This window comes from Moschus berezovskii, chromosome 4 (genome assembly GCF_049115385.1).
Source record: "Moschus berezovskii isolate FMDL1 chromosome 4, NW_MosBer_1.0, whole genome shotgun sequence".
NCBI classification, from domain to species: Eukaryota; Metazoa; Chordata; class Mammalia; order Artiodactyla; family Moschidae; genus Moschus; species Moschus berezovskii.
The window spans coordinates 74,905,171-74,977,259 of record NC_142463.1 but is presented as its reverse complement, the minus strand read 5'-3'; the positions used below and the strand labels follow the sequence as shown (position 1 = coordinate 74,977,259).

The 72,089-nt window shown below is 38.5% G+C and overlaps 1 pseudogene; it reads right to left on the bottom strand.

The window, feature by feature from the left end:
* The window catches only part of LOC129540393 (bifunctional 3'-phosphoadenosine 5'-phosphosulfate synthase 1 pseudogene), a 2,078-nt pseudogene extending 1,712 nt beyond the window's left edge, over window positions 1–366 (bottom strand).
* Between the last annotated feature and the right edge of the window lie 71,723 nt (window positions 367–72,089).

The window sequence follows — 72,089 nt, the reverse complement described above, 5'->3', positions numbered from 1 at the left end:
TGCACACTAAGCCAGCACCTGTAAACAGCTTAGTAACTTCTGCAACTCATCAAACATTCTCATCTCTGTTCAAGACTAAAGCCAAGGTTTTTATTGAGACTTTGATGAATGTTGTCACCATCCAAAGTGTAGTGTGATATCCTGGCAAGCCAAATACTCCTCTAAAATCATGCTCACTGTGGTTTCTCCTGCTCCAGATAAACCTGTCAGTGAAACTCTGCAACCACAAAAGCCTCTGGTTTCTACCACCTGGCCCTTATTTCTGTCAACATAGTGAGCTTGATAGGTGCCTTTGTTTGCCCTCTGCCTCTCCCAGTTCTGCATGTTATTGCTCAATATGGCTTTCTTACACAGGTTCCCAAGGTAGTAGAGGTTCTCCATGGCTGCAGAGAGTACACAAGGTGCCAGGGTTCTCAGCCCCTAGACTGTAGAAGGAACAGGGGAGGTCTATGGGGCAGGGCAGAGCCAGAAAATATGCTCTGACTTACGCACTTTGTGCCCTAGATTCTGGTTGTGTGACCTGTTGGCTGTACTTATGATGTGGATCAGGGATGTATATGGGACATGGGACTTTTTTCTTTTGATATCTTTGATTGATTTTGGTATCTGGGTAACACTGACCCAATAGAATGAGTTCCTTCTCCCTTTATTTGTTGGAAAAATTTGTGAAGGGTTGCTATTAATTCCTATTTAAATGTTTGATAAAATTCACCTGTCAAGTTATCTAATTCTGAGCTTTACTTTGTGGGAAGTCTTTAAATTACTATTTCATTCTTTTTGTTATAGGTCTACTCAGAGTTTCTATTTTTTTCTTGAGTCAGTTTTGGTAACTTGTATTTCTAGGAATTTGGTCATTTCCTCTAAATTATATAATTTGTTGGCATATAATTGTTTACAGTATTTCCATCTGATACTTTTATTTTTGCAAGTTTGGTAACAGTCCTACCTTTTAATTACTATCTTGAAAAGGTAATCATTATCATGCCGTGTATGGTAAACACTTCCTTAAACTTGTATTCCTAAACACTGTAGTGTTAAGTGTCTTCTGAATTTCACATGAATGAAATCATACAGAATATGTTCTTGGCTTCTGTTGCTCAATTTTATGTTTGTAAATTTATCCCTGTACTTACAATTTGTTCATCTCATTGCTGTGTACTATTCCATTGAATGAATGCAGACATACCTTGTTTCACTGTATTACAGTTTTTAGATATTAATGGTCTGTGACAATCCTGTGTCTAGCAAGCCTATGGGTGTTGTTTTTCCAAAAACATTTGCTCACTTCATGTTTCTGTCACATTTTGGTAATTCTCACAATATTTCAAATCCTCCACCGGCAAAAATATTTTCGGCTTACTGAAGGCTCATGATGGTTTTCATGTTTCAGCAATGAGTCATTTTTAAATTAAGGTTTATATATATATATACATATTTAGACAAATGCTATCATATGCTTAATAGACTATGCATGTGTACGTGCCAAGTCGCCTCAGCCATGTACAATTCTTTGCGACCCTATGGACTGTAACCCACCAGGCTCCTCTCTCCGTGGGATTTCCCAGGCAAGAACACTGGAGCAGGTTGCCATTCCCTTCTTCAGGGGATCTTCCCAACCCAGGGATTGACCCACATCTCTTATGTCTCCTGCATTGGCAAGTGGGTTCTTTACCACTATCGCCGCCTAGGAAGCCCCATGTTTACACTATACTATAGTCTATTGGGGCTTCCCAGGTGGTGCTATTGGTAAAGAACCCACTTGCCAGTGCAAGAGACATAAGAGACATGGGTTCAATCCCTGAAGAAGAGAATGGCAACCCACTCTAGTATTCTTGCCTGGGAAATCTCATGGGCACAAGAGCCTGGCAGGATACAGTCTATGGGGTCTCAAAGAATCAGACACGACTGAGTACATACATACCTTACACATAATATACTATACATATCAAGTGATTTTGAGTCACTTAATAAGCAATTGCACTATGTATTAATCCCTTTAGTATTTCTTTCTCTCTCTTTTTCTTTTCACTACGATAAAAACAGTATCCCATTATTACCTATCATATAGGTTCAATGCTGTTACCTCTAGGAGGTCAAAGTGTGACACAGGAGATATTGATCTAGTAAAATAGATAAGAGGCATATAGTTATTTACTAACAACTCACCCAAGAGCTATGAATGATACACAAAGCTAAGATACACACGCCATTAGTATATAGATACATACTATGTAGAAAATTCACTAGCTCTACTTTCTGTGTCAGGAAATATATAATTTTCCTTACTATAACCTCAGTACATGAATTAGAGTATATGAGGGGAATTACTACACCTTTGATATTTTTATTTATCTCGATGATACATGTATGTGGTAATGTCCTTTGGCATTTTTATCAGGTGTTTGGATGAACTGGATTCAAATGAATGAATAAAAAATCCAAATAAGTTATTTTAAATATCACTGTTGTAAATATATATGTATATATATAGTATACTATATACATATATAGCCACACACATAGTCTCATACATATAATACTACTCATACATTTTAAAAATTGGTTGCTAAAAATTTTATGAAGTAGTATAAAATATCAACAAATAAAATATTAGTAGAATAAATGCAGACAGTATCAAAATAAAATAATATTAGATGTAAACAAATCTTAATTCCAAAGGCCATCTTCACATTGTCTCAAGATTCAGCTGTTTAACTTTAGTAGTTTTATATTTTATGAGCTCAAATTGTTAGTACTTAGACATGACAATAAAAATAGTGATTTCATTCATAGATATAAACTGGATCATTCATCTATCCATTTTGAAATTATTCAGGCCTAATATATGCATAGCAATAATATATTAGCTATTTAATCAGGGAAGACAAGAGTTGGATTTACAAAAAGGATACAAATAAAAGTCTCACTCTGAGAAATTATAACAAATTCAACATTATTAAATATTACAGTCAAATGCAAGGTAATATGAGAAGTAATAAAACACACACACACAAATCCATTAACAACAATAATTGTTGAATAAGGACTTATTTTATCTCAGGAACTCTGTATGTTTCATCTTTACCATCTCTAATCCTCAGAGAGACACTCTGAGGTAAGCATTCTTTCTATTTCAGTTACAAGGAAATTAAGTCACAAGGAAGTGAAGTAACTAGCCCAGTGTTTCACAGGATTAGTGATTCTGGATTTAATCTCTAATCATCCAAGCTTCAAAGTCTGCAGAGGTCCTCCCTGGGTGATGCTGCCTACCTATTGCAAGGCAACAGACACATCAGTAAGAATGACACATCTAAGACTTGGGAATGGATCACTTTCCAGATGTCAATTTAGGATTAAGTTGTCCTTTGTTTTTAAGATGAGAGTAGCCTTTCTGGAAGAGGTAATATTTGAACTACACTTTAAAGACAGTTTTGAAGGAAGACATTCCCAGAGCAGGCCATAAAGACACTAAGCAATGTGAGAAATGGGAAGTTAAAGGCCAGAATCTGTCATTAGTGTCAGTACCCAGATGATTGGGTCAAAAATGGAGAGGAACTTGGAGCAAGTAAGGATAGTGGAAGAACTTCTAGAGTATATGTCCTGGAAATGAGGGAGTCTAAGGTGGGGTGGAGTGGGGAGGGGATCATGGCTATATAGCAAGTATGTGAGCCTAAGTCAGAAACCAAGAATCAGTAATGGAGGACTGTCCTGGGCCACAATCAGGGATGTTAATGGAAGTCACAGTTTTCACAGGAAATCAAGAATTAAGTATAAACAGGAATCATAAAGGGAAGAAAATAATAGAACTAATATTTATTCACTATCATCAATCTTAAACATTATATTAAGAGATACTAAAGCATTATTGCACAATTGTCACATTATTTACTCCTTGCAACAAACCTTCAACCTATATATTATTATTCAGAAATGAAGGAAATCAACCTCAGAGTGCTTAAGGAACTTGAAAACATGGGTATGTCTAGTGCTGAGTGAGGTCAGGGTAGGCAGTCAAGTCTGTATGCTTATAATGCCCACATTTCCCCCAAATACCAAATGTGTATTTAGCATGGAATACTGGCAAGGGATTTTCTGAGCAGAGAATACAAAAATATGTCAGTTCCTGCCTTCAGAGGATATGCACACCAATCATACAACTCAACAAAAAGATGCCAAAAGCTTACTTTTGTATTTCTCTTATCAAGTACTGAGTCACAACCTTTGTCCTTGAGTAAGAGACCGCTGACAATTATGGACTTGATCCAATCATTCAAATATTCCTAAGTAAAAGATTTCCTTTTACACACATATTCTTTAAAATGTACTTTCATCCATTTTGGTCGATGGCTTTATTTTCCTATTTGTAACTTCAGTGTAATCTCATTTTGGGAGGTGATCAGTTTCTGCTCTGTGACGTTGTTCCAGAGGCCTCACACTACATCCCACTGCCCCTCTGTCTCCCAGCATTTAGTAATAGGCTTGGGTGGGGAAGATACCCTGGAATAGGAAATGGTAACCTACTCCAGTATTCTTGCCTGGAGAATATGATGGAGAGAGGAGTCTGGCGGGCTACAGTCCATGGAGTCATAGAGATTTGGATACTACTGAGTGACTAACACACGTACTTGACTCCCATATTGTTTTCACTACTTTGGGTAATATGTTTTTCACTGTTGTCTATTGAGTGAGCAATATAACTGAATCCCTGTTAAAATGTTCAGTTGAAGAAACAGCTCAAAATCAACAGCAAATCTAGTGTCACCACCTTTGGAGTAAGATTGTTGTTCACCAAACTGAAAGACAGTAGAATGATTCTAATACATCATAAAATAAAGGAAGTAACTCATCATCAGTGTAACTCTATGTTAAGTTATATTTCCACTAAAGCACGTGTCATATAGATATACTTTTAAAATAAAAAGAGAAAAGTGTAAAGTAAATTGCTTACATGTGATACTTTGATACTATAAAAGTAAGGACGCTTGAACCTTCAGGTCTCTTTGTGATATGGTGAATGATCTATAAAACTTCACAATTTTCTTTCAAACACAAATTCCTTTTGCTTTCATGTCCATGCATTCATTTTAGAAAATGTCATTAATTCTCTATTCATAAATTTTGAGTGTTTGTCATATTAATATAAAATTATTGAATTTTAAAACCATCTCCAGTAACATGAAGAAAACGAACTTGAAACCATTATAGTATGATACCAATGTTTTGCCAAAATTTGTTGGATCCTAGACTATTGGGAATTAAATAAAAACAAAAACTTCAATTTTCTCCTGTATGCTATTAACTTTAAAATAAAATATCAGCTTCCTTCTTTTTACTTGGTAACATTTGTCACATGTTAAGAATCTTTCTACTCAGTATTGACTTGTAGCTTCATTTTACTACTCAAGGGGGTTAAGTTTCATAAGCTCACTGTGCAAAGTCTTCAAAATGTTTACACTTCTGATATACATTCATGCCTGAACAGACACACATATAATATAGTCATTCAGAAGTGGTTCTGTTCAAAAAAAGTGATCAGAGAAAATTTTGTTCCTGAGCCACAAATCCATTACCTTCATTTTCCATTGTTTTGTTTAACCCCTACTGTTATCTTTCCGTATCTATAATCCTCTTTCTTTCCCTTTAGCAGAAAACTTCTTGAAGTGATGTTCATACTTGCTGTGTTCACATATTTAGTCAACTGTTGTGCGTTAGGACCCAGATCATCTTTAATTTTCTCAAACCACGTGACAACATTTTCCTCAAACCTTTGGGTTTATTTAACACTTTTAAGTAACGTTCCCTAGTGAAACTGCACACTCTTAATTTTTTATATTAACACTTTCTCAGTGCTTAGTATTGCCTCTGGCTTCTTAGTCTTCTTTCAGTCTCCACTTGGGCTATGTGTCCTGTAAAATGTTGATATTCACAAGACCTGTAATAGCTTTCTGCCATCTTCTGTGTGATTCCTGCAGGAGCTCACTCTTACTCCCATATTCAATCACAGGTGTTCAGTCACAATTTACATGTCAAAGACCCCAAGTGAATATCCCTATGCCAGGATCACTCTGCTGAGACATAGAGCCACGTGACACAATTGACATTACTTCTCTACTTAGGCACTCCATGACAATTCCGAAGTCACCATGACCAAAACTCACTCCAGCAATTGTTTTTCATATAGTCTCCATCATTCCTAATGCTTAGCTTAGATGACCTTGGGAAAATCATTTTTCATCTCTAAGTTTCCCTATATTTAAAATGAAAATAATAGTAAATTCAATGGATTTTTATGAGGATTTAAAATTGGTTATTGTGCAATCCACAATAATGGATACTAACCGCCCAGAAATTACAATAGAATGAAGCAAACACTAACGCTGTCCTCATTTTATAGCAGAGGAACACAAAATACAACAAGGTTAAGTAAATTGCCCAAAGTTATCTAGCCAATTTTTGCTTAAGCAGGATTTGAATGAAATCTGGGTCCAGAGCCTGACTTCTTGATTGCTCCACTACCCTGTATGATCTTATATATAAAGAATATAAGGTACAATCCTTAGCACTTACTAGATGTATCAAAATCACAGTGATGCGCAGGAGGACTTTAAATGTTCTGGAAATCTGCATTTTAAAGAGCTCTCCCTTGAATCTAATATTCAAATGGGGTTAAGAACCAACATAGTAGACTTTCAAAAATATTTGTTCCTTTTATCCAAATGAAAATAATTGAATCAATTTGACCCTTTGAACACTTTCAGAAATGCTGTAGCCATTAAGCCTAAAGTACCTTTTAGAAGTGCTGTCTTAGAAATTCATTTTTTGAAATGACAATAGAAGAGCAATAATAACGACACACACATACATTAAAAAAAACCCTCAGTATTCATATAACCAGAGGCATTTAATCCACACATTGTGTTTTCATTTGTATTGCAAGATTTTATCCTTAGGAACAAGGACTTTAAAAATATTAGACTTGTGTATAACCCAGAAAAATCACTTTCTTAAGATAATTAGGCTGCTGGGTAGATACTCCATCTGGCCTAAAAATGCTTCATTTTACCTTTCCCCATCTACCAAATCATGTTCTTTCTCTCCTAGCTATCACTTCCTCCCATTGTTTCTCAAACAATTAGAGTATGATATTTCACCCTTCAGCATATACACGCAAAAAAACAAAACAAACCAAGTATACACAAAAGAGAAAGCAGTATAGTAAAATTCTGCTCTCTGTTTCATGAGTCCTATTAGTGTGTAAGTGTATGTGTATACATTTATATATCTTATATTTACCCCGGTACACCCTAAAACAAACCGAAAGAGAATTCATTGGAATAATTTGGGCTGTTTAAATGAAATAAAGAAATGTATATATAGATGCATATTTCAAATAGAATGGGAATTGAGCATGTTATGTGTTTGACAGTTCATCAGAAAGGCACAGGCTGAACCACTGCAACTTGGTGTCATTTTGATTTGGTTTCAGTGTATCCAAAGGGAATGTTATTGGTTTACCTTAATTCTCAAGACCCTCAGTTAAGCGGAGTATCTATTGGTATTTCCACCAAGACTGTACCAGAAGAGGAGAGGTGAATCTTCTGAAGAAAATTGGGCACAGAGCTAACCAAACAAAAAGCAGTTGGATAAGGGACACTCCAAACTACAAATGTTCCCTCTCATTCTTATTGCTAGTTAGAAATATCACAAGTAGTGCTAATATAAAAATGTATTATATTGATTTTGTCATCTAATGTCTTCTAATTAAGTTTCTTAAGCCTTCACTGAATATTTCCAAGTAACTTTAAATGGTATGCTTATTTGTTCTACTTATTGTGTCAGAAGTACCTCTAAGGCTTTCTCCTTTATAGATAATTCTATTCGTTTTCAATGTCACTGAATGATCTCAAAACATTCTGATCACTATAGGGAAAGAGTTGTTTGCTTCTCAACATCTGTTCTCTTGAACACATGATTTTCATGTCTCTTAGAAGAGTGTATTTCTTAACCCTACAGCCTGCTGTAATTTGAGACTAAGTTCTAGCTAAGGTGATGTGCTGCTTCCGGAATTTCTTTTTGATGAAAAAGATATGATCCTTCCTCTGCCCTTTGTGATCTGAAGCCATATCTCAGGCCATGAGGTTGAGGGACTGATCCTGGGGATTAAAAAAAAAAGCAGAAGGACAGGTACTGCCTGGACCCCAGAAGACTATGGAACTGCCATACAAGCCATGAATTAGCTACATCAGTACTTTTAAGTGACAAATTTAAACTTGTTTTAAACCATCATCTGGGGTGTTTACTATATCTTTATATCTAACCTATTTCTATATCTACATCTGTATCATCTATATCTACATCTACCACTTCCCAGGTGGCTCAGTGGTAAAGAATCTGCCTGCCAATACAAGAGACACAGGGGATGCTGATTCCATCTCTGGGTCGGGACGATCCTCTGGAATAGGAAATGGCAACCAGTATTCTTGCCTGGAGAATCCCAGGCAATGAACAGAGGAGCCTGGTGGGTTACAGCTCATGGAGTCACAGAGTTGGACATAACTTACCAACTGAACAGCAACAACAACCCATATATACACATACTAGGTAGAACACTAAGCAAGTGATATTGATTCCAAGAACCATAATACAAAATTCAATCTGCTTTCTTCATTGTTACATGTTTTGATCTCTCTGTCAGTGTGTTTTCCAGATCTGTGTGTATATGTCTGTGTATGACCATTTCTATTTTCTAAGCCTTGGCAAAACTATTTTGGAATCCTTGAGGACAGATTCTAGAGGTTAGGCATTAACAATTTAAAAGAGCAGTACTTTTATTCTTTAAGAATTGTATTTTAAAACACATTGTTCCTTTTATATGAAAGATCATCTGGTTGGATTTTTGTATCTGAGAAGGAAATAAAAATCTTAGGTTTTGTTCAAGAGATTTTAAATCATTGAGAGAAAAATTATTCTGTATAGCAATATTGAAGGGGTTCTTCAGTTTGGGTTGAGTTACAACCATTATGCTTCATAGTAGAAGTGGTTCCTAAATAAAATGTGTGTGTTCCCTAGTTTAATCAGTTCCCCTCTGGAGACTGAAGCAGAAATTGAATGATGGGAAGAGAATCATGAAGCTCAATATTCCTATTATGGTGACAGGGAAACTCTAAACAGGATGAGAGTGAGTTTTAAACTCAACGTATTTTGATAAAAACATGCCCTTAGACCAAGGGCCGGCAAACGATGGTTTGCTGGCCAAATCCAGCCCAAGGTCTGTTTTTGCACAGTCCATAAGCTAAAAAATGATTTTTACATTTCTAAACGGTCGAAGAGGAGAAGGAAGAGGCAGGAACAGAGAAAGAGGAGAAGAAGAAAAAAGCAACAGCAACATCTCCAGGAGCGTGCTTTGTGATCTGCAATGTCTAAGATACTTATTTTTTTCTTTTTCTTTCTTTTTTTAAATTGGAGGATAATTGCTTTACAATGTTATGTTGGTTTCTGTTGTATAATAACATGAATCAGCCATATGTATCTATATATCCAGTCCCTCTTGAGCCTCCCTCCTATGCCCCATCCCACCCCTCTGGGTATCAGAGAGCATTAGTCTGGGCTCCCTGTGTTGTACAGCAGCTTCCAATTAATTGTTTTACACATGGTAGTATACACATGTCAGTGCTATTCTCTCGATTCCTCCCACTCTCTCTTTCCCTCATTATGTCCACAAAACCATGCTTTACATCAGCATCTCTATTCTTCTAAATAGGTTCATCGGTACCATTTTTCTAGAATCCATATATATGCATCAACATATGATATTTGTTTTCCTTTTTCTGACTTACTTTATTCTGTATAACTGGCTCTAGGTTCATCCACCTCATCTCAACTGATTCAAATTCATTCCTTTTTACAGTTGTAAGATATTCATTTCTTGGTCTTTTATAGATAAAAGTACTGATCTCTGTCTTAGACCCCAAAATCTCAACAATATGGAATACGCTGAATTGGGGTATGGATAGTTTGTTCTTGCATACATACAATAGAATCAGAATGTTTGTTGAAAAGAATCACTGAATGAATACTATGTTTTCAATGACAATAAGGACAACGGATTGTATGTTATTTATTTATCAGTGGACTCTAAGATATGGAGTATAGTATAGCAAAAACAGTTGGAGTGAGAAATAATTTGGAGTGGAGTCGTTTTATTTACCTTTAAAGCTATAGTATAGGGTTTACATAATCTCACCCAATAACATTGTTTTACAATCTATACGCTGAGTATAGAAAACTTGGATCAAATTGGCATCATTATAAATTCAAATCAGCATCAAGTAAAAATTCACTTGCCATTTTGCAGTGTCTGGTACATAGTGATTTTAATTAACATGGTCAAATAGATAGATGCATACTTAACATTGTTATTGTAAACACTTATTCCAAGACTGCTGGTTCTCTTGTCTAGTAAAATAGTAACTTTGGCAGTGAGTCATTTTATGGCAAATATTTCCTTTCTCTCTTCATCTAAGAAATGTCTTTCTCATATATTTTCCTCATTTCAAAAATCTGTTAGGAAGAAAACATAAAAGGACTTATAATTGACATGAAACAAATTTTTTTTGTTGCTGTGTGAGCTGCCAAAGATGATGTGACTTAAAGGAAAAATGTCAAAAGGCGGTCAAGACCTTAAAGAAAGACCACTGGTAGTGGTGTTTCTCAGAGTGATAATGAGGCACGTACTGGATTTTTGTTCTTTGGTGTGATTGTATGGTGAGTACTCCTTTTTGCAGATTTGATTTTAAGAAGTAATGTGACACAATCCTCAGTCTCATGGGCAGGCTTTGTTCACAAACTTCTCCTTTATGATAAACTTTAAATACTCATGATCCTCTTTCCCTTCCCAACGATACTTTCCAATTTAATCTATACAGTAAAGGGAGGCTGTACCTTGAATGGAACTTAAGTGAATTTTTTTTTTTTCTATGACCTAAGCACATCCTAAGAGACACTTCAATCATGTTCAAGAGTTTGAGCCTAAAGGAGTGCTTTCTTCTGGGTAAGGTCAAGGCAAGGTAAAAAGAAGTAGCACAGCTCTGTGGTTCTCTCTTGTCCAGATCAAATCTATGAACATTTTCTTCTTGTCATCAAAGGACATCTCTGAAGGGCAACATATAGAAAATAAGATCCATGAGACTTTGGCTAATGTTATGAAAAAAAAAAAAAAGATAAGGATCAAAAATTTAAAAGGGAAATCTTGGCTTAAAAAATATAGAAAATTTCTCTTTGTCTTCGGCAGCATGTGAGAAGATGTTTACATTATTTGGTCTATGGACATCTGGGCCACACTTGTGTGATAAGAGTTTAGCATAATAGAAGCACAACTGCCTGATGCAAATTATTTAAAAGAAGGTTTTAAAATAGTCAGTGGAATACAGCTCACTAAAGGAGAAATAAAACTGACTCTTCAAAGAAAAATTGCAACTTTTTTAATTTTGGAGAAGATTTGATAAGTTGAAATCTAGATAAATAAGAACTTTCAATAAAACCACTTTGCTGCTGCTGCTGCGTCACTTCAGTCGTGTCCGACTCGGTGTGACCCCATAGACAGAAGCCCACCAGGGTCCCCCGTCCCTGAGATTCTCCAGGCAAGAACTTTAGATCATCAGTATGTAGTAATAATAAGACAGAATGAATGTTGCTTCAGTCACTCAACAAACACTAGTTGAGCATCTATCATTAACCAAGAACTGAGCTACATGCTGAAATAAAGACATCACAAAAACCCAATTTCTTCTTTCAAGGAGCAAAATAGTATTAAAATGGATATGGGAAATCTACAGATCCAGTTCTCATTTGCAAAATATAAACTTCTTTCCCTCGCCATGGGTCTTTCAAAACAAACTGCCATTTCATTTCATTAAATTAACCAATCTGAGTATATACAGTTAATTTTATATTCATTTATTAATGCAATGAATAGATATGTGTGGCAGTACTCAAGGCTTGGAAATAAAGATGAAGAAGACATTTCCTCTCAGAGAATGTACAATTGTCAGGTCTATATTAAAATATGCTCAAATAAGAAAATATTTAATGAAAGGTATTATCATATTACTAATAATATTACTAAGAATATCTAACACTTACATAATGCTTACCATGTGTTTTACATATATCATCTTATTTAATCTTTCTAACAACACTGTGACATCAGGGCACATTTTATCTCCATCTTATTAAAGAGAAAACTGAAGAAAAAGAAAATTAGATAACTTGTCCAAAGTCGTGGTTGAGTCAAATGACTCCAGATTCTATCCTATTAATCTCTATATTCACAGGAATTTAGTGGAGGAAGAAATTATTTCTGATAAGATGATAAGAAAAAAGTTTCATGGAGGAGTTATCATTAACATAGATTTATAAAAATATCTAAAATTTCATACTCCAGCTAGGAAGAACTGGTTTGTAGCAGACCACCCTCCCACTGAGAGCAAAAATAAAGCTGGATTTGATTTTAAAATTGTTGGAACACACCAGAAAGCAATCAAGGCAACAAAAACTTGGAGACCCTGGATTCCAGAGAGGAGGAAAACTAGTTAAGTGTGTTATTCTTGGCAGCTTTTCTCTTTGAGTCATTTGTTAGTGCATATGCAGTGTGGGTGTAAAGGCTCAGAAGCTAAAAGCAGACAGTTGAAAAGAGGCAGAGAATTACAGCGCTGTTTGGAGATTAAAAACTGAGTTCAAAGTCTAGCAAGATTTGACTACATCAAATTTTCTAGGTATTTAGTTAAGCCTTCTGGAGAAGTATACACTGGGAATAATAGCAAATTAGAAGACCAAGCCTAGAACCACTTCAGTTCAGTTCAGTTCAGTTCAGTCGCTCAGTCGTGTCCAACTCTTTGCGACCCCATAAATCACAGCACGCCAGGCCTCCCTGTCCATCACCAACTCCTGGAGTTCACTCAAACTCATGTCCATCGAGTCGGTGATGCCATCCAGCCATCTCATTCTCTGTCATCCCCGTCTCCTCCCACCCCCAATCCCTCCTAGCATCAGACTCTTTTCCAGTGAGTCAACTCGTCGCATGAGGTGGCCAAAGTATTGCAGTTTCAGCTTTAGCATCAGTCCTTCCAATGAACACCCAGAATTGATCTCCTTTAGAATGGACTGGTTGGATCTCCTTGCAGTGCAACGGACTCTCAAGAGTCTTCTCCAACACCACAGTTCAAAAGCATCAATTCTTCAGCGATGAGCTTTCTTCACAGTCCAACTCTCACATCCATACATGACCACTGGAAAAACCATAGCCTTGACTAGACAGACCTTGGTTGGCAAAGTAATGTCCCTGGCTTTTTAATATGCTATCTAGATTGGTCATAACTTTCCTTCCAAGGAGTAAGTGTCTTTTAATTTCATGGCTGCAATCAGCATCTGCAGTGATTTTGGAGCCCCCCAAAATAAAGTCTGACACTGTTTCCCCATCTATTTCCCATGAAGTAATGGGACCAGATGCCACTTACAAGTAGCTTAATCCCTGATTGCATTAAGGAGATCAGCTTCCTTGCTAACAGGATATCACAGAGTTATGAGAAAAAAGGTTAGTGAATAAGATAGATAAATCAGTAAAAAATATTCAAAAGGATTAAGAGTACAGAAAAGAGCATAAGAGGCATCTAATACATAAAGAATTTATATATGTGATGCATAGACTTTTAAGACAGTAAGAAAGACCTGAATAAAGGCCCCAAATTATCCAAAATTGATGAAAGCTATTAAGCTACTGATTCAAGAAACACTAGAAGACTAAACAGGATGGAGATGAAGAAAATGACACCAGGCACATTATAGTAAAATTAATATAAAGTAATTTGAACTGTGGTGTTGGAGAAGACTCTTGAGAGTCCCTTGTACTGCAAGGAGATCCAACCAGTCCATTCTAAAGGAGATCGATCCTGGGTGTTCATTGGAAGGACTGATGCTAAAGCTGAAACTGCAATACTTTGGCCATCTCATGCGACGAGTTGACTCACTGGAAAAGACTCTGATGCTGGGAAAGGTTGAGGGCGGGAGGAGAAGGGGACGACAAAGAATGAGATGGCTGGATAGCATCACCGACTCTGTGGACATGAGTTTGAGTGAACTCTGGGAGTTGGTGGTGGATAGGGAGGCCTGGCGTGCTGTGATTCATGGGGTTGCGGAGAGTCGGACACGACTGAGCGACTGAACTGAACTGAATGACAAAGGGAAAAATCTTGGAGGAAAAAAAAAGACAAAATTAAAGTAACAGTTCTACAATTCTTAACTTTTCTCTTACACAAAAAAGTGGAAGCCAGAAGAGACCTATATGAAAACCATAATGGTTAAAAAAAAAAAAAGATGATTATCTTAAAATTCTCCTCTTATGGAAATATCTATCAAAAATGAAGACAAAAGAAATTTCTTTATAAACAAAGCAAGACAGGAAATATTTGATGCCAGCAAAAACCCCTAAAAGGAAATATTCATTTAAACAGAAGGAACATCACCTCATAGGGAAGAATGAAAGCAGAGAGGGGAAGACTAACAATGCAAATGGTGAACTTGTGAATATGTTCAAGTAAATAGTGACTATAAAGATCAATAATAATGCACTGTGGTATTTAATCAAAACACATGACAAGAATAGCACAAAAGTAGAAAGGGGTAATTGAAGTTTAATATCCTTGCACTGTCTAGGAATACTAATACATATAAATACACACACACACATATATATAAGATTTAGGAATTGAAAGATTCTTAGAAGAACCACCCAAAACACAAGTATAATAAGATAAAATTTAAAAGTTAGTGAATGTATAACTTAAAACGTAATAGAGGACAAAAATACAATGGAAAATAGTTGATAAACCCAAAAGAAGTTAAGAAGGGAGAGAAAAGGAAAACTAAAAGAAGTGGGGAAAATAGAATAAAATACAAATATAGTAGTAGATCCAAATATATCAATACTTGACTAAATTCATAATAAGATTATTAAACTCTATAATAGTCAAAGATTACCAGACAAGACAATTATATGCTGCAGACAAGAGATAAAAACTTAAATCTTAAATATAAAGATCCACACAAAAGTGGAAAGTTAAGTAAAAGAAAAAAAGGTGTAACATTCAAATAGCAACTAACATAAATTTTATGTAACTATTTTTTGGGGCTCAAAAATCACTGCAGATGCTGATTGCAGCTATGAAATTAAAAGACGCTTACTCCTTGGAGGGAAAGTTATGACCAACCTAGATAGCATATTAAAAAGCAGAGACATTACTTTGCCAGCAAAGGTCCATCTAGTCAAGGCTATGGTTTTTCCAGTGGTCATGTATGGATGTGAGAGTTGGACTGTGAAGAAAGCTGATCGCCCAAGAATTGATGCTTTTGAACTGTGGTGCTGGAGAAGACTCTTGAGAGTCCCTTGGACTGCAAGGAAATCCAACCAGTCCATCCTAAAGGAGATCAGTCCTGGGTGTTCATTGGAAGGACTAATGCTGAAGCTGAAACTCCAATACTTTGGCCACCTCTTGCGAAGAGTTGACTCATTTGAAAAGACCCTGATGCTGGGAGGTATTGGGGGCAAGAGGAGAAGGGGATGACAGAGAATGAAATGGATGGATGGCATCACCAACTGAATAGACATGAGTTTGGGTAAACTCCGAGTGTTGGTGATGGACAGGGAGGCCTGGAGCGCTGCGATTCATGGGGTTGCAAAGAGTCGGACACGACTGAGAGACTGAACTGAACTGAATGCCCATATTAGATATAATAGATTTTAAGACAGAAAGCATTACTGGAGGTAAAGAGGGGCATATAATAGTGATAAAAGGGTCAATTCATCAGGAATTTATAATAATTTTAAATTTTTATGTACCTAATTGGATATTTTATAGAATAAACACTGAAAGAATTAATAAATATATAAATCCGTGATCATAGGGAAGATTTTTAATGCAAAATTTCCAGAAAGCTATGGGTGAAGCAGAAAAAAATCAGTAAAAGTAGAGAATAATTGAAAAGAAAGATTAATTAACTTAACCCTAATTGATAATATAGAGCACTGCATCCAAGTAATCAACATACATGAGTGTACTTGGAATATTTCCCCAAATTTTCATATGGTGGACTACACATACAAAGAGCAAGTCTCAGTACACTTCATATAACTGAAATAATACAGAGTATATTCTGATTATAATAGGTTTGAGTTTGAACTCAGTAAATAAGAAAGTCAGTAGAAAATCTCCTAAAGTTTGAAAATGAAATAACCCATACATAGAAGAAAAATTATTAATAAAATATTGTTAATAGAAAATGTTTTGAGTTTAAGTATAATGAAAAGAGAATATATAACATTTGTGGTATGGGACTGAATACATCTTCAGAAAAAAATAAAAAAGCCCTCAAAGTACATATGTGAAGAAAAAGCCTGAAAATAAATAATCTCTACATATCAATCTGAAGAAGTTAGCAAAAGAGCAGCAGTTTAAACCTAAATAAAGTACAGTGAGGGGAAATAATAAAGAACAGAATTTAATGAAAACACACAATAGGTAAAATCAGTAAAATCAAAACTAGGTTTTTAAAAGATGAAAACTAGTAAATACTTAGTAAAACTAACCAAAATGAAATCCAATAGAAACAAATCACCAATATTAGGAATGACAGGATATGACTATAATTCCCTGTGCTATACAATTTTAAGTTTTGTTTCATTTACTCTTTGACCCAGCAGTCCCACCTGCGGGAAGTTATCTGAAGATGCAATCTGTAAAAAATACAAGTAAACATATGCACAAGATTATTCATTGTGGTGTTAGCAAAAAACTGGAAAACAACTTAAATATCATGTAGAAAGTTTAATATGCTCAGGTACATTCACACTCTGAAGTATTATGTAGCTGCTAAAAAGTAAATAAATACAAATAACAATAGAGATATCTTTAAGGTAACATCTAGCAATTTCTAGGATATGCTATTGTATGGAAAAAGCTCAGTGAAAATATATATATTTAACATGTTGTCTTTCCTCTAAGAAATAACAAGAATTTATACTATATAGGTAATTGCTTAATTTTGCTAAAACAAATGAACCTTTACTAGAGAAAATAGTGAAGTTGATTATCACGTGAATTAGGTGGGAATACAGATGTGACTATGATTTTTCTGAGTATTTATTTAGAAGTTTTGATTTTGAGCCATGCGTTTTGCCAAAAAAAAAAAATAATAATAATAACAAAGATGAAGACAAAAAGGAACCTCATACTGAAGAAAAGCAAAACCAAAGAAATTTAATGTCATACCTCACTGAAAGAATATCTCATTGAAATTAATCCATGCAACTTTGAAATGCTATATTCTGTATCCTCAGAAAGAAGCATTCTAAGAATAAAGAGAACTGAAAAAAATTATGAACTTTTCTTATAAAGTCTGTTTTGGTAGTGATATGGATAAAGCAATTCCAAAATTATTTTTTTATGTATTATAGGACTGAGCGAATGAGTAAATATGTTAATGTTGGACACACAAAAAAATGACAATCAAAAATATAGTCATGAAGTATTAATGCATAAAATTTCACAGTGTGTAGTGAAAGGAAAAGATGACTTTAAAAGAGGTAAAATCTTTTCCCCATTTCAGCAGTTTGTAACATATGAGAAACACAAAATGTGCTTTTTGTTTCTTTTTCGCTTGTCAAGGTTGAATAAATGCTGTATTACATACAACGAAATGACTTTTTAAATAATGTTAAAGAAACACTTTAACAATGATCAGGTGATCTTTTGAAATATAGGAGAAAAAATAAAATGGTAGTTCAAGGTTTTGTTATGAATATTTTTTGTTTATATTGTGCTGTTGGTTCAGGCAAAAAAATTTTTTTAAGTATAGACTTCTGAGAAACCAACTTTGAAAAATAAACCAACTTAAAAAATATGAATAAAGAATATTAATGATTTCTTCAATGGTAAAAGTTCACATTAGCTTTCAAATGGATATGTCCAATGGGTTAATTGCAAATACAGAGAGCACATTTGCTTGTGCTGAAGTGCCCTGAGCTGAGTACAGTTTTATATTTTGTGGGGTTATCAGACTATTTAATGGAAATAAGTCACCATATCAGCAGACAAATAGATTTTGATGAATAAGAGTAGACTCGGTTTTACATGGTCAGTGAATAACCATCTTCTCTTTTCTGTGCTAGTTTTAAAAAAAAAAATAAAAGAGAAAGAGACACCCGAAAAGTAGATAAATATTGCACCTTAATTATTGATAAATGTTTGATTGAAAGTAAAAAGTTGGACTGTAAAGAAAGCTGATCACCGAAGAATTGATGCTTTTGAACTGTGGTGTTGGAGAAGACTCTTGAGAGTCCCTTGGACTGCAAGGAGATCCAACCAGTCCATTCTAAAGGAGATCAATCGTGGGTGTTCATTGGAAGGACTGATGCTAAAGTTGAAACTGCAATACTTTGGCCACCTCATGCGACGAGTTGACTCACTGGAAAAGACTCTGATGCTAGGAAAGGTTGGGGGCAGGAGGAGAAGGGGACGACAGAGAATGAGATGGCTGGATGGCATCACCGACTCTATGGACATGAGTTTGCGTGAACTCCGGGAGTTGGTGATGGACAGGGAGGACTGGCGTGCTGTGATTCATGGGGTTGTGGAGAGTCGGACATGACTGAGCGACTGAACTGAACTGAACTGAATGACCTCATTGTTGGTAAATGGGCTTGCTGGTACATTCACCTACTGCCAGTCTAGACGACTGTCTAAAAATAACCTCAGATATGCAGATGACACCACAATTATAGCAGAGAGTGAAGAAGAACAAAAGAGCCTCTTGATGAAAGTGAAAGAGGAAAGTGAAAAAGTTGGCTTAAAGCTCAACATTCAGAAAACTAAGATCATAGCATCTGGTCCCATCACTTCATGGCAAATAGATGGGGAAACAGTGGCAGACTATTTTTTTTTTTGCTCCAACATCACTGCAGATGGTGATTGCAGCCATGAAATTAGAAGACGCTTACTTCTTGGAAGGAAAGTTATGACCAACCTAGATAGCATATTAAAAAGCAGAGACATTACTTTGCCAACAAAGGTCCATCTAGTCAAGGCTATGGTTTTTCCCGTGGTCATGTATGGATGTGAGAGTTGGACTGTGAAGAAAGCTGATCACCCAAGAATTGATGCTTTTGAACTGTGGTGTTGGAGAAGACTCTTGAGAGTCCCTTGGACTGCAAGGAATTCCAACCAGTTCATTCTAAAGGAGATCAATCCTGGGTGTTCATTGTAGGGATAGATGCTAAAGCTGAAACTCCAATACTTTGGCCACCTCATTCGACGAGTTGACTCACTGGAAAAGACTCTGATACTGGGAAAGATTGGGGGCGGGAGGAGAAGGAGACGACAGAGAATGAGATGGCTGGATGGCTTCACCGACTCTATGGACATGAGTTTGAGTGAACTCATGGAGTTGGTGATGGACAGGGAGGCCTGGCGTGCTGTGATTCATGGGGTCGCAAGGAGTCGGACACGACTGAGTGACTGAACTGAACTGAACTGAATTAAGCTTTGGGAACTTTTTACATCTCATGTAATTTTGAAAAATATTTTTTCCCATAAACTGTTAACACTGAATTTGATGCAAGGCAGAGTCAGAATTGAGATGTCCCAGGATAAAATACATTTTGTAGATCTTAAGAATGTTCAATTAATCATATAGAGGACATCCTGTAATAATAGCCTTGCAATAATGTAAATTTGGGTAAATGGTCGCATAACTGGAGATTGTCTCCTGTTCTTTTCAGTAGGCTTACTTACCTAGACTATTTCATTAGCTCATAATAACAAGACTTCATTTATGTATTAGTATTTTTTCTCTTTACATTATGATAGAATGTTACTATACATGTTTGTACATGTACTGTACAGTAAGGTTATTTATTGACTAGCATTAGGCCTATAACTCTATATCTTTAATGGCTCAAAATATTTAGTATTGAATAGATTGAACATGCAATATTAATTTGTGCCCTGAAGTCCACATGTAGTATTTTCTGCTTAAGTGAATCATTAGTGAAAATATTTGGATGTTCCTAATCATATTGATAGTTGATGATGACATGGATTGAGTGTGGTAATCTGCCTGTCCAATTATTCTTCATGCTCAGTTCAGTTCAGTTCAGTCACTCAGTCGTGTCTGACTCTTTGCGACCCCATGAATCACAGCACGCCAGACCTCCCTGTCCATCACCAACTCCTGGAATTCACTCAAACTCATGTCCACAGAGTCGGTGATGCCATCCAGCCATCTCATTCTCTGTTGTCCCCTTCTCCTCTTGCCCTCAATCCTTCACAGCATCAGAGTCTTTTCCAGTGAGTCAACTCTTAGCATGAGGTACCCAAAGTATTGCAGTTTCAGATTTAGCATCAGTCCTCCCAATGAACACCCAGGACTGATCTCCTTTACAATGGACTGGTTGGATCTCCTTGCAGTCCAAGGGACTCTCAAGAGTCTTCTCCAACATCATAGTTCAAAAGCATCAATTCTTCGGCAATCAGCTTTCTTCACAGTCCAACTCTCACATCCATACATGACCACTGGAGAAATCATAGCCTTGACTAGACCGACTTTTGTTGGCAAAGTAATGTCTCTGCTTTTTAAAAAAAATTTATTTACTTTAATTGGAGGCTAATTAATTTACATTATTGTATTGGTTTTGCCATACATTGACATGAATATGCCCCGGGTGTACATGTGTTCCCTGTCTTGAACCCCCCTCCCACAACCCTCCTAATCCCATCCCTCTGATTCATCCCAGTACACCAGCCCCGAGCATCCTGTATCATGCATCAAACCTGGACTAGCGATTCGTTTCACATATGATAATATACATATTTCAATGCCATTCTCCCAAATCATCCCACCTTCTCCCTGTCCCACAGAGACCAAAAGACTATTCTATACATCTGGTCTCTATTGCTGTCTCGTATACAGGATTATCGTTATCATCTTTCTAAATTCCATATATATGTGTTAATATACTGTATAGGTGTTTTTCTTTCTGGCTTATTTCACTCTGTATAATAGGCTCCAGTTTCATCCACCTCATTAGAACTGATTCAAATGTATTCTTTTTAATGGCTGAGTAATACTCCATTGTGTATATGTACCACAGCTTTCTTATCCATTCTTCTGCAGATGGACATCTAAGTTGCTTCCATGTCCTGACTATTATAGACAGTGATGTGATAAACATTGAGGTACAATATGTTTCCTTCCAAGGAGTAAGCATCTTTTATTTTCATGGTTGCAATTAGTATCCACAGTGATTCTGGAACCCCAAAAGATAAAGTCTGACACTGTTTCCACTGTTTCTCCATATATTTCAAATGAAGTGATGGAACCAAATGCCACGATCTTAGTTTTCTGAATGTTCAGTTTTAAGCCAACTTTTTCACTCTCCTCTTTCACTTTCATCAAGAGGCTTTTTTGTTCCTCTTCACTTTCTGCCATAAGGGTAGTGTCATCTGCATATCTGAGGTTACTGATATTTCTCCCGGCAATCTTGATTCCAGCTTGTGTTTCTTCCAGCCCAGCGTTCCGCATGATGTACTCTACCATCCCCATGGAAAAGAAATGCAAAAAAGCAAAATGGCTGTCTGAGGAGGCCTTACCAATAGCTGTGAATAGAAGAGAAGTGAAAAGCAAAGAAGAAAAGGAAAGATATAAGCATCTGCGTGCAGATTTCCAAAGAATAGCAAGGAGAAATAAGAAAGCCTTCCTCAGGGACCAATGCAAAGAAATAGAGGAAAACAACAGAATAGCAAAGACAAGAGATCTCTTCAAGAAAATTAGAGATACCAAGGGAACATTTCATGCAAAGATGGGCTCGATAAAGGACAGAAATATTATGGACCTAACAGAAGCAGAAGGTATTAAGAAGAGGTGGCAAGAATACACAGAAGAACTGTACAAAAATGATCTTCACGACCAAGATATTCACAATGGTGTGGTCACTCACCTGGAGCTAGACATCCTGGAATGTGAAGTCAAGTGGGCCTTAGAAAGCATCACTATGAACAAAGCTAGGGGAGGTGATGGAATTCCAGTTGAGCTATTTCAAATCCTGAAAGATGATGCTGTGAAAGTGCTGCACCCAATATGCCAATAAATTTGGAAAGCTCAGCAGTGGCCACACGACTGGAAAAGGTCAGTTTTCATTCCAATCCCAAAGAAAGGCGATGCCAAAGAATGCTCAAACTAATGCACCATTGCACTCATCTCACACATTAGTAAAGTGATGCTCAAAATTCTCCAAGCCAGGCTTCAGCAATACGTGAACCGTGAACTTCCAGATGTTCAAGCTGGTTTCAGAAAAGGCAGAGGCACCAGAGATCAAATTGCCAACATCCGCTGGATCATGGAAAAAGCAAGAGAGTTCCAGAAAAGCATCTATTTCTGCTTTATTGACTATGCCAAAGCCTTTGACTGTGTGGATCACAATAAACTGTGGAAAATTCTGAAAGAGATGGGAATACCAGACCACCTGACCTGCCTCTTGAGCAACCTATATGCAGGTCAGGAAGCAACAGTTAGAACTGGATGTGGAACAACAATCTGGTTCCAAATAGGAAAAGGAGTACGTCAAGGTTGTATATTGTCACCCTGCTTATTTAACTTACGTTCTTCATGTTTACAGAAACTAAGTCCAACTAGTCCATTGTAAAGGAGATCAGTCTTGGGTGTTCATTGGAAGGACTGATGCTAAAGCTGAAACTCCAATACTTTGGCCACCTCCTGTGAAGAGTTGAAAAGACTCTGATTTTGGGAGGGATTGGGGGCAGAGGAGAAGGGCACGACAGAGAATGAGATGGTTGGAAGGCATCACCGACTCGATGGACATGAGTTTGAGTGAACTCCGGGAGTTGGTGATGGACAGGGAGGCCTGGCGTGCTGTGATACATGGGGTCGCAAAAAGTTGGACATGACTGAGCGACTGAACTGAACTGAACTGAGGTCTACTTAAAGGAATACATCTTAGTTTGATTTCTTTAGAAGCAGAGCCTCAGGGATTATTATTGAAGGAGAGAATATAAGGGAAGGGAAGAAGGTAAACAAAGGTGTGGCTCTAGGTGAGAGTCTACAGGCAATCTGATCTTACTGGAAGTATTGGGGAGTTAGATCCAACTGGAGGCAATGGTGTGAACTTTTAAATAAATACCCTGCTAGTTGTTGGTTATGGTTCAGGGTAAAATATAGGCATAGCCAAGCAAGGCAGCTTCTGTCAACTAAAGGTTATACCCTTGAAATGGTGCAAATGTGAGCTTCAGTTCCCAATGCCTGTAGCACTTAGGGTGTGAACTTCTTAGGGCCCTAAAAAGAATCTTGCAGAGCACTAACAGCAGTAGCTAAGCAAAAAATGTGGGGAGAATTTTAATTATCCATTCTATTGACTACATCACGCCTTACAGTTAGAATGTAACTCACCTCTCCCATCATGCCAGTGCATTTCTGAGTTTCGCTCCTGCTCAAAACTTGTCTAGAAACACCTAGACTTCCTTTTCAGGCACAAAGTAGGAGCTGTTTCACTCACAAATAAGGAAGTGCACAGCAATTATACTTTAAATATAGAGACTCCCTTTGATACAATGTAAAAATAACATTGGAAGATAAACGTGAAAAGTTTTGAATCCATTTGAATCAGTCCTCCACTTATAGGACCCTTGTGTCTCTGCTTACTATTACTCTGGAGGTCTGGGAGTTTTGTGACTGACAAATAGAATATTCACAGAAATGAAAATCTCACTGTTTATTCAGGCCTGCCACCTCCTTATCTGTGAATAAAATTTTAGGGTTGTTTTCATACATTTTTAAGTGGCATCCATTCTGGATGGGGAAAATAAATTGAAATTAAACTACAATGTATGGAGCATATGGCCACTTATTTTCCAATGTTAATTCTTCTCCTTTTCTATTTTAATAGAGCTCCTGAAATTTAACTGGGTAGACAGCCACCTAGAATAAATATTATGTTTTCAATTCTTTGTTGGAATTGTGTAGGCCCACGTGAAACTTTGATCAAAGGGATTTCATTAGAAATGATACTTTCCATCTCTGATCCATGACCTTCAAAAGAAGACGCATGCCTCTTGTCTCCTTCTTCCACCTTTCCCCTTCTTCCAACTGGAAGGAGAATATGGTGGTGATTACTTTTGGATTACATGGGTGAAATCAAGATGTTAGGATGGCAGAGTAACAAGATAGAAAAAGTTTGGTCCTTGACACCGTTGATCCTTCATATCAGCCCTGGGATTCTTCAATATAATTTGTTACATGAGAGAGAAAGAAAATTCTGTCATATTTAAATAACTTTTATTTTTCATTTAGTCCAACAACTGACTCTATAATTTATTTGGTTCATCAAATCTTTTCCAGTGATATCATTTTGTATTCTGATATTCTTAAACAGTATCAACAAGGTAGGGATGGATCCCTTTTATTGGAAAAAATTTTTAAATAATTTTAAGCAACATGTTTGACCTTTTGACTTTATTTAAATGATTATTTATTATTATGAACCTTAGGATAAGGTCACTATCAACAAAAATATTTTTTCAACAGAGAATCAACCAATTTCAATGAGAACGAACTGTTGCTATACTGTGTCATAGATTAGTTCATGTTTATGAAAACCTCTGAAATGTCACAGAGATAAAAGAACAATGTATCTTAATGCATTTACTTTGTGACAAAGGTTGTAAAACTGAAGATGACTATAGCAATTATGCAGAAAAAAGTCATCTAGAAACACAGAAAAAGCATATATCTTAAAGGAAATAGAAGTGAATGGCAAACTATTGTTTCTACAAATTATCCCATCTATCTCAAAGTCCCATATTATGGTTTGGAAGTATTATGGTCCCAAACTTCATAAAATAAGGTATTTGATAGAGAACATCTTATTAAACATCACTTTGAAATAGCAACAAGGTCTTTGGAAAAATAATGTTTATGTTTATTGCCTTAGTTCTGGGACAGGTACCAATTTAGAGGGAGAGGAAAATAATGATTAGCTTTCTTAGTAGAAACTATAAGTTTTCCAAAGTACAATATATTGAAAGCTACTGTCAAGACTAGAGTTACATTGTTAATAGGTTGAATTTAAGAGGTTTCTTCTTACATAACAGCACAATTTCTTCTTCAATATACCTGATTCTAGTGAAGAAAACAAAGTTCTTTGAAGAACAAAGTCATCATAATGAAGCATAAAGATAAGTAGGAGGCAAGGGTAATTTGAAAACTGAGCTGAGTCATTGACTTTAAACTATTTTTTAACATGATATAATATGAAATAGATTTTTGTTATGTCAATAATTCACCCAGAGAAATTCAATAAAGAAAACAATACTGATAGCAATTTTTCTACATTCGATGTGAACTAAAATGAAGTTATTAAGATTAAAAAGAAAAGTAACTTTAGTAATGTGCATTCTTATTTTGTGAAAAGTGCTTCTTTGGTATTAGAAGCAACTTTTTTTCTTATTTCTATGGACTAGGTTTTATGACTGAAGTTTATAAATGTATTGAGCTAGAACTATATGACAGGTGCTGAGCAAATTATAAGAGAATGAAGATGACAAGATACTTCCTTCAAATCTTTTGGATGTGTACTGATGCACATTGTGGAAGTGTTGACTGGTGCAAGCATTCCAAAGAACAGTTTGTCATAGTTAGTGCATGGGAAATATAAACACAATGGCACACAGCAATTTCCTCCTAGGTATAAGTTTCAGGGAAATACTCACATGTCCATTAAAGAACACTAGAGTATTGTTGGGCTGCAACCTCAGGCTTATAAGACCTGTACTTACTCAGCCACAAGATGAGTCCAGTGTCAGTGACAGAGACATCAATAGCTTAATGGATGGGAGAGCTTACAGGTCTGAAGCAAGGTCCTGGAGTGACACCCTATTGTGTGTGGCAGACAGCAGGCAGTAGTCTTTGCTACCAAAGCCAGAAGGAGATTACCAATTATAGAGGGAGTTGACTGGTGTTGGCTCATTGTTTATCAGGGAAACCAGCAGAGGAGAGCACACCCCTCACTTCTCTTTTGATAAATTATCATTGTAGAGATAGTACTCATCTAAGGATTGGAATAATCACTAGCTGGGGTCAGGGGCAAATATATAGGCATTTACTGATTAGGCTTTATTATTAAGAACAAAGGTCAGTCATACCAACCGGGTGTAGGTGAAGGAGGGTCTGGATGTGTAGCGGACATAAAGAGAGCAAGGAAGAAACCATCTTGGGTGGCCTGACCATACAAGTATTTACTACAGTATTATCTGTGGTAACAGGAAGCTGGAGACAATCTAGGTAATTGCTCTTAATAGTGAATGTGTATTATAAAAAATATTCAGCAATTGGAGACAAACGGACATATAAAAGTATATCAACATGATAGACCATAGAAACAGCTCCAGTTAACAGAGTGAAAAAAAAAAGTCAGTGTTGAGTATAATATCATTAATGTCAATTAAAAACATATGTGTATAAAATAATATTGCATGTTTTACAAGAGCACCTAAAGATGAAAAAAAAAATACTCTGAGACGCCGGCCCCGCCGGCGCAGACGCGACGCGAGAGACGCCGGCCCCGCCGGCGCAGACGCGACGCGAGAGACGCCGGCCCCGCCGGCGCAGACGCGACGCGAGAGACGCCGGCCCCGCCGGCGCAGACGCGACGCGAGAGACGCCGGCCCCGCCGGCGCAGACGCGACGCGAGAGACGCCGGCCCCGCCGGCGCAGACGCGACGCGAGAGACGCCGGCCCCGCCGGCGCAGACGCGACGCGAGAGACGCCGGCCCCGCCGGCGCAGACGCGACGCGAGAGACGCCGGCCCCGCCGGCGCAGACGCGACGCGAGAGACGCCGGCCCCGGCGCAACGAACCACGTAAAGAGGTGCGGCCGTGAGGAGCTACCCCACACCTGAGGCCAGGGCCGGCGGCCGAGAGGAGCTACCCCAGGTCCAACAGGCGGTGGCTGTGCTGGCGCAGGAGGGCCGAGAGGAGCTACTCTGCGTTCAAGGTCAGGAGGGGCGGCCTTGAGGAGATACCCATCGTCCAAGGTAAGGTACAGTGGCTGCACTTTGCTGGAGCAGCTGTGAAGAGATTTTCCACGACCAAGGTAAGAGAAACCCAAATAAGACGGTAGGTATTGATCGGGGGCATCAGAGGGCAGACAAACTGAAATCATAATCACAGGAAACTAGCCAATCTGATCACATGGACCACAGCCGAATGTGGTACACTGGAGAAGGGAATGGCAAACCACTTCAGTATGCTTGCCTTGAGAACCCCATGAACAGTATCAAAGGGCAAAATGATAGGATACTGAATGAGGAATTCCCCAGGTCGGTAGGTGCCCAGTATGCTACTGGAGCTCAGTGGAGAAATAACTATAGGAGGAATAAAGGGATGGAGCAAAAGCAAAACCAATACCCAGTTGTGGATGTGACCAGTGATAGAAGCAAGGTCCAGTGCTGTAAAGAGCAGTATTGCATAGGAACCTGGAATGTTAGGTCCATGAATCAAGGCAAATTGGAAGTTGTCAAACAGGAGATGGCAAGAGTGAACATAGACATTCTAGGAATCAGTGAATTAAAATGGACTGGAATGGGTGAATTTAACTCGGATGACCATTATAACTACTACTGTGGGCAGGAATCCCTTAGAAGAAATGGACTAGCCATCATGGTCAACAAAAGAGTCCGAAATGCAGTACTTGGATGCAATCTTAAAAATGACAGAATGATTTCTGTTCATTTCCAAGGCAAACCATTCAATATTACAGTAATCCAGGTCTATGCCCCAACCAGTAATGCTGAAGAAGCTGAAGTTAATCGGTTCTATGAAGACCTACAAGACCTTTTAGAACTAACACGCAAAAAAGATGTCCTCTTCATTCTAGGGGACTGGAATGCAAAAGTAGGAAGTCAAGAAACACCTGGAGTAACAGGCAAATTTGGCCTTGGAGCACGGAATGAAGCAGGGCAAAGGCTAATAGAGTTTTGTCAAGAGAATGCACTGGTCATAGCAAACACCCTCTTCCAACAACACAAGAGAAGACTCTACACATGGACATCACCAGATGGTCAACACCGAAATCAGATTGATTATATTCTTTGCAACCAAAAATGGAGAAGCTGTATACAGTTAGCGAAAACAAGACCAGGAGCTGACTGTGGCTCAGATCATGAACTCCTTATTGCGAAATTCAGACTTAAATTGAAGAAAGTAGGGAAAACCACTAGACCATTCAGATATGACCTCAATCAAATCCCTTATGATTATACAGTGGAAGTGAGAAATAGATTTAAGGCACTAGATCTGATTGATAGTGTGCCTGATGAACTCTGGACGGAGGTTCGTGACATTGTACAGGAGACAGGGACCAAGACCATCCCCATGGAAAAGAAATGCAAAAGAGCGAAATGGCTGTCTGAGGAGGCCTTACAAATAGCTGTGAAAAGAAGAGAAGCGAAAAGCAAAGGAGAAAAGGAAAGATATAAGCATCTGAATGCAGAGTTCCAAAGACTAGCAAGAAGAGATAAGAAAGACTTCCTCAGTGATCAATGTAAAGAAATAGAGGAAAACAACAGAATAGGAAAAACAAGAGACGTCTTCAAGAAAATTAGAGATTCCAAGGGAACATTTCATGCAAAGATGGGCTCGATAAAGGACAGAAATGGTATGGACCTAACAGAAGCAGAAGATAGTAAGAAGAGGTGGCAGGTATACACAGAAGAACTGTACAAAAAAGATCTTCACGACCAAGATAGTCACAATAACGTGATCACTGACCTAGAGCCAGATATCTTGGAATGTAAAGTTAAGTGGGCCTTAGAAAGCATCACTACGAACAAAGCTAGTGGAGGTGATGGAATTCCAGTTGAGCTATTTCAAGTCTTGAAAGATGATGCTGTGAAAGTGCTGCACTCAATATGCCAGCAGATTTGGAAAACTCAGCAGTGGCCACAGGACTGGAAGAGGTCAGTCTTCATTCCAATCCCAAAGAAAGGCAATGCCAAAGAATGCTCAAACTACCGCACAATTGCACTCATCTCACACGCTAGTAAGGTCATGCTCAAAATTCTCCAAGCCAGACTTCAGCAGTATGTAAACCGTGAACTTCCAGATGTTCAAGCAGGTTTTAGAAAAGGCAGAGGCACCAGAGATCAAATTGCCAACATCCGCTGGATTATGGAGAAAGCAAGAGAGTTTCAGAAAAACATCTATTTCTGCTTCATTGACTATGCCAAAGCCTTTGACTGTGTGGATCACAATAAACTGTGGAACATTCTGAAAGAGATGGGAATCCCAGACCACCTGACCTGCCTCTTGAGAAACCTGTATGCAGGTCAGGAAGCAACAGTTAGAACTGTACATGGAACAACAGACTGGTTCCAAATAGGAAAAGGTGTACGTCAAGGTTGTATATTGTCACCTTCCTTATTTAACATATATGCAGAGTACATCATGAGGAACGCTGGGCTGGAAGCACAAGCTGGAATCAAGATTGCCAGGAGAAATATCAATAACCTCAGATATGCAGATGACACCACCCTTATGGCAGAAAGTGAAAAGGAACTCAAAAGCCTCTTGATGAAAGTGAAAGAGGAGAGTGAAAAGGTTGGCTTGAAGCTCAACATTCAGAAAACAAAGATCATCGCATTTGGTCCCATCACTTCATGGGAAATAGATGGAAAAACAGTGGAAACAGTGTCAGACTTTATTTTTGGGGGCTCCAAAATCACTGCAGATGCTGATTGCAGCCATGAAATTAAAAGACCCTTGCTCCTTGGAAGGAAAGTTATGACTAACCTTGATAGTATATTAAAAAGCAGAGACATTACTTTGCCAACCAACGTCCGTCTAGTCAAGGCTATGGTTTTTCCCGTGGTCATGTATGGATGTGAGAGTTGGACTGTGAAGAAAGCTGATCGCCGAAGAATTGATGCTTTTGAACTGTGGTGTTGGAGAAGACTCTTGAGAGTCCCTTGTACTGCAAGGAGATCCAACCAGTCCATTCTAAAGGAGATCAATCCTGGGTGTTCATTGGAGGGACTGATGCTAAAGCTGAAACTGCAATATTTTGGCCACCTCATGCAGCGAGTTGACTCACTGGAAAAGACTCTGATGCTGGGAAAGGTTGGGGGCGGGAGGAGAAGGGGTCGACGGAGAATGAGATGGCTGGATGGCATCACCGACTCTGTGGACATGAGTTTGAGTGTACTCCGGGAGTTGGTGATGGACAGGGAGGCCTGGCGTGCTGTGATTCATGGGGTCGCGGAGAGTCGGACACGACTGAGCGACTGAACTGAACTGAACTGAACATTTTAAAAAGAATGACCATTAGGAGAGAAAAAAATTGAAATGTAGAATGAAAATGAAAGGAGATAAAGAATCAAAAAAACAATAAATAAGGAACTCTAAAGAAGGTCTTTTGCTGGAAAATCATGGTATTGGATCATTGCTATGGACTGAATGCTTGTGTCCCCTCCCCAAATTTATATGTTGGAATCCTAATCTCCGCTGTAATGGTATTTGGAAGTAAAACCTTTGTAATATAATAACATTTTGAGGTTGGAACCCTTATGATTGGGGTTAGTGCCCTCAGTTGATTTAGGTCATATCTGAATGGTCTAGTGGTTTTCCCTACTTTCTTCAATTTAAGTCTGAATTTGGCAATAAGGAGTTCATGATCTGAGCCACAGTCAGCTCCTGGTCTTGTTTTTGCTAACTGTATACAGCTTCAATCTGATTTCAGTGTTGACCATCTGGTGATGTCCATGTGTAGAGTCTTCTCTTGTGTTGTTGGAAGAGGGTGTTTGCAATGACCAGTGCATTCTCTTGGCAAAACTCTATTAGCCTTTGCCCTGCTTCATTCCGTGCTCCAAGGCCAAATTTGCCTGTTATTCCAGGTGTTTCTTGACTTCCTACTTTTGCACTCCAGTCCCCTATAATGAAAAGGACATATTTTTTTGGGTGCTAGTTCTAAGAGGTCTTATAGGTCTTCATAGAACCGTTCAACTTCGGCTTCTTCAGTGTTACTGGTTGGGGCATGGGCTTGGATTACTGTAATATTGAATGGTTTTCCTTGGAAACGAACAGAGATCATTCTGTCATTTTGAGATTGCACCAAGTACTGCATTTCAGACTCTTTTGTTGACCATGATGGCTACTCCATTTCTTCTAAGGGATTCCTGCCCACAGTAGTAGATATAATGGTCATCTGATTTAAATTCACCCATTCCAGTCCATTTTAGTTCACTGATTCCTAGAATATCTACGTTCACTCTTGCCATGTCCTGTTTGACCACTTCCAATTTGCCTTGATTCATGGACCTAACAATCCTAACAATATGGCTCTTTACAGCATTGGACATTGCTTCTATCACCATTCACATCCACAACCGGGTATTGTTTTGCTATGGATGGAGGTTTATGACATTGTACAGGAGACAGGTATCAAGGCCATCCCCTTGGAAAAGAAATGCAAAAAAAGCAAAATGGCTGTCTGGGGAGGACTTACAAATAGCTATGAAAAGAAGAGAAGCGAAAAGCAAAGGAGAAAAGGAAAGATATAAGCATCTGAATGCAGAGTTCCAAAGAAAAGCAAGGAGAGATAAGAAAGCCTTCCTCAGGGACCAATGCAAAGAAATAGAGGAAAACAACAGAATAGGAAAGACAAGAGATCTCTTCAAGAGAATTAGACATACCAAGGGAACATTTTATGCAAAGATGGGCTCGATAAAGGACAGAAATGGTGTGGACCTAACAGAAGCAGAATATATTAAGAAGAGGTGGCAAGAATACACAGAACTGTTCAAAAATGATCTTCACGACCAAGATAATCATGATGGTGTGGTCAATCACCTAGAGCCAGACATCCTGGAATGTGAAGTCAAGTGGGCCTTAGAAAACATCACTACGAACAAAGCTAGTGGAGGTGATGGAATTTCATTGAGCTATTTCAAATCTTGAAAGATGATGCTGTGAAAGTGCTGCACTCAATATGCCAGTAAATTTGGGAAACTCAGTAGTGGCCACAGGACTGGAAAAGGTCAGTCTTCATTCCAATCCAAAAGAAAGACAATGCCAAAGAATGCTCAAACTACTGCACCATTGCACTCATCTCACACACTAGTAAAGTCATGCTCAAAATTCTCCAAGCCAGTCTTCAACAATACGTGAACCGTGGACTTCCAGATGTTCAAGCTGGTTTCTAAAAGGCAGAGGCACCAGAGATCAAATTGCCAACATACACTGGATCATGGAAAAAGCAAGAGAGTTCTAGAAAAGCATCTATTTCTGCTTTATTGACTATGCCAAAGCCTTTGACTGTGTGGATCACAATAAACTGTGGAAAATTCTGAAGGAGATGGGAATACCAGACCACCTGACCTTCCTCTTGAGAAACCTGTATGCAGGTCAGGAAGCAACAGTCAGAACTGGACAAGGAACAACAGACTGGTTCCAAATAGGAAAAGGAGTACATCGAGGTTGTATATTGTCACCCTGCTTATTTAACTTCTATGCAGAGTACATCATGAGGAATGCTGGCCTGGAAGAAGCACAAACTGGAATCAAGATTGCCGGAAGCGATATCAAGAACCTCACATATGCAGATGACACCACCCTCATGGCAGAAAATGAAGAACTAAAAAGCCTCATGTGAAAGTGAAAGAGGAGAGTGAAAAAGTTGGCTTAGAGTTCATCATTCAGAAAGCTAGGATCATGGCATCTGGTCCTACCAATTCATGGGAAATAGATGGGGAAACAGTGGAAACAGTGTCAGACTTTAAGTTTTTGGCTCCAAAATCACTGCAGATGCTGATTGCAGCCATGAAATTAAAAGACGCTTAATCCTTGGAAGGAAAGTTATGACCAACCTAGATAGCATATTAAAAAGCAGAGACATTACTTGGCCAGCTAAAGTCTGTCTAGTCAAGGCTATGGTTTTTCCAGTGGTCATGTATGGATGTGAGAATTGGACTGTGAAGAAAGCTGATCGCCCAAGAATTGATGCTTTTGAACTGTGGTGTTGGAGAAGACTCTTGAGAGTCCCTTGGACTGCAAGGAGATCCAGCCAGTCCATTCTAAAGGAGATCAGTCCGGGGGTTCATTGGAAGGACTGATGCTGAAGCTGAAACTCCAATACTTTGGCCACCTCATGCGACGAGTTGACTCACTGGAAAAGAGTCTGATGCTAGGAGGGATTGGGGCCGGGAGGAGAAGGGGACGACAGAATGAGATGGCTGGATGGCATCACCGACTTGATGGACATGAGTTTGAGTGAACTCCGGGAGTTGGTGATGGACAGGGAGGACTGGCGTGCTGTGATTCATGGGGTCGCAGAGTGGTACATGACTGAATGACTGATTTGAACTGAGTGCCCTTATAAGAAGAGAAATGATCTCTCCACCATATGAAGCCATAGCTATGAAGAAAGTCCTCATCAAGAAATTAACCATACTGGCACCCTGATAGCAAATGTCCAGCCTCCAAAACCATGAGAAATATGCTATTTATTGTTTAAGCCCTCTAGTCTGTGGTAGTTTGTTATTGCATCCTGAACTGATCAAGACAATCATGAACTAGTTAAACAGAGTAAATTCTCTACACCTACTATGAATATAAGTTAATAAGCAGGGTGACAATATACAACCTTGACGCACTCCTTTTCCTATTTGGAACCAGTCTGTTGTTCCATGTCCAGTTCTGACTGTTGCTTCCTGACCTGCATACAGGTTTCTCAAGAGGCAGGTCAGGTGGTCTGGGATTCCCATCTCTTTCAGAATTCTCCACAGTTTATTGTGATCCACACAGTCAAAGGCTTTGGCATAGTCAATGAAGCAGAAATAGATGTTTTTCTGGAACTCTCTTGCTTTCTCCATGATCCAGCAGATGTTGGCAATTTGATCTCTGGTTCTTCTGCCTTTTCTAAAACCCACTTGAACATCTGGGAGTTCACGGTTCACATATTGCTGAAGCCTGGCTTGGAGAATTTTGAGCATGACTTTACTAGCGTTTGAGATGAGTGCAATGGTGCGGTAGTTTGAGCATTCTTTAGCATTGTCTTTCTTTGGGATTGGAATGAAGACTGACCTTTTCCAGTCCTGTGGCCACTGCTGAGTTTTCGCAATTTGCTGGCATATTGAGTGCAGCACTTTCACAGCACCATCTTTCAGGATTTGAAATAGCTCAACTGGAATTCCATCACCTCCACTAGCTTTGTTCGTAGTGATGCTTTCTAATGTCCACTTGACTTTACATTCCAAATTCTCTGGCTCTAGGTCAGTGATCACGCCATTGTGATTATGTTGGTCGTGAAGATGTTTTTTGTACAGTTCTTCTGTGTATTCTTGCCCCCTGTTCTTAATATCTTCTGCTTCTGTTAGGTCCACACCATTTCTGTCCTTTATCGAGCCCATCTTTGCATGAAATGTTCCCTTGGTATGTCTAATTTTCTTGAAGAGATCTCTTGTCTTTCCTACTCTTTTTTTTCCCTTTATTTCTTTGCATTGATCCCTGAGGAAGGCTTTTTTATCTCTCCTTGCTATTCTTTGGATCTCTGCATTCAAATAGGAAAAGGACTATGTCAAGGTTGTATATTGTCACCCTGATTATTTAACTTATATGCAGAATACATGATGAGGAACACTGGGCTGGAAGAAGCACAAGCTGGAATGAAGATTGTCGGGAGAAATATCAATAACCTCAGATATGCAGATGACACCATCCTCATGGCAGAAAGTGAAGAGGAACTCAAAAGCCTCTTGATGAAAGTGAAAGAGGAGAGTGAAAAGGTTGGCTTGAAGCTCAACATTCAGAAAACTAAGATCATGGCATCTGGTCCCATCACTTCATGGGAAATAGATGGAAAAACAGTGGAGACAGTGTCAGAGTTTGTTTATTTGGGCTCCAAAATCACTGCGGATGCTTACTGAATCCATGAAATTTAAAGACGTTTACTCCTTGGAAGGAAAGTTATGACCAACCTATGTAGTATATTAAAAAGCATAGACTACTTTGCCAACAAGGTCCGTCTAGTCAAGGCTGTGTTTTTTCCAGTGGTCATGTATGGATGTGAGAGTTGGACTGTGAAGAAAGCTGATCGCCGAAGAATTGGTGTTTTTGAACTCTGGTGCTGGAGAAGACTGTTGAGAGTCCCTTGGACTGCAAGGAGATCCAACCAGTCCATTCTAAAGGAGATTGATCCTGGGTGTTCATTGGAAGTACTGATGCTAAAGCTGAAACTGCAATACTTTGGCCACCTCATGCGATGAGTTGACTCACTGGAAAATACTCTGATGCTGGGAAGAATTGAGGGTGGGAGGAGAAGGGGACGACAGAGAATGAGATGGCTGGATGGCATCGCTGACTCGATGAACATTTAGTTTGAGTGAACTTCGGGATTGGTGATGGACGGGGAGGCCTGGCGTACTTTGATTCATGGGGTTGCAAAGAGTCGGTCACGACTGAGCGACTGAACTGAACTGAACCATGAATATAACTGAAATTAAAACAGTTCTTGCTTGCTTCTTATAAACAGTGGTCTAGATATATTTAAAATGTTTTACACCCATATTGCTAAATATGCTGGGCTTCTCTGGTTGCTCAGCAATTAAGAATCAGCCTGCAATGTAGGATATGCAAGACACATGGTTTCGATCCCTGGGCCAGGAAGATCCCCTGGAGGAGGGCATGGCAGCCCACTCCAACATTCTTGCTGGAGAATCCCATGGGCAGAGGAGCCTGGTGGGCTATGGTACATAGGGTTGCAAAGAGTCAGACATGACTGAAGCGACTGGGCAGCTAAAAATGCTAGACTGAAAAGTAAAATACTCTAGATGAGTTTGCAAAGAAAGGAAAGCAAATACTGAAGAAGGAAATGACTACCAGTGTGATGAGTATAATCTGAGTGTAGGCTACTTTGACTAGCATTTTGAGGTTTAATAAAATATAATGGCCATTTCAGATGAAGACAAGGCCTTGGTCCCACTTAGATATGTTGTTGGAACTCTTGAAATAAAAACCTTTGGATGCCAACAACTTTGGTGAGAGTGAAGACTGCAAATTTTTATTTACCAGCAAATGGAGAATTTATACCTATAGTCCTATCCTTATGCAAGCATGATATTTGAATTTACCCTGCTTGGGTGATATAAGAAATCTTAAGTGGAAAGATAATTTTAAGATGGTCTTAGGTTTGTCATGCCTAGAGTGCCTAGCAGAAATAAACACATATCCTCTCTGACTGTACCTCTAATTGTATCTCTCTGGTTTGCACCTCATTTCACATTCCTCTGGATAGTCATATCAATAGTTTATTTATGTAAACCAACATTAAAATCACATGGGGTAACCAACCAAGTAAAAAAAAAGAGCTCAAAAAATCATGTAAAAGAAAATTAACCCCCACCTCAAAGTTCAGATTTTGGAACAATTAAAGAATGTAACGTGATTATAATAAAGACTATTAATGAGATAAAATGGGGGCCCCAGATTTTGGTAAAGATTAAAAAGACCATAAAAATGACTAGACAGTACTTACAGGAAAGGTACCAAATGGAACTCTTAGGAATAATACACACACACACACACACACATATATTTATAATAGAAACTCAACATGACATTGGTGGTTTTGACAGCAATTAGAAATAGTTGAAAAACAAATTATTTAAATGTAGATTGATCCAGAAAAATGTCAAGTACTGAAATAGAGGTGCAAAATATGAAAAGGATGTAAGAGTTATGGAAATAAGAATAATTATTTTGAGATGCATCTATTCAGACATCTAAAAGAAAAGAATAGAGAAAAAAGTGGCAAGATAATTAATAATCAAAGATATAGGGGCTCATTCCAGACTGATTAAATATAAGAATGATCAGCTACAAAAAACAAAAATGAAATCTAGAGATTCACATTTAAATACATTAGAATAAAGCTATAGAAGATCAAGACAATTAGAAAATCTTAAAATTAGCCATTGGAAAAAATAGAAATAATCCAACAAGGAAGAAAAATTAATGCTAAGAGCTGACTTTCCAACAGTTATCATAAAAGCCATAAGAAAGGGGAATAACATTGAAGAGACAATTACTGTCAATGCAAAATTCTGAAGCCTGCAAAATTATTATTCCAGAATGTGGTTGACATGAAGATATTTTCAGACAAGAATTTCCCAAAAGGAAATTCTCAAGGTGGTAGTTGATAAAAAAAAATCCAGGAAACATGATGTAAAATGTGAGAAATAATGGCAAGTAAATTAAAAACAGACAAACAGATTATTCTGAAAAATTATGGCTGTATAAATAGCAATGTTAGCCTCTACTTTTGGCCCTGGCGGCGCAGATGCGAGAGACACCGGCCCCGGCGTTGCAGACATCACTGACTATGCAAAGAAGCAGGGCCGAGAGGAGCTACCCCACACCTGAGGCCAGGGCCGGAGGCCAAGAGGAGCTACACCACGTCCAATAGGCGGTGGCTGCATGGGCGCAGGAGGGTCGAAAGGAGCTATTCCAAGTTCAAGGTGAGGAGGGGCGGCCTTGAGGAGATACCCCTCATCTAAGGTAAGGTGCAGTGGCTGCACTTTGCTGGAGCAGTTGTTAAGAGATATCCCACATCCAAGGTAAGAGAAACCCAAATAAGAGGGTAGGTATTGCGAGGGGGCATCAGAGGGCAGACACACTGAAATCATAATCACAGGAAACTAGCCGATCTGATCACGTGGACCACAGCCGAATGTGCTCCACTGGAGAAGGGAATGGCAAACCACTTCAGTATACTTGCCTTGAGAACCCCATGAACAGTAACAAAGGGCAAAATGATAGGATACTGAATGAGGAATTCCCCAGGTCGGTAGGTGCCCAGTATGCTACTGGAGATCAGTGGAGAAATAACTCTAAAAGGAAAGAAGGGATGGAGCCAAAGCAAAACCAATACCCAGTTGTGGATGTGACTGGTGATAGAAGCAAGGTCCGAAGCTGTAAGAGCAATATTGCATAGGAACCTGGAATGTTAGGTCCATGAATCAAGGCAAATTGGAAGTGGTCAAACAGGGCATGGCAAGAGTGAACGTAGATATTCTAGGAGTCAGTGAACTAAAATGGACTGGAATGGGTGAATTTAACTCAGATGACCATTATATTTACTACTGTGGGCAGGAATCCCTTAGAAGAAATGGAGTAGCCATCATGGTCAACAAAAGTCTGAAATGCAGTACTTGGATGCAATCTTAAAAACGACAGAATGATTTCTGTTCATTTCCAAGGCAAACCATTCAATATTACAGTAATCCAGCCTATGCCCCAAGCAGTAACACTGAAGAAGCCGAAGTTGAACGGTTCTATGAAGACCTACAAGACCTTTTAGAACTATCACCCAAAAAATATGTCCTTTTCATTATAGGGGACTGGATTGCAAAAGTAGGAAGTCAAGAAACACCTGGAATAACAGGCAAATTTGGCCTTGGAGCACGGAATGAAGCAGGGCAAAGGCTAATAGAGTTTTGCCAAGAGAATGCACTGGTCATGGCAAACACCCTCTTCCAACAACCCAAGAGAAGACTCTACACATGGACATCATCAGATGGTCAACACTGAAATCAGACTGATTATATTCTTTGCAGCCAAAGATGGAGAAGCTGTATACAGTTAGCAAAAACAAGACCAGGAGCTGACTGTGGCTCAGATCATGAACTCCTTATTGCCAAATTCAGACTTAAATTGAAAAAGTAGGGGAAACCACTAGACCATTCAGATATGACCTAAATCAAATCCCTTATGATTATACAGTGGAAGTGAGAAACAGATTTAAGGGACTAGATCTGATAGATAGAGTGCCTGATGACCTCTGGATGGAGGTTCATGACATTGTACAGGAGACAGGGACCAAGACCATCCCCTTAGAAAAGAAATGCAAAAAAGCAAAATGGCTGTCTGAGGAGGCCTTACAAATAGCTGTGGAAAGAAGAGAAGCGAAAAGCAAAAGAGAAAAGGAAAGATATAAGCATCTGAATGCAGAGTTCCAAAGAATAGCAAGGAGAGATAAGAAAGCCTTCCTCAGTGATCAATGCAAAGAAATAGAGGAAAACAACAGAATAGGAAAGACAAGAGATCTCTTCAAGAAAATTAGAGATTCCAAGGGAACATTTCGTGCAAGATGGGCTCAATAAAGGACATAAATGGCATGGACCTAACAGAAACAGAAGATATTAAGAAGAGGTGGCAAGAATACACAGAAGAACTGTACAAAAATGATCTTCACGACCAAGATATTCACAATGGTGTGGTCACTCACCTAGAGCTAGACATCCTGGAATGTGAAGTCAAGTGGGCCTTAGAGAGCATCACTATGAACAAAGCTAGTGGAGGTGATGGAATTCCAGTTGAGCTATTTCAAGTCTTGAAAGATGATGCTGTGAAAGTGCTGCACTCAATATGCCAGCAAATTGCGAAAACTCAGCATTGGCCACAGGACTGGAAAAGGTCAGTCTTCATTCCAATCCCAAAGAAAGACAATGCTAAAGAATGCTCAAACTACCGCACCATTGCACTCATCTCAAACGCTAGTAAAGTCATGCTCAAAATTCTCCAAGCCAGGCTTCAGCAATATGTGAACCGTGAACTCCCAGATGTTCAAGCAGGTTTTAGAAAAAGCAGAACACCAGAGATCAAATTGCCAACATCCTCTGGATCATGGAGAAAGCAAGAGAGTTCCAGTAAAACATCTATTTCTGCTTCACTGACTATGCCAAAGCCTTTGACTGTGTGGATCACAATAAACTGTGGAGAATTCTGAAAGAGATGGGAATCCCAGACCACCTGACCTGCCTCTTGAGAAACCTGTATGCAGGTCAGGAAGCAACAGTCAGAACTGTACATGGAACAACGGACTGGTCCCAAATAGGAAAAAGAGTACGTCAAGGCTGTATATTGTCACCTTGCTTATTTAACTTATATGCAGAGTACATCATGAGGAACGCTGGGGTGGAAGAAGCACAAGCTGGAATCAAGATTGCTGGGAGAAATATCAATAACCTCAGATATGCAGATGACACCACCCTTATGGCAGAAAGTGAAGAGGAACTCAAAAGCCTCTTGATGAAAGTGAAAGAGGAGAGTGAAAAGGTTGGCTTGAAGCTCAACATTCAGAAAACAAAGATCATGGCATCTGGTCCCATCACTTCATGGGAAATAGATGGAAAAACAATGGAAGCAGTGTCAGACTTTATTTTTTGGGGGCTCCAAAATCACTATGGATGCTGATTGCAGCCATGAATTTAAAAGATGGTTACTCTTGGAAGGAAAGTTATGACCAACCTAGATAGTATATTAAAAAGCAGAGATATTACTTTGCCAACCAAGGTCGGTCTAGTCAAGGGTATGGTTTTTCCAGTGGTCATGTATGGATGTGAGAGCTGGACTGTGAAGAAAGCTGATCACCGAAGAATTGATGCTTTGAACTGTGGTGCTGGAGAAGACTGTTGAGAGTCCCTTGGACTGCAAGGAGATCCAACCAGTTCATTCTAAAGGAGATCAATCCTGGGTGTTGATTGGAAGGATTGATGCTAAAGCTGAAACTCCAATACTTTGGCCACCTCATTCGACGAGTTGACTCACTGGTAAAGACTCTAATGCTGGGAAGGATTGGGGGCAGGAGGAGACGGGGACGACAGAGAATGAGAGGGCTGGATGGTATCACCGACTCAATGGACATGAGTTTGAGTGAACTCATGGAGTTGGTGATGGACAGGGAGGCCTGGCATGCTATGATCCATGCGGTCACAAAGAGTCAGACACACTGAGCAACTGAACTGAACTGAACTGAACTGAGCCTCTACTTTGTGGGATAATGAGTAGCAATGAAAAAAGGGATGAAATTGGAATTACTGGAGTTAAAGAATTCTGAAATAGCTGTATCATTCAGAAGTATAGCATTTTTAGGGCTTCCCAAGTGCCTCAGTATAAAGAATCTGCCTGCAATCCTGTCAACACAGGAGATGTGGGTTCAATCCTTGGGTCAGGAAGATCCCCTGTAGGAGGGCATGGCACTAACTCCAGTATTTTTTCCTCGAGAATCCCTTGGACAGAGGAGCCTGGTGGGCTACAGTCCATAGGGTCACAAAGAGTCAGACACATTGAAGCTACTGAGCATGCACGAGCATGCACATAGCAATTTTGACTCTAGATTTTAGTGTAGCATATGTATTAAAAGTTTACCATTTGAGAGGAAATTGATGCAGAAATAATTCAGTGTGCATTTTCGAAAAACAAAGACATTGTCTTATACAACTATAGTACAACTATCACAAACAAGAAGTTAACAATAGTATGTTCAGTGTTATTATTCAAATATTGCAAGCACATTTTATAGAAAAACATTTTTCTGATCCAGAGTCCATTGCACGTATTATTTTTTGTTCTGTTTTTCAAAAACATGGAATAGTGCTCAGTTTTTATTTGTCTTTCATAATCTTATGTTTTTGAAGAGAACAGATAGACCCTTTGAAAGAAAATTGTTAGAATATTGCTTAATTTGAAATTGTCTGGTATTTTCTAAAGATTAGATTCAAGTTGTGAACTTTTGGCAGGAATATTGCAAAATTAATTCTGAGTTCTTCTCAGCAATACTTCAAGTTCATTAATTCTTTTATCTACAGTGTCTGAACTTCTGCTGACCCCATCCAATGAATTTTCAATTCTAACACTTATATTTCTCTTTTTTTTTGAGTTTATATTTCTCTCCTGAATGACTTCATCTTCTTATCCATTCTATCAGCACTTTCTTGCAAAGCATTTAATATGCTTAATTTGGTTAAAATGATTGTCTAACAATTCCCATGACTTGGATATGTCTGAGTTTGTTTGTGTAGCGCTCTGTGTACTCTTGACTGCGAATTATATTTTCCACTTAGTTTCATTTTATTTTCATCATAATTTTGCATTCATTCATTCATTGTGTATAAAAGTGGATTCCAAATAAAATTATTGCCTTTGTGTTATTCTTCATTTTCCAGATATGCAAGCACTTGCAGAGTTTTAGGGTTAGAATGAGGGGCTGATCATTCAAATTCAATTCAACAGGGTTGAATTGGTCTGTGTCTCAGCTGTTTTAATTAAATTGAGTTCTCATACTAATAGTTAAACTGCTAATTTCCTAAACCTTAAAAAAAAATTATAACAGCATTTGAACTGGGGAGTTCGGCTGTTATTTCCAATATTTTTGATTCACTTTGCATTTAACCCCATTAGAACCTTGGAATAGAATCATCATATAAATCTGCAGGACTACATTTGTAGCCCTTTGTCCACTGATATTTTCTCTGTAAAAACTTGTGAATAGGGTATGATGGCAGACAAATTTTTGGTCAAAAAGTGTTTTTGCATTTTAGTCAATTCAGTTCAGTCACTCAGTCGTGTCTGACTCTTTGCGACCCCATGGACTGCAGCATGCCAGACCTCCCTGTCCATCACCAACTCCTGGATCAAACTCATGTCCATTGAGTGATGCCATCCAACCATCTCATCCTCTGTCATCCCCTTCTCCTTCTGCTTTCAATCTTTCCCAGCATCAGGATCTTTTCCAATGAGTCAGTTCTTTGCATCAGGTGGCCAAAATATTGGAGTTTCAGCTTTAACATTTAGGGCTCTTCAAAATTCTGATAGTCATCTCTCATATAGCCACAATATTGTATAAAATTTAACAGTATCTCCTTGTATTGAGAATTTATCATGTACCAGTATAATTTTAGATACTTTGCATACATTAGGTCATCTAGCCTACCCTATCTTATTCATAGTATTAAATAATTATTAATTTTGTTAAAGAACTCAAGTATACCTGGGGTATGCACTTTAAATTCAAAGTTTTGTCTTCTTTAAAGTGGATTTAAACCCCATCAATCTTGGGGCCTTTCCCCCTCAGGTTAATGAAAAGATCAGGATACTCTGAAGGTACTGTCGTTGTGGCTCAGGACTCCTCCAGATCCATTCCACAGGTGCGATGACTCAGTGGTCTCTTCTCTTTGAGGACCAGCTTTCTTCCCAAGGTGTTGCCAGGCGGAGGTTCCCGTCTTTACTCCTCCTGGAGCCTGTAGTCTTCTCTCCTTCTAACTTCTGATACTGCTTTTATTCTCATAGACTTTCCCTCCTTCTTTACCCAGAGACATGTCCTTTCCTCTTCCCTGTGAGAATACCTAGCATAATTTCCTCAATTACTTTTGGCATTTGGAAATGAAACCTAGGAAGAGAACAGCATATTAGCTTAGTTCTAGCTTTTTGTTCCTACTGTTAATTTGCTCTGAACACTGATAAGCAAAAAAGGGGACTAAAAAAAAAAACTAAACTAATATCTTAAAATGTCCTACAAGGTATGGTCATCACCAATGTTGGGCTAATTCGTTTATTGCCTAACTTCCTCAATAGGCTGGGAGTATCATGAAGGGAGGGACCATATCTGTTTTGGTCATCATTTGTCTTTAGTATTTGACACATGGATTGTGTTATAGATAAACAATTGGTGTTTGTTTATTTCTTTGGCCACACAGGGTAGCATTTGGGATCTTAATTCCCTGAGCAGGGATTGAACTCATGCCCTCTAAAGTGGAAGCGAAGAGTTTTAACCACTGGATCACCAGGAATGTCCCAAGTAGACATTTGTCAAATATGTGAATTAACATGGTAGACAGTCTACTATATCTACTTTGTCAATGGACTGCTAAATCCATTTGGATTTGGATATTTTGGATATGGCTAGGAAGAATTCACCAAGTTTAAGCCACTTGGAATCTTATCAGATATGGTTATTCTTATAAATTATGAAAGATTTAATTGTCTTTTATTAGAATGAAAATATTTACAGGAGAATACAACTTGAATCTTTTACTAATGTTTTAGCAGACTTAGAATATGTAGCTCTAGGCAGTACATTATGGAAAAGTAGTACAGGTTAAACACCTTGAGAAAACAGGGCCCTGAAGAGAGGAGAGAAACCTGTTGAAAACTAATTCTTTCCAGGAATGCATTTGCCCTATGCTTGTAGCCACAGACAATCATCTGGTGAGCATACATACACACATACACACACACACACAGAGCAATCAAAGTAAGAGACCTTATAAAATATACTTTAATATTTCAGCCCATTTTAACATCAATATATGGTAATCAGGAAGTATATATAATAGCATAATTAAATGGATTCATAGCTGATTATAAAGCCATTCCTGAACAATATTAATAGTTGACTGATTTATGTTTTATTTTTATTACTGACAAGTAGTCTACCTGGACAGTATCCTAGAATACATAAGATGCTGATTATCTAATTTTAATATCATATAAACTGGGCTTCCCTGGTGGCTCAGAGGTAAAAGCGTCTGCCTCCAATGCGGGAGACCTGGGTTCGATCCCTGGGTCGGGAAAATCCCCTGGAGAAGGAAACGGTAACCCACTCCAGTATTCTTGCCTGGAGAATCCCATGGACGGAGAAGCCTGGTAGGCTACAGTCCACGGGGTCGCAAAGAGTCGGACACGGCTGAGAGACGGAACGGAAAGTGAAAGTATATTTTATTGAGCACTCCCTATGTTCTAGGTAATATGTTTGCAATTTTATGTATGTTCTGTTGAATCCTTTCTATATCCCTAGTCAAAATTTTATTGTCTTTATTTTATATTTTATATTCTCAGTTCAGTTCAGTTCAGTTCAGTCGCTCAGTCGTGTCCGACTCTCCGCGACCCCACGAATCACAGCATGCCAGGCCCCCCTGTCCATCACCAACTCCCGGAGTACACTCAAACTCATGTCCACAGAGTCGGTGATGCCATCCAGCCATCTCATTCTCCGTCGTCCCTTCTCCTCCAGCCCCCAACCTTTCCCAGCATCAGAGTCTTTTCCAGTGAGTCAACTCGTCGCATGAGGTGGCCAAAGTATTGCAGTTTCAGCTTTAGCATCAGTCCCTCCAATGAACATCCAGGATTGATCTCCTCCAGAATGGACTGGTTGGATCTCCATGCAGTACAAGGGACTCTCAAGAGTCTTCTCCAACACCACAGTTCAAAAGCATCGATTCTTCGGCGATCAGCTTTCTTCACAGTCCAACTCTCACATCCATACATGACCACGGGAAAAACCATTGCCTTGACTAGATGGACCTTGGTTGGCAAAGTAATGTCTCTGCTTTTTAATATACTATCAAGGTTGGTCATAACTTTCATTCCAAGGAGTAAGCGTCTTTTAATTTCATGGCTGCAATCAGCATCTGCAGTGATTTTGGAGCCCCAAAAAATAAAGTCTGACACTATCTCCACTGTTTTTCCATCTATTTCCCATGAAGTGATGGGACCAGATGCCATGATCTTTGTTTTCTGAATGTTGAGCTTCAAGCCAACCTTTTCACTCTCCTCTTTCACTTTCATCAAGAGGCTTTTGAGTTCCTCTTCACTTTCTGCCATAAGGGTAGTGTCATCTGCATATCTGAGGTTATTGATATTTCTCCCAGCAATCTTGATTCCAGCTTGTGCTTCTTCCAGCCCAGCGTTCCTCATGATGTACTCTGCATATAAGTTAAATAAGCAAGGTGACAATATACGCAAAATATGATTGCTAATGTTCTGTTGTACTTTGTGAAGGTTAGCAAAGGAAAAGAAATGTAATTAGGTTAAGATTTGAATTTGGCACATTTGTTCAAAATGAATGATTGTGTAAGATTAGAGTAGTAGAGATATGGATTAGAATATTTCACTCACAAATAAACAAGGAGATTTAGTTAACTGTAAACACAAATTAGGGCTTCCGTGGTGGCTCAGCGATAAAGATCACCCTGCAATGAAGGAACCACAGGAGACACGGGTTTGATCCCTGGGTAAGGAAGATTCCCTGGAGGAGGGCATGGCAACTCACTCCAGTATTCTTGCCTGGATAATTCCATGGACAGAGGAGCCAGGTGGGCTATAGCCCGTGGGGTTGCAAAGAGTCGGACATGACTGAAGCAACTTTGCACACATGCACGCAAACTCAACATAAATCAAAGGTGTTATGGAGCTGCCAGGAAGAAACTAACACAAATACTGTTGCTCCAAGGGAAGAGCAACTGGGGTCTCGCTCAGAATGTCTCACTGTGGAATGGTGATTCCTCATTTGTTACAACGCTTACTGTTCTGGACGACAGTACCAAGGGACTTCGACAGTCTGGACTGAATCAGCAAGACAGCAGTCAGGATGTCGGAGAAAACTTACAATGATTAACAGGTGAAAGAATCAGGGGAGAGAGAAGGTAGGAATATTTAGACAATAATAACAATGTCAAAATGGCTCTTTTTAGCCGCTTTACATTTCATTGCTTCATTTCAGTAGAACTCTGTGAGATTGAGGTTATAATGGTTTTGCTGAAATATTTGCTAAAAGAAACAGAAAATGAAGTCGCTCAGTCATGTCCGACTCTTTGAGACCCCATGGACACCAGGCTCCTCCCTCCATAGGATTTTCTAGGCAAGAGGACTGCAGTGGGTTGCCATTTCCTTCTCCTGGGAATCTTCTCGACCCAGGGATTGAACCCAGGTCTCCCGCATTGTATCATGCTTTACCACCTGAGCCACCAGGGAAGTCCAAATAAACAAAAAAACTGAGTCTCAGAAAACATAGGTAACTTCCCTCAGATCTCAGATACCAAATATTTTGATATTTAAAATAGTTGATGATTTTTTTTGTGTGAAATTATGTTCACTTTACTATTTATGGCTGTCAAAGCATGTTCTCACTCCCAGATTGGGGGAGAAGAGCTAGATTAATATAGACAAAGATTTTGGTTTGACGTTTGGAACAAAAAAAAGCTTTCTAAAAACTCTAAGCATTTGAGAATGGAATGATTTTCTCTGTGAGACAGTGAATTCTCCTCCCTGAAAATCACTTGTCAAATGTGTTGAAAAATTGAACTCTGTTTGGGAAGTGCTCTGCTGTTCTTAGTCTCTCAGTCATGTCCGACTCTTTGCGACCCCATGAACTGCAGCCCACCAAGCTCTTCTGTCCATGGGATTCTCCAGGCAAGAGTGGAGTGGGTTGCCATGCCCTCCTCCAGGGGATCTTCCCAACCTAGGGAACAAACCCAGATCTCCTGTTTGAGAAGGATAACTGTCAAATAAATGTATTCTCTGGTCTCTGTGAATCTGGGGCAGAGGGAGGTTAAAACACAAATATTAAATCTAAGTTAAAATTCATTCTAGGGAGATCTATACTGAGTGGATTATCTCTTGTAAAAGATACATGCCAGAGTATATTTCTTCTTGCAACTTTCTGATCCACCTTTTCTCTTTCTAACTCAGTTCCTTGCTCATTTACCATTCATTATGCTGCTCTTTTTAATATACTATCAAGGTTGGTCATAACTTTCCTTCCAAGGAGCAAACGTCTTTTAATTTCATGACTGCAATCAGCATCTGCAGTGATTTTGGAGCCCCAAAATATAAAGTCTGACACTGTCTCCACTGTTTTTCCATCTATTTCCCATGAAGTGATGGGACCAGATGCCATGATCTTTGTTTTCTGAATGTTGAGCTTCAAGCCAACCTTTTCACTCTCCTCTTTCACTTTCATCAAGAGGCTTTTGAGTTCCTCTTCACTTTCTGCCATAAGGGTAGTGTCATCTGCACATCTGAGGTTATTGATATTTCTCCCAGCAATCTTGATTCCAGCTTGTGCTTCTTCCAGCCCAGCATTCCTCATGATGTACTCTGCATATAAGTTAAATAAGCAAGGTGACAATATACAACCTTGAAGTACACCTTTTCTTATTTGGAACCAGTCTGTTGTTCCATGTACAGTTCTGACTGTTGCTTCCTGACCTGCATACAGGTTTCTCAAGAGGCAGGTCAGGTGGTCTGGTATTCCCATTTCTTTCAGAATGCTCCACAGTTTATCGCCGAAGAATCGATGCTTTTGAACTGTGGTGTTGGGGAAGACTCTTGAGAGTCCCTTATACTGTAAGGAGATCCACCCAGTCCATTCTAAAGGAGATCAATCCTGGGTGTTCATTGGAAGGACTGATGCTAAAGCTGAAACTGCAATACTTTGGCCACCTCATGTGACGAGTTGACTCACTGGAAAAGACTCTGATGTTGGGAAAGGTTGGGGGTGGGAGGAGAAGGGGACGACAGAGAATGAGATGGCTGGATGGCATCACCGACTCTGTGGACATGAGTTTGAGTGTACTCCGGGAGTTGGTGATGGACAGGGAGGCCTGGTGTGCTGTGATTCGTGGGGTCGCGGAGAGTCGGACACGACTGAGCGACTGAACTGAACTGAATGCTGCTCTTTGGGATCCCTAGGAATTCTGACTGGTTCCTGGCCTCAAGTAATTCACACTTACATCTGCATTAAGGTGCTGTGAGTCCTGAGACAAAGGTGTGGACCAACCTCTCAAAGAATATAGAGTATAAATGATTCATATCTCCAGTGAATTCAACCAGAGGGAGGAAAAATATTTACAGTGGAGAAGCTGGTTATTATGGATGAAAGAGTAAAATTTGGCCAAGTGGAGAAAGGGAGTGGGGAATTTCAGTCATACTTTAGTTCATAGATGTGAAAGTTGCAGAGGTAAAAGGAACGACAAATAATTTAGTATGATTAGAGGACAGAGTCTTGTGGAAGCACATCAGAAAGGGCACACTAAGGATTTTAGACTTGACCTTATAGGTGATTGGAAGAATTAAAAGGATTTTAAGAGGTGGATGATGCAACATTATGAAAGTACATATTCTGGAGAAACATTATAGGAGGCATTTCTATGGTTTACATTATTTGGCCCTTTCTCCTCTGCATTAGCGCATATAGCCAAGAATCAACTTGAGTACATTTTTGGCTTCAGTATAATCAGCCATCTGAAAAATATCCATAATAAGAGTTATTTCAGAAAATCTATCATGAACTTAGTTTGTTTTGATGCTAGTTATAAATGCCTAGTTACAGTAAAGAAAGTAAAGAACCAGAGTGTTTTTAGCCAGGTTAAAATTTCAACCTCTCTAAATGTTAGAAGCTTGACTTCTTCAAAGGTAAAGAAAAAAAGCAGGCAACCTTTCGGAGTTTTGATGTACACCTTTTCCATAAGGCTTTGTCCTTCTTAGTAGCATTCAGTCTGCCCACCTGACAGCTTTTCCCAACCAATCAATCTAACAGGGCTGTTTTGCTTCTGTTCTTGGTCCTGTTCCCAGGAGACTGCTCAACCCATTGACCAGAGTGGCCCCTGAATCTTCTCTGCTGCCCTCCTGGTGAACTTCCCCATGACTTGCTGGGCTGAGTTGCATTAAGCATGGAGACTTTCTGAGGCTCTAGCTTTCCATGTAAAACTCAGAGCAATGTTAACTTTCTCCCAGACCAATAATGACAGTGGTAAGAAGAGTACAGGCCTCTAAAAGAAATTACAAAAAATAAACCTCACAATTAAAAATAGAAAACTTTGTCATCTAATGCCACTTCCTCTCCCTGCTCCCATCTTCTGTTAAAAATATCAGGAGAAATTATTTCTGATTCTTTCCTTATTCCTGATTGATCTCCACATGTTATGCTATCAGCCTCCTTAGACCAGCCTCTGTATTTACAAAACAAAATTCTGCCATCCACACTGTCTACATTCTCTTGATTAAAATCTTTCTGTTGCACTCATAAATAGCCTGGACACAATGTAGGTTTATTTCACGTTGTGTCTTAAATTTGTGATGCAGTTTACATAAATCTGATGTTAAAAAATTCGACGGGGCTCTATGTTCATTGTCTTACTTAAATGCTTACTTGGTAAACCTAATTGTACATGCTCACATTTGCTTTAGGGTACATGAGTGTGTGCTCACTCATGTCTGACTTTTTGTGGCCCCATGGACTTTAGCCTACCAGGCTCCTCTGTCCATGGAATTTTCCAGGCAAGAATACCAGAATGGGTTGCCATTTTCTTTTCCAGTTTATCTTCCTGACAAAGGGATCTAACCCACATCTCATGTATATCCTGCATTGGCAGATGGGTTCTTTATCACTGCACTGCTTAGGAAGCCCTTGCTTTAGGACAATCTCCTATTTACTTTGCTTTCCCTCAGACCTCAGAACTATTATTTAAAGGCTAAGTAAGAAAAATTAAAGAGAAGCTTTCATGTGCCTTCAAATAAACAGTTCTCAGATTTCATCTTAAAAATGTGTGTGACACATGTCTGGAGTCTGCAGTAGTGAAACCAGTCTGAGAGATGAACTTGTCAGGCCCCTGGCTGGGTGGAAGAAGGGAGCTACTCTGGTTGTATATTTGCACTCAACATGGAGAGCAGTCATGAATGCCAACCAACATCATCTCTAATTACTGCTGTGATTAGCATCAAAGAATTAGGTCCCAGGAGGCTTGCTTTCCTAAAGAAAATACAGTGCCATATGTTGCAATATTTTTTTACAGTTCTCATGTGTCGTTGAAGTTCCCTCTGACCCAGAAATTGTCCTATCAAATGTCTCTATTTGAAATTTATTTCTAAAATAGCAAGTTTTGCTGTTTGCTCAGCATTGACCTTTCTGGAAAATAAATTGCCATTTCACTTCTTAGGAAAATACCCTATTCTTATTCTAGAGGTGTAAGCATAAAATGTAATTCATTTAAAGACAAAATAGAAGAAAAAAGAGGGTTTGATTGAAGCCTCAAGGCCTTTTCTCAGCATGGAGTCTGCTTGTCAAAGAGTGCATTAGTAATTAATACAGTTTAATCTTGCTGAACAAAATTTTTTGTGTTGAATAAAATATTTTCCTTCATTTTTTCCCATTTAGATGTGAAAGACCAAGGTTCCTGAAACACTAGGCTATGTGAATTAGTGAGATGCGTATGGTGTTGGAAAATAGATCTTTTGACAACTATCTCACAGAATTGTTGTATCCTTTAAATAAGACCATATATAATGGACATGATACAATGCCCAGTAAGTATAAAGGGTTTTTTTCCTTATTTCTTCTAGAACATTGCTTTGAAAAATATTACCCTGTATAAACTTCTAGAATCTATTCAAATATATAAAGATATTAGAAGTAGTCATTCCCATTCTTAAAAGAAGAGGTTGAACAAACTAAAAATTAATGACTTTTATTAGTACATCAAAGATATGAGGTCTCAGGGAAAATTAAAACTTTGAAACCTGGTAAGATAGGTAAAATTAGAGAATTAGAGCTGAGATTTCTCTACTGGGAGCAGAGGCCACTGGAACAATATTTTGACAAACTGTTGGAGGTTAAGTGTGGACAAATATGAGATTAATAAATTCCTGGGGATCATAGTCTTTGGGAAACCCCGCATTTTTTTCATGGGTTTTACTTCCTGAGACCCTATCAAGTTCTCACGCTGAAGATCTGAAGATGTCCTTGTGACTCAGCAGGTTTGAGTAACCCTTGTATAAATATACAAAGTGTTCTCCATGACAAAGAGTTATTCTTCAAGGGAAAGACTTCATCAGAGCCTCATCCCACTGGAAGGAAGGGCATTTTTTTCTTTTTTTCATTCCAGATCCCTGTAGCCCTCTTGTCTAATTTAAGAAGGGAAAAATGTCTAAGAAACTACTGTATCACAACCCAAGGACATAGGCCAACTGAGATTTTATCACCAAATTACAGAATGCTTCCTTTCTGCTATACCTTCCCACCACTGTAGTATAACAGTGGCTTAGAGATGATAGAGCTGTAAGACACAAACTCTCTCCTGAGAAGTTCTTGGTGAATTCCAAGGTCAACAAAGGAGAGAAAAAAAAGGCTAATAGAGGAATTCAAAGCCTCTGGAACCAACAGCTAGTCAGATAAACATCAGGCTCTTCATAGCTTCAGCTTTTCTCTCGCCACCAGTTGAGGCTACTGTCTAGTTGAGGTGCACAGGCTTCTTGTTGTGGAGGCTTCTCTTGTTACGGAGCACGGGTTCTCAGGCACATGGGCTCAATCATTGTGGTGCATGGGTTTAATTGCCCTGAGGCATGTAGAGTCTTAGTTTGTGGACCAGGAATCGGACTCATGTCCCCTGTATTAGAAGGCACCACTGGACCACCAGGGAAGTTCTTGCACTCTTTTTTAGATCCTTTTCCTACATAGATCATTACAGGGTATTGAGTAAAGCTCCCTGTGCTACACGGTAGGTCCTTTTTAATTATCTATTTTATTTATAGTAGTGTGTATATGGCAAGCCACTCCAGTACTCTTGCCTAGAAAATCCCATGGACGGAGGAGCCTGGTAGGCTGCAGTCCATGGGGTCGCTACGAGTCAGACATGACTGAGCGACTTCACTTTCCCTTTTCACTTTCACACATTGGAGAAGCAAATGGCAACCCACTCCAGTGTTCTTGCCTGGAGAATCCCAGGGACGGGGGAGCCTGATGGGCTGCCGTCTATGGGGTCACACAGAGTCAGACACGACTGAAGTGACGCAGCAGCAGCAGTAGAAGTAGCAGCAGTGTGTATATGTCAATCCCAATCTCCCAATTTATCCCTCCCCATTCCTTCAGTTCAGTTCAGTTCAGTCGCTCAGTCGTGTCCGACTCTTTGCGACCCAATGAATCACAGCACGCTAGGCCTCCGTGTCCATCACCAACTCCCGGAGTTCACTCAAACTCATGTCCACAGAGTCGGTGATGCCATCCAGCCATCTCATTCTCTGTCCCTGTCTCCTCCTGCCCCCATTCCCTCCCAGCATCAGAGTCTTTTCCAGTGAGTCAGCTCATCGCATGAGGTGGCCAAAGTATTGCAGTTTCAGCTTTAGCATCAGTCCTTCCAATGAACACCCAGGATTGATCTCCTTTAGAATGAACTGGTTGGATCTCCTTGCAGTCCAAGGGACTCTCAAGAGTCTTCTCCAGCACCACAGTTCAAAAGCATCAATTCTTTGGCGCCCCCCAGCTATTCTATTCCAGGGTAGTCATCCAAGAGAAATGAAGGTATATGTCATTACAAGGACTTGTACATGAATAAAGAAGCCTAATGCCCATCAAAAAATGGATGGACAAACAAATCATGATATAACTTTGCAATCATGGTATAATCTTGCAATATTACTCACTAATAGTTAGGCTGAGTGACCAAAGTTTGACTAAAAAGGAGTACTTTCTACATGAAGCTCTTATTTATTTATTTAGTGTGGATAGCCAGTAATGACAGCACCATTTGTGGAAAACAGTTTTCCCTTTCCACTGAATTTCTGTTGTATTAAATATTTTTGTCAGAAATAACCTGTTCATCTCTGTGTGGGTCTATTTCTGTATTCTCAATTGTGTTTCATATATTTGTTTCTTGTGCCACTGATACCATACTGTTTTTGTTACTGTAACACTTTATAAGTCTTGAAATCAGATAGTGTTAACTCTCTCATGTTCTTTTTCAAAGATGTTTTAGCTATCATAACTCATTTACATTTTAATATGATTTATAGAATCAGTTTCTCAAGTTCTAAAAAAAAATCCTTCTATAGTTCAGAGGATACTTTGAATTTGGAGATCATTTTGGAGGGACTTGATATCATGCTAGGGCTTCCCAGGTGGCGTTAGTGGTAAAGAACCTGCCTGCCAAGCAGGAGACATAAAAGATGTAGGGCTCGATCCCTGGGTTGGGAAGATCCCCTAGAGGAGGGCATAGCAACCCACTCGAGTATTCTTGCCAAGAGAGTCTCATAGACAGAGGAACCTGATGGGCTACAGTCCATAGGCTCTCACAGAGTCTAACATGACTGAAGCAACTAAGGAAACAGGCACAGTATCCTGCTAATACTGAGCCTTCTGATCCATAAACATTTATTTAGATTTTTAATATATTTTGGCAAATTTTTGTAGTTTCCACTGTCAAATGTTGCATATTTTGTTGTCAGATTTATCCCTTAGTATGTTTATAATGTTATTATATAAATAAGTAATATTTTATTTTTCATTTCTGATACTTATAAATGACATTTTATTTTGATCTTGTAGACTCCAAAATCATCAAACTCACTTATTAGTTCTAGTAGTTTATATGAAAATCTCACAGTATTTTCCAACTAGTATTGGAACATAGTATTTCCAACATAGTATTTTTTGGTGTCATCTATGAACAAGGATAGCTTTTATCCTCCTTTCTGATCTTCTTTTCAATCTTCTTTTCTTACCTTATTCCACTACCTAGGACTTCCAAACTCCTTGTTGAATATAAGTATTGAGAGTGGATAACCTTGTCTGGTTTCTGATTTTAGGGAGAAATCATTTTATCTTTCAGCATTAAGTATGAAATTAACAGTATACTTTTGTTCTTTAAAAAAGTTTTTGAAAGTATTACTTGATTCTTAGTTTGCTGATACCATTTATTAGGTATGTTTTCTGGGTGTAGTTAAATGATTTTACCTCATCTATAGTGATCATATTGCTTTACTTTTTGAAAAATTTTATTTATTTGGCTTTGCCAGGTCTGGTTGCAGCATGCAAACTCTTAGTTGCAGCATATGGGATCTAGTTCTCTGACCAGAGATTGAACTTGAGTCGCCTGATTTGGAAACTCGGGGTCTTAGTCCCTGGACCACCAGGGAAGTCCCTGATTTTACCTTTTAAATTTATTAATGTGGAAAATTACATTGATTATTGAATGTTAAATAAAACTTGCTTTCCTGGCATTAATACTATAATTTCTTTTTATGCATTTTAGAATTTTATTTACTAAAATTTTATTCAGAAGAAATGCATATGTACTTGCTCAGTTACTAAGTCATATCCAATTCTTTGTGACCCAATGGACTGTAGCCCACAAGGCTACTCTGTGCATGGGTTTTCTCATACAAGAATATTAGAGTGGTGGATTGCCATTTCCCTCTCAAGGGGATCTTCTTGATCCAGGGCTCCAACCTGCATCTCCTACATTGGCAGGTGGATTCTTTATCATTGAGCCATCTGAGAAGCCCCTCAGAAGAAATATTGCTTTGCAATTTTTTCTGATGTTTTTGTCTGAGTTTGGTATCAGAATAAGGTTGTCCTCATTGAGTGAGTTGGGAAGTACTCCCTTCTGTTTTTTTCCCCTAATTTGACAGTGTCTTCCTTTTAACTTGACTATTGTAATGTGGTTATTGATATGGTTAGGTTTAAATTTATTGTGTGTTATTTGATTTCTATTTGTTCCCTCTGTTCTTTATTTTTTTTCATTTTCAACTTCCTTTTAGAAATGAATATCTTATTTTGTTTTATCTCCTACATTGGCTTATAGTCATAACTCTGTATCACATATCTTTAATATATCTACAAGTGAGATTATACCACTTCGTGCCCAAGAGTTTATAACAGCATACTTCTATTTACCCTGTGCTACTGTTCCCCTATGCTGTTGTATGCTACCACTAATTAGTTATGTGAATAAAGTAGTTTATCAATACTTGTTATAAACTTTCAAAGCAATGTTATTATTTTTGCTTTCATATTTATCTTTGAAAGATATTTAAATATTAAGAAACAAACTTGTACATTTATCCATGTAGTTATTATTACTGGTGTTCTTCATTCTTTTGTATGAATCAACATTTTGAACTGATGTTATTGTTTTTCTTTCTAAAACACTTTTTTTTTTAACATTTCTTCTGGTATTACCTTAGTAGTGATAAATTTTTTGTATGACTAAAAATACCTCTATTTCACGTTTGTTTTTGGCAGTTATTTTCTTCCTAAGTAGAGAATTCTTGGTTGACAGCTTTCTTTTTTTTTTTATGACTATTTTAATGATGTTATACTCTCCTCTTTTTTGCATTATTTCTGTTGAGAAAACTGCCATTATCCTTTTCTTTCTCAGTATGTAATGTTGTAATGTATGTTTTTTTACTAATTACTATTAAGATTTTTTTTATCAAGTTTCTTGTATAATTTTATTATGAATAACTTTATTATGATAGCTCAGTTGCTAAAGAACCTGCCTGCAATCCAGGAGACTCCAGTTTGATTCTTGGTTGGGAAGATACGCTGGAGAAGGGATAGGCTACCCACTCCAATATTCTTGGGCTTCCCTAGTGGCTTAGCTGGTAAAAGAATCTGCCTGCAATTCAGTAGACCTGGATTCTATCCCTGGGTTGGGAAGATCCCCTGGAGAAGGGAACAGCTACCCACTCCAGTATTCTGGAGATTTCCATGGACTGTATGGTCCATGGGGTTGCAAAGAATCAGACATGACTGAATGACTTTCACTGTGCTGTTGTGCTATTGCTATGAATAACTTTTAAATGGTTTTCTTCAAGTGTCTTATTATTGGGATACATAGAGCTTCTTGAATCTAAAGGTTTATAGGCTTTTTAAAAAATTACTTTGAAAAAATTCTAATGACTATTTCTTCAAATGTTTTGTTGTGTTCTGAGAGGCCCAATAACATTCTAGACGTTGCTGCACCAATCACTGATACTGTCATATTTTTCTTGGTTTCTATTGCATTATCTTCAAGTTCATGAATATCTTCTTCTGCAATATCTAATCTGAAATTAATTTAATCCAGAATATTGTTCAGATCAAATGTTATAGTGTTTATCTTTAGTAGTCAAATTTGTATATTTATAAACATCTGGAATGTAGTTTTAATTCCTGTTTTAATATCATTACTTGCTAATCCTATTATCTATTGACTTTAGATTGATTTTGATTGATTTTTGTCCTCAGTGTGGATTTTATTGTTCTTCCTCTTGTCTTGTCTAATAATCTTTGATTATGTGACTATTGTTTTGTTTACTGCTGAATATTTTTGTATTCCTAGAAGTATTCATAAGTGAGCTTTATTCTTAAATAAGTTTGTTTACTAAAAGATAGTTTGATCCATTAGGTTTTATTTTTAAGATTTTTAAAAAGATTTATAACCCACTGGATGTAGGGATAGAGCAGTTTTTAGTCTAGGGATAATTATTTCCTACTGCTGAGGCAAGACCCTTCTGAGCAGTCTGCCAGCATGCCATGAATTGTGAGGTTTTCCTCTCTAGGTTAAGGCAACATGCACTATCCCTATTCCAGTGTGAACGCTGAGCATGGGTCCCTCTATTCCTCTAACATGGTTCTATCCATTTTTGGGGATTTTTCTCTTACATGTGATCAGTAAGTACTCTGCTCAATATCTGAGAAGGACCCTCTGAAGTCTCTGAAATTTTCTATGTAGCTCTCCCTTCTCCAGGATTCTATCTGGCAAAATCTAATCATGTGTTCTCCCCAAATTTTCAGCTCTACCCACCCAACTTGGAGAGTTGAAGGGCTTTTCCTGAGATTTCTTTCTGTGTGCTGTGAAATTACAATGCTTCAGACAGTAAGTGGGGGAAATCAAAACACCTTCCTTGCTTCCCATCTCAGGATTTACTGCCCTTTCTTGGATGGTATCCAGAGTCCTGAAAACTGTTTTATCATGTATTTTGCCTGTTTATTTTTGGTTGTTTCAGGTAGAAGCAGAATGCATATGTTCCTTAATGTAACTTCTTTAATAGCAAAACATGTATCCCCTTTGAAACATGCAAAGCAATAACCTTATGCCACTCTATATACATCAATACACTAAATATGGCAAGTCAAACCTGGGTTTTATGATCTGTACACTTTGGGTAAATTCTGTATAGAGCTGGAGCTCCCTGCAGGCTTTCCTGTTACTGGTGTGTTAGTGTGTTAAGTGTTAGTCGCTCAGTCGTGCCCGACTCTTTGCGACCCCATGGACTGCAGCCCACCAGGCTCCTCTGTCCATGAGATTTTCCAGGCAAGGATACTGGAGTGGGTTGCCATTTCCTTCTCCAGGCCTATTACTGGTAGAGTGTCTCTATCATATACAAAAAAGGCTAGTCCCTATATGCTTGAGAACAGGAACTCCTATTTCAATACATATCAAGTGTTCACAATGGGAACTTAATGAAAGTTTAAAAAAATATGTTGGATTGCAGTATGCTTTCCAATTGTATGATGGAGAAATTGAAATTACTTTCATTAATTTCTTGTGAAAAAAATTCTATCAGGTAAATCAGGCCACACGATTTAAAGGAAAAAAAAAAAACAGGAATGAAAAATTAGGTCATGACACAGTAGCTGTAAATTGTGGAAGAAAAATATCCTGATTGCTCAGTCCAAGTTTGAGCTTTAAATCTTTTACTAGCTTCTTAGCTTGCCTGTCATGTGCTGAGTCCTGGCAGGTGGCTCACCGCAGGGACTAATCTGGGAACATTCAGTTGCACAGAGAGCTACTAATCCCTGGAGGTTAATAGTGCAGGCTGAACTGATTGTCTGGCATTACCCACAGCCCTAGGGAACAATGGTTGGGATTCAGGACCAACCCAACAGAATGGAGATGGGGTTGGAGGTATTTTCACCAGCCTCCAGCCTCAGAAACTATCCAAAAAGAACTAATGGGCCTTGCCAAAATTTAGAATGGGCTACTGCACTTGTTCTCAAATCATGGAAAAAAGTCTTACTTGGCCATCATTTTTTACTCTTCCAATTATCAGATTATGTAAAAAGCAGGATACAGAGGTATGGGAGAAATAAAGAATCTTCTAGAGGAATGGTACTGTAAACATTTCTCCCAAAGTAGCTCTAAGGAGAGTAAACATGATCTAAGCCATCTAAGTAGCTCCTTGTTCCTTCTGCTCTTTGGGGAAATAGATTACACCATCAACCATGAATGAAATTTATTTGAAGCCTCAAACTTTTTCATGAAATTCTGGGAGCGGTTTGCACTGTAATTTTTCTATAGTGCTTTAATATAAAGTTTTCAATCACTTACTATTTAATTACTCAGCTTACTTTCCCTCCAAAGTATCAGATAAAATTGTTACTTCAGGAAGATGTGCTGCATAGAAATGGCATCATGCACCCAACACACAGCCAGGTACCCTTAGGTATACACGTAATCCAGTCAGAGAAGATCTCTAGGAGAATAAAGTATATCAGTCACAGGAAATATGCTTCTTTCTGCTCTGTAAGGATATCTTTATGCCTAATCATTAATGAAGATGCACAAGAAATATTTTCAATTTTCTTACTGATTAAATTTTGCTTCTTGATTTTTAAAGTACTACTCACAAATCTCAATTTGTTGTTTAAAAAGAAACAAATGAAACCCTAGAAAATAACTGCAGCTATATTACAGAGATATTTGCTTTATTTTTTCTAAATGCTTCTGCCATTAAATGACCGCTCAACTTGGAAGCTGCCTGTAAATACAGAAGTGACTAGAATATTTTCTGGAAGTCATTAAAATTGCTTTTGTTAGGCAGATATCTCTTTCTTTTTGGTGAGAACATTTACGTTCTATTCTAAGCAAATTTAATTATATGATAGGCTATTTTCAACTATAGTCACCATATTATACATTAGATCCTTAGAACTTATTCGTCATATAACTGAAAGTTTGTACCCTCTTATCAACCTCTCCTTACTTCCCTCCCACCTCTGTGTCCCCCCCAGCAACTACTTTTCTATTCTCTGTTTCTATGAGTTTAACTGTTTTTTGTTTTTGTTTTTTTTTTTACATTACACATATAAGTGACGGAGAAGGCAATGGCACCCCACTCCAGTACTCTTGCCTGGAAAATCCCATGGATGGAGGAGCCTGGTAGACTGCAGTCCATGAGGTCGCTAAGAGCTGGACACAACTGAGCAATTTTACTTTCACTTTTCACTCTCATGCATTGGAGAAGGAAATGGCAACCCACTCCAGTGTTCTTGCCTGGAGAACCCCAGGGACGGGGGAGCCTGGTAGGAGGCCACCTATGGGGTTACACAGAGTCGGACATGACTGAAGCAATTTAGCAGTAGCAGCATATAAGTGAAACCATGAAGTATTTATCTTTCTTTATCTGACTTATTTCACTTAGTATAATGTCCTCCGGGTTCTTTCATGTTGCCACATGACAAGATTTCCTTTTTTAAAGGTGACTAGTATTCCATTGTGTGGGTCTGAAGTTTTGATATATGTATCACATTTTCTTTTTCCATTTGTCGGCTGATGGACACTTAGATTGTTTCTATATTTTGGCTATTGCAAGTAACGTTGCAGTGATAATAGAACTACAGCTATTTCTTTGAGATAATGGTTTTGTTTCCTTTGAAAACACACCCAAATGTAGGGTTGCTGGACCATATGACAGTACTATTTTTAAGTTCTTGAGGAACCACATTATTTAACCTCATTATTTTTTCAATGGCTGTACCAATAGGGTACAAGAGCTCTCTTTTGTCCACATCCTTGACAGCATGTGTCATCTTTTGTCTTTTCATAATAGACCTCCTAGCAGGTATGAGGTAATATCTCATTGTTACTTTAATTTGCACTTCCTTGATGATTAGTAATGTTGAACACCTTTACATGTATTTGTCGGCCATTTATTACATCTTGTTTAGAAAGATGTCTCTCTTGGTCTTTTGCCCATTTTGAAATCGGTTGCCTTTGTGTTATTAATTTGCATGAGATTTTGTATATTTTTAATGTTAACACTTTATTGAATACATGGTTTGCAAATTTTTTACTCTATTGGGTAGGTTGCCTTTTCATTTTGTTGATGGCTTCCTTTGCTCAGCTGAAACTTTAGTTTGATGTAGTCCCATATGATTATTATTTTGCTTTTGTTTAGGCTGCTGATTTTTAAATCTACACCACTTTTTTTTTCTAGTCTTCAGAGAGCTTGAATACACACACACACACGTGCGCGCATGTGCAAGTGTATATATATATATATATATATAAAACTAAGTAGGACATTTTATTGTTGAATAAACTGTATAAAGCCAAAGGTAGATTTAAACTTAATAATTCCTTAGTAGGTATTTTGGGGAAAAGTCACTTAATAGATTTGATTCTTGTATTTTCCAACATTGATTTAATATAAAAAATTTAGTAAGACAAAGTCCAACTTGAAGAAAGTTGGCAAGGGTCTAGTCCTCCTAGTTGTTTAAATTATTTAAATGCTAATTTCTCTTTTAATGTATGAATTGACTGCTCAATTATGCTGATGCATAGATTTTTCAGGGAGGCTTGTAGGAAGATGTTCTATACGTCTTTATACTTTCTCAATACAAAGTTCTAGACATGGCATAAATTCAGGCTGCTATGCTTCAGCACAGAGGGAGAATATCAGTGTGAGCACTTAGAAATATTGAAATTATCTCTTTCCCCTCTTCATCGTATATACTTTTGTTAGCACTGTCTCTTAGAAATCAAGTCTTTAAAAGGAAACTATCCAGAGAGTTTTAAAAAGAAAAGGAGAAGAAAGAAAGGCTAAAGAAAATACATCTCCAAAGTATGATGAGAAAAAGAAGCAGGTCACCTGAGAAAATTAGTGAGAAGAGTGGTGGGAAAGGAAGAGAGAAACACAAAAAATTTCATGGGGGCTGGGAGTTAAGGTGTGCATACTGAAATTACTTTGAAGAAAATGGGTAGAAGACTGTGCCAAATAAATATAGAAATTAATTTTCTTTTGAAGAAGAAAATTCACTGCCATTTTTTGGGAAGAGAACATAACTCAGCATTTTTCAGGCTCAATGAAATTTCCAAGCTAATGCAGCTATCAAAACCACAAGGCAGGATGGACAAAGGAGCCTGACAGGTTACAGTTCATGGGGTCGCAGAGTCGAACACGACTTCAGAATTATGAAACAAAAATGCTATTATTACAAATGTAACAGTGTTCTGGGATATTGTTTTTTTCTTAGTAGACATTATTAATGAGGATTTGGAATTTAAATAGAAAAACAACAGGCGGAGGATAGAAGATGGCAGAGGAATAGAACGGGGAGACCACTTTCTCCCCCACAAATTCAGCAAAAGAACATTTGAATGCTGAGTAAATTCCACAAAACAACTTCTGAATGCCGGCAGAGGACAACAGGCACCCAGGAAAGCAGCCCATTGTCTTCGAAAAGAGGTAGGAAAGAGTATAAAAGATAAAAAGAGAGTCAAAAGAGGGAGGGACTGAGCTCCATCCCGGGAAGGGAGGCTTAAAAAAAAAAGAGAGAGAAGTTTCCAAACACCTGGAAACACTCACTGGCGAGTCTGTGGCCAGCCTTGGAACCTCAGAGGGCCACATAACTGGGAGAGAAAAGAAATAATTAAAACCCACAGACTAAGTGCCCAGAGGAAACTCTCAGTGGAGAAGCAGCGCAACCGCCCGCACCCCCCACTAGCAAGCAGGGGCCAGGCAGGGAGGCGCAGCAGCAGCGCTTAGAGGACCTGGCCTGAACGCCCCGAGGGTAATCTGAGGGCGCTAACGGAAGATACCGAAGCAGACTGTGCAGCTAAAAGGTGAAAAGCCTGCGAAAAGGCGAAAAGCCCCAACCTGAGACTCCGCCAGCCCTGCTCACAGAACAAAGGACTGAGCAGAGCAAGCCAGCTGCGGTCAGCCCATCCCTAATACCCCACTGGGACAGGCAGGGGAGGGCGACCAGTGATGGAAGGGGCAACTGAGGCCCCAGAGGGGCTTCCCATACCAAACTGCAGGCAGGCTTCATTGCTAACCAAGACTTCTTGGGTTTGGGCTGGTCGATATCCGCCTGAGAAGGTGTGCCGGTTGTACACCCAGAAAACCGAGCAGCAGGGACTGGGGAGGCAATAAGTCGCAATGACCGTGCTCGCCAAACGCCTGGTCACCTGAGCTGCTTGGACCGGTGAAGGCACAAAACGCAGGTCCAACCAAGTCTGCACCTTTGTGGAGTACCCGAGGACTTGAACCTGAGCCGTTCAGACCTGGGAAGTGCATGCAACCCAGAGCCGGCTGTGGACAGTTCCCAACAGAGCAACCTAGAGCCTGAGCAGCATAAACAGGGGAAGCACACATGCCGCGAGTGGGGGCAATCCCAGTGTAGCCGAGACACTGCACACACTCCCCACAAAAGCCAAGGATACTTGCTATCGGCATCTCTCCCTCCGCACAGCACGTCAGAACAGGTGAACTTATAAAAATGCCCACCACCGCCCCCTTGTATCAGGACGGGAATTAGACACAGAAGAGACCAGCAAACAGAAGAGCTTAAACAGAAAGAACTGCCTTGGATGTGACAGATGGAGAAGTCTTGAGCCTACTGCAATAATAAGACCGAAAACCAGAGACAGAGGCTTAATTCCAAATCCTGAGAACACCAGAGATCTCCTGTTCCAGGGAACATTAACTGATAGGAGCTCATCAAATGCCTCCATACATACACTGAAACCAGGCACCACCCAAGGGTCAACAAGTTTCAGAGAAAGACATACCACGCAAATTTGCCAGCAACACAGGAGAATAGCCCTGAACTTCAATATACAGGCTGCCCAAAGCCACTCCAAACACACTGACATCTCAAACTAATTACTGGACACTTTATTGCACTCTAGAGAGAAGAAATCCAGCTCCACCCACCACAACACTGACACAAGCTTCCCTAACCAGGGAACCTTAACAAGCCACCCGTCCAACCACACACACAGCAAGGAAACTACATAATTAAGAGAACTCCACCAACTGTCAGAAGACGGAAAGGCCACCCCAAGCACAGCAATATAAGTAAGATGAAAAGGCAGAGAAATACCCAGCAAGTAAAGGAACAGGATAAATGCCCACCAACACAAACAAAAGAGGAAGATATAGGGAAACTACCTGATAAAGAATTTTGAATTTTGATAGTGAAAATTATTCAAAATCTGGAAAGCAAAATGGAGTTACAGATAAATAACTTGGTGAAAAGAATTGAGAAGATGCGAGAAAGTTTTAATAAGGCTCTAGAGGAAATAAAAAATAGTCAATATACAATGAATAATGCAATAGATGAGATCATAAACACTCTGGAGGGAACAAACAGTATAATATGGAGGCTGAAGACAGGATAAGCGAGCTAGAAGATAGAATTGTAGAAATAAATGAAACAGAGAGGGAAAAAGAAAAGCGAATTAAAAGAAATGAGAACAATATTAGAGACCTCTGGGACAATGTTAAACATCCCATCATTCGAATCATAGGAGTCCCAGAAGAAGAAGACAAATAGAAAGACCATGAGAGAATACTTGAGGAGATAATAGTTGAAAACTTCCCTAAAATGGGGAAGGAAATAATCACCCAAGTCAAAGAAACCCAGAGAGTCCCTAATGGGATAAACCCAAGGCGAAATACTCCAAGACACATATTAATCAAATTAACAAAGATCAAACACAAAGAACAAATATTAAAAGCAGCAAGGGAAAAGCAACAAATAACACACAAGTGGATCCCCATAAGGATAACAGCTGATCTCTCAGCAGAAACTCTTCAGGCCAGGAGGGAATGGCAAGACATACTTAAAGTAATGAAAGAAAGTAACCTACAGCCCAGATTACTATACCCAGCAAGGATCTCATTCAAATATGAAGGAGAAATCAAAAGCTTTACAGACAAGCAAAAGGTGAGAGAATTCAGCATCACCAAACCAGCTCTCCAACAAATACTAAAGGATCTTCTCTAGACAGGAAACACAGAAAGGATGTATTAACTCGAACCCAAAACAATAAAGAAAATGGCAACGGGATCATACTTATCAATAATCACCTTAAATGTAAATGGGTTGAAGGCCCCAACCAAAAAACAAAGGCTGGCTGATTGGATACAAAAACAAGACCCCCATATACGTTGTCTACAAGAGACCCACCTCAAAATGAGGGACACATACAGGCTGAAAGTGAAGGGCTGGAAAAAGATATTCCATGCAGAGACCAAAAGAAAGCAGGAGTAGCAATACTCATATCAGATAAAATAGACTTTAAAACAAAGGCTGTGAAAAGAGACAAAGAAGGAAACTACATGATGATCAAAGGATCAATCCAAGAAGAAGATATAACAATTACAAATATTTATGCACCCAACATAGGAGCACCGCAATATGTAAGACAATGACTAACAAGTATGAAAGGGGAAATTAACAACAATGCAATAATAGTAGGAGATTTTAATGCCCCACTTACATCTATGGATAGGTCAACTAAACAGAAAATTAACAAGGAAACACAAACTTTAAATGATACAATAGACCAGTTAGCCCTAATAGATCTCTATAGGACATTTCACCCAAAAAAAATGAATTTCACCTTTTTCTCAAGTGCACACCGAACCTTTTCCAAGATAGATCACATCCTGGGCCACAAATCTAGCCTTGGTAAATTCAAAAAAAATTGAAATCATTTCAAGCATCTTTTCTGACCACAATGCAGTAAGATTAGATCTCAATTACAGGAGAAAAACTATTAAAAATGTCAACATATGGAGGCTGAACAACACGCTGCTGAATAACGAACAAATCATAGACGAAATCAAAAGAGAAATCAAACTATGCATAGAAATGAATGAAAATGAAAACACAACAACCCAAAACTTCTGGGACAGTGTAAAAGCAGTGCTAAGGGGAAGGTTCATAGCAATACAGGCACACCTCAAGAAACAAGTCAACTAAATAACCTAACTCTACATCCAAAGAAACTAGAAATGGAAGAAATGAAGAATCCCAGGGTAAGTAGAAGGAAAGATATCTTAAAAATGAGGGCAGAGATAAATGCAAAAGAAACAAAAGAGACCATAGCAAAAATCAGCAAAGCCAAAAGCTGGTTCTTTGAGAAGGTAATTAAAATTGACAAACCACTAGCCAGACTCATCAAGAAACAAAGGGAGAAGAAGCAAATCAATAAAATTAGAAATGAAAATGGAGAGATCACAATTGATAACAGAAATACAAAGGACTATTAGAGAATACTATCAACAATTATATGGCAATAAAATGGATAACTTGGAAGAAATGGACCAATTGTTAGAAAAGTACAACTTTCCAAAACTGAACCAGGAAGAAATAGAAAATCTTAATAGACCCATCACAAGCACGGAACTAGAGGCTGTAATCAGAAATCTTCCAGCAAACAAAAGCCCAGGTCCAAACGGCTTCACAGCTGAAATCTTCCAAAAATTTAGAGAAGAGCTAACACCTATTCTACTCAAACTCTTCCAGAAAATTGCTGAGGAAGGTAAAATTCATAACTCATTGCATGAAGCCACCATCACCCTAATCCCCAAACCTGGTAAAGATCCCACAAAAAAAGAAAACTACAGACCAATATCACTGATGAACATACATGCAAAAATCCTTAACAAAATTTTAGCAATCAGAATCTAACAACACATTAAGAAGATCATACATCATGGCCAAGTGTGCTTTATCCCAGGAATGCAAGGATTCTTCAATATCCGCAAATCAATCAATGTATTACACCACATTAGCAAGCTGAAAATTAAAAATCATATGATTATCTCAATAGATGCAGAGAAAGCCTTTGACAAAATACAACATCCATTTATGATCAAAACCCTCCAGAAGGTGGGAATAGAAGGAACATACCTCAACATAATAAAAGCCATATATGACAAACCCACAGCAAACATTATCCTCAATGGTGGAAAACTGAAAACATTTCCCCTAAAGTCAGGAACAAGACAAGGGTGTCCACTCTCACCACGACTGTTCAACATAGTTCTGGAAGTTTTGGCTACAGCAATCAGAGCAGAAAAAGACATAAAAGGAATTCAAATTGGAAAAAAAGAAGTAAAACTTTCACTGTTCGCTGATGACATGATCCTCTACACAGAAAACCCTAAAGAATCTACCAGAAAACCACTAGAGCTAATCAATGAATACAGTAAAGTTGTAGGATATAAAATAAACACACAGAAATCCCTTGCATTCCTATACACTAATAATGAGAAAATAGAAAGAGAAATTAAGGAAACTATTCCATTCACTATTGCAACGAAAAGAATTAAATACTTAGGAATATATCTACCTAAGGAAACAAATTACCTGTACATAGAAAACTATAAAACACTGCTGAAAGTAATCAAAGAGGACATTGTTAGATGGAGAAATATACAGTGTTCGTGGATTGGAAGAATAAATATTGTGAAAATGAGTATACTCATGAAAAGAGTTCTGGAGGTTGGTTCCATAACAATGTGAATGTACTTAACACTAATGAATTGTACACTTAAAGTGGTTAAGATGATAAATTTTCTATTCTGTGAATTTTGTCACATTTAAAAAGAGGAGATAAATGATTGTAGATAATTAAATTCGTCTGGTAACAAATCTGTGCATGGATTTATTAAACCAGAAAATGTTGCTAAGTTATGGGCACATACCACACACAATTGGTTGAGAATCGGCCTCTGGTGGGTAACAATAAATGTCAAACTCTTCACCATTGATTTTTGGTGAAAGAATACAGCTTAATAAGGAATTTAATATCTTTCTGTGGTAAAAAAAAAATGTAAAAACCCTGGCTTTCTCTGATTTACTGGTTGACATAATGGAAAATGCCCTCTTCTCCTTAGCATCTGACTTTATAGTACATATTTTAGTCATTTATAAAGACTACAATAGTCTTTAAAATTCTAGAAATCTGATCCAGTTTTTTCAAGAGCTTACTCATGGACCAATAAGGTATGATCATGAAGGATGTTTCATCTAATATGGGTGTGTCTGCTAGTTAGCTCACCTTGTGGGGAAAGTGTAAGAATCTCAGCTCCACAGGAAGCTGAGAACATAGCTTGGAGTCAAAGACACTTGCTCCTTGGAAGAAAAGCTATGGCCAACCTAGACAGCATATTAAAAAGCAGAGAAGTTACTTTGCCAACAAAGGTCCATCTAGTCAAAGCTATGGTTTTCCAGTAGTCATGTATGGATGCAAGAGTTTGTTTATACAGAAAGATGAGCGTGGCAGAATTGATGCTTTTGAACTGTGGTGTTGGAGAACTCTTGAGAGTCCCTTGGACTGCAAGGAGATCAAATCAATCAATTCTAAAGGAAATAAGCCTGAATATTCTTTGGAAGGACTGATGTTGAAGCTGAAACTATAATACTTTGGCTACCTGATGTGAAGAACTGACTCATTGGAAAAGACCCTGATGCTGCGAAAGATGGAAAGCAGGAGGAGAAAGGCATGATGGAGGATTAGATGGTTGGATGGCATCACTGACTCAATGGACATGAGTTTGAGCAAGCTCCAGGAGTTGGTGATTGGCAGGGAAGCCTGGCTTGCTGCAGTCCATGGGGTCTCAAAGAGTCAAACATGACTGAGTGACTGAACTGAACTGAACCCTAGATCCTTGTTTGATTACAGGAGTCAGAGAGAACTAAAGGAACCCCTGAGATAACAGTCTCACGTAGAGAGAGGGTGACTACTAGCAATAAACAGGAGAGGTCTTGCTGAGCATCTTAACCCATTTTAGTTCCTCAAAAAGGAAAATGAGTTAGCATACAAAAGGATGAAAGCAGAAAACTGAGAACTAGCTCTCAGTAGATAAAAATTAAGGCAGAAGTGAGGGATCAGAATCCCAAGATCAGAAAGATGCAGGGAAATCAGAACAGGAAAGAAAGGCTATGAATCAGAGGAGAAGAATTTGAGGCATTGGGGAGAGACTGTCAAAAAATCCAGATCGAATTCTGTCTTGAAAGTAGCACCTGTACTGGCCCTAGCCACACTTAGAGTGTCTTGCTGTATATCACTACTTCTATTTGCTTGCAGTCTATTTGGCTGAAAACAATTTTCCTAAAACCAACCTGTTAAAAATAATTAAATATGACTCTTCTTTTGTAATTTTTTGTTTATGTGTTATTAATGTTGAAACATTGGAGAAGGTGTTTAGAATATCAATGCTTTATTTTTTCATTTTTCAGAATTTTAGCTGTTTTTCTCCAGTTCTTTGAACTTTTATTTTCAATTTATGATAGACTTTCATCCCATCACACTTGCTTGTCTTATTTAGCAATACTTTTATGGTTTTGTACAAACTCACTAGAAACAAGCTAACCTCTGTTTTAATTAGTCTTATGATTAGTGTATCGGAGAAGGCAATGGCAAGCCACTCCAGTACTCTTGCCTGGAAAATCCCATGGATGGAGGAGCCTGGTAGGCTGCAGTCCATGGGGTCCCTAAGGGTCGGACACGACTGAGCGACTTCACTTTCACTTTTCACTTTCATACATTGGAGAAGGAAATGGCAACCCACTCCAGTGTTCTTGCCTGGAGAATCCCAGGGATGGGGGAGCCTGGTGGGCTTCCGTCTATGGGGTCACAGAGAGTCGGACACGACTGAAATGATTTAGCAGCAGCAGCATGATTAGTGTATATTCTAAGGAATCTGTAGAATTAAAGACATGATGTGATAAAAGGTGGCTGTGAAGAATGCAGTCATTGGAAATTATTGAAGTTTGTTAATCACTACGATTACTTAGAACATTCTGCATTTTTCATTTCGATCTTCAAGTCTTTCCATTATAAAAATAATGTAAGGATTCGCTGAGTCAGAAAATCTGGCATAAAGTTCTCATCTCCCCTTTCTTTAGTGAAAATATCAGTGGTTCAGAGTCATCTGCTATCAAGAATTGTTTCATACATTGTTAGGTTGACAAATTTAAACCTAAGCTTAGTGTGAGAAGCCACATTGTGATTTATCTGTTTTTCGTCATAGCTTCAATTCTGACAGTAACACTGAATAGTAAAAACACTTCACTGAAATGCACAAGAAATGTTCAACCAAAATAGAACACAAAATAGGGTTAAGTAAATGAAGTTAACACCACTGGCTAAAAATAAATCTGACTATTTTAATCAGCAAAATAACATAGCTAGTAAAATTTTTATTAAAAGTATGACTAAAAGTTGTGAAAATTACACCAAGATTCAAAAAATTACAAAATAATGTTAACTGGTGATTGAAAACATTGATTTTAGAACAATTACCTTTTGGAAAAATGAGCAGAACAGATGTAATTGTCTGTATATAAATTAGGAATGAGGAAGAAAAAAAAAAACTTTGTCCCCAAAAAAATTCTGAAAAAAATGGCAAAAAAGCTTAATGGCTCATGAAATCTCACAAAACTTCTTCAATTGCACTGAAATTACTAAGATGAAAAATCTATATCAGATGATATTTTTGACCAATTTATCCTTTCCAACTGTTTGACTTGAAGAAAATTGTTTTAGGTCAATTTATTTTTGACAATACACTTTAAATTCTTGGTTTTTCTCAGCAATCCATTTCCCTCTGGCATTCTGTCTTGTTAAAAGCCATTGATTCCATAGGAAGACTCTCACATTAGTTGCTGGAATAAAATAGGGGAGAAAATTCTTATAAGAATTCATCAACAGTTAACAGTTGGGAGACACTTAAAATCACTCAGTCCAAGCCCCTCCCTTTTCAACTGAGAAAACAGAAGTCTGGACATTTGTGATATCCTGATAAAAGTCACTGCAAACCAAATGCAAAAGTGGAATCAGAGATTTTTAAAAACTTATTTAATTCAAGTATGGTCTATTTATAATGTGTTAATTTCTGCTATACAGTAAAGTGATTCAGTTATATATATATATGTATACACATATATATGTATACATATATATATATAAAATATACATATTTTTCATACGCTTTTATTTTTTCCAAACTTTAACCTTTTTATTTTGTATGATGTATAATGATTAATAATGTTGTGGTAGTTTCAGGTGAACAGCAAAGGGACTCAGCCATACATATACATGTATCTATTCTCCCCCAAACCTCCCTCCCATCTGGGCTGGCATATAACATTGAGTACAATTCCATGTGCTATACAATAGATTCTTGTTGGCTATTCATTTTGAATGTAACAGTGTACACATGACCTTCTCAAATTTATCACAGAATATTGAATATAGTTCCCTGTGCTATACAGTATGACTTTATCCTTTCAATATATAATAACTTGAATTTATAAATCCCAAACTCCCATTCTGTCCCTCTTCCATGACCCTCACCCTTGGTAACCATGAATTTGTTCTTTATGTCTATGGGTATTTCATAGATAAGTACATTCTTTAGATTACATGTATGAATGATACCATGATATTTGTCTTTCTCTTTCTGACTTCTTTCAGTATGACAATTTCTAGGTCTAATCATGTTGCTGCAAATGACATTATTTCATTCTTTTTATGGCCAAGTAAGTATTCCATTGTATATATGTATCACATTTTCTTTATCCATTCATGTGTCGATGGACATTTAGGTTGTTTCCATGTCTTGGCTATTGTGAATAATGCTGTTGTGAATATAGGGTTGCATATATCTTTTTGAATTATAATTTTGTCTAGATATATGCTCAGGAGTGGAATTACTGAATCATATAACAACTCTAGTTTTAGTTTTTTGAGGAACCTCTGTACTGTTGGTCTTCATTGTAGCTGCACCAATTTACATTCCCATCAACAGTGTAGGACAGTTCCTATTTCTCCACACCCTCTCAAGCATTTGCTATTTGTAGACTTTTAAATGATGGCTATTTTGACCACTATGATGGAAAAAGACCTTTCATGCAAATGGAAATAACAAGAAAGTGGGGGTCTTGATACTCATATCAGACAAAATATGGCCTTTAAAACAAAGGCCATAAAGAAAAAACTGGAGATTAGACCTCATTTCTCCTATAATTTTAAATACCGAATGAGAATCACTCCATTCTTTGGTTTAAGTTTTAAAATCTGATTTAAAAAACATGATTTTAACATTGTTGCTCCATGCTAAGAAGGTGGATAATGTGCTATTCTATTTGGTTCCTTTTGGGCATTAGGATAATAATAAAATTGAAAACTTATGCAGCTCTAACAACCAGCCCAGCATTGTGTTGAACTCATTTAATCCTCACAATAATACTGTGTAGGAGACACTGCCATCCCCAAAGTGAGAGATTAAATACCCTCCCACTAGATAGTCCTTCCCTGTAACCACACCCCTTGTAACATGACATTGCAGATTCTTCCATTAAGAGTGAGGTCTTTTTTGAGTTGAACTTGTGATTTGTTTTGGCTAATAAGATGCAATGAGAGTGATGCCATGGCAGTTCTGAGTCCAGGACACAAAGGCCTTGCACTTTTCTGTGCTTTTGCGCTTAGAAACCTGTCACTACCATATACCTGAGCCTGAGAACCTGCTTGAGGGGAGAGTATGTGCATGTCTGCTCAGTCGTGTCTGAGTCTTTGCGTA